This window comes from Carcharodon carcharias, chromosome 7 (genome assembly GCF_017639515.1).
Source record: "Carcharodon carcharias isolate sCarCar2 chromosome 7, sCarCar2.pri, whole genome shotgun sequence".
In the NCBI taxonomy this organism is placed as follows: domain Eukaryota; kingdom Metazoa; phylum Chordata; class Chondrichthyes; order Lamniformes; family Lamnidae; genus Carcharodon; species Carcharodon carcharias.
Genome location: NC_054473.1, coordinates 15,925,746 through 15,997,834, shown reverse-complemented (window position 1 = coordinate 15,997,834; position 72,089 = coordinate 15,925,746). Strand labels below are relative to the sequence as shown.

The 72,089-nt window shown below is 46.3% G+C and overlaps 1 protein-coding gene across 2 annotated transcripts; it reads right to left on the bottom strand.

Moving 5' to 3' along the window:
• Positions 1-23,591: 23,591 nt before the first annotated feature.
• On the bottom strand, positions 23,592-42,148 carry LOC121280537 (protein rolling stone). Of its 2 annotated transcripts, none has more exons than XM_041192637.1 (3): positions 41,896-42,148; positions 30,355-30,616; positions 23,592-24,529 (listed from the first exon to the last, which is right to left on the bottom strand). In XM_041192637.1, exons 1-3 carry the CDS (start codon positions 41,989-41,991, stop codon positions 23,991-23,993), a joined length of 897 nt encoding a protein of 298 aa, XP_041048571.1. In that variant the 5' UTR covers positions 41,992-42,148; the 3' UTR covers positions 23,592-23,990. The 2 variants fall into 2 exon arrangements, with proteins under 2 accessions (XP_041048571.1, XP_041048570.1); XM_041192636.1 differs by lacking the exon at positions 41,896-42,148 and adding an exon at positions 41,202-41,862.
• Positions 42,149-72,089: the final 29,941 nt, after the last annotated feature.

Here is a 72,089-nt window from a genome sequence, read left to right as displayed (position 1 = left end):
TTAACTCTTCCCCTATATAGTATTAATCTGGCCCATTGATTATTTGTATCAATTTTAATTGTAGATAAATGTGACCAGTAAATTTAGCCTATAGCAAAGGCTGATATTTTCAACCTTCTGGATTGGCATGACTCCAGGCACAAAATACTTAACCATTCATTGTCAATTGTTAGATTTTGGATTTTCTAACTCAGCTGGTGTGATCTTTTGAATTTCTACTGATTGTAAGGAATCTCAATTGTTACAATCAGGTGAGGAGGTTTAGGATGGCTCGCCCTTTTCCCTCTCCTTGAATGACACCACCAGGAATTTTTTGAAAAGGATATAATTGCCAATACAGTGAGTGTTTAACTATTTACACATTGTGATCATCAAAGACACAACCAGGTAGATTTTCTTGAGTTTTAGCAAAGAAAAGAGGATAGTTTTTATTGTACTTAACCCTGTCTAAGTAAAATAATAAAAGACACTATGGCTTTCATGCACATATTCGCGTGAACACACCACACACACACACACACACACACGCACACATGCGTGCTTGCATGCACAGGCACGCACACACGCATACATACACACGTACACACACACACACACACGTGCGTGCTTGCATGCACAGGCACGCACACACGCATACATACACACGTACACACACACACACATGCATGCTTGCATGCACATGCACACACACACACACCCCACACACACACACACACACACACACACACACACACATGCTTGCATGCACATGCACACACACACACACACCACACACACACACACACACACACACACACACACACACACGTGTGTGCTTGTATGCACAGGCACGCACACACGCATACATACACACGTACACACACACACACACACACTTGAGCTCTCAGCCATTATGGCTACACATTTCACACCACTGTACCTTCCACATTCCAACCTCATTCCAATGAACACCCAGTGTCTGCAAAAACCCATCAAAGACAATGACCCCCGGGGACCAAGAGTGAACCACATCTCGTGTCCCATTAGCAAAGCATCACAACAATCACCTGGGCAAAGCACACGCGGGGAAGGATAGATTAATCAAGTTGAAATCCATTAAAACTAAAGGGGTATACAGTTTGTGGAGGTTGCTGACTTGGCTGGCTTCAGGTGGTCCTGTTGCTTTCACTTTTGGTGGTCCTGAACAGCTTCCAGCTTGGTGGCGACTTAAAGATGTAGGCAGATTACTTGTCTATACTTCTGGGGACAGTAATGCTGGGTTGAATTCTTTGAAGAAATCTCTGACCACAGCACCTGGATAGTTATAAGCAGCAAACAGGGTTCAAAAGCTCACAATTTAGGAGAGAGGAAGGAGGGATCCCAGTCGGGTCTTCTTCCCTCAGTGTCTCATCTGCTTTTGCTCTACTGCAGAGAGAGCATAGGTTCGAAACACACTAAGAGGTAGGCTTGTCACATGACCATCCCTCTCCAACTGACCAGCAGTTTAAGCATGGTCTGGCTAGTGTAACTTGATTAGATTATTTCTGTGAAACCCTATCTTGGACAGAGGCCATGATCCAAGTGATTAGGCTTAATGGTTATCTCCACCCAGCTGAGCATCCCAGGTGATTGTCGTGATGCTTTGCTAATGGGACAGGAGATGTGGTTCACTCGTGGTCCCCTGGGGTCATTGTCTTTGATGGGTTTTTGCAGGCACTGGGGTTAGAATGTGGAAGGTGCCGTGGTGCAACCTGCGTAGCCACCTTTGGCTGTGAGCTCAACTCACTGGAGTGTGGTTTATAGTCTCTTTTTTAAAAAAAAAAGTTCAATTCAGGTTTCCAGCTGGTGGATTTGGAATTCCTAATTGACATAAAGCATGTTTTGTAACACAATAAATTAAACAAAATCAGAACAATGTTCCTGAGATTTTCTGATATGAACTAACAATGCCCCATGCCTCCAGGGTCTACACAGGAAATGACACCCAGAGAGTACAAGGTGTTTACATGGAAAACAAAATGAAAAACAACCTGACCCCATAATGCCACCAAAATGAAAGGAACGAGGATTTGTGACTTGGAGGTGACATGGGCTGCAGCGTTTCAAGAAGGCAGCTCACTGCCACCTTCTCATGGGCAATCAGGGATGGGCAGTAAATGCTGGCCTAGCCAGTGATGCGCGCATCCCATGAATGAATAAAAAAATGATCCGAAGGCAATGGCTCATTTATTATAAGAGTGTTCTGTAATGGAGCCACACAGGCGAGGAAAATATCCTGGGACTGAATTTTTGCTAAGGAGGTGGGGAGCCGGAGCTAGGTTTGTTTTCATGTCATAAACCCGCCCCCGGGTGGGGGGGGAGGGGCGGTGGGGTGGTGGGAAACTGATTAAAGTTACGATTTTTAAACAGGTAAGCCCTTAATTGGCAGTAGAGATGGAATCCCTTTTCAATTAAGGCCCACGGACAGGCTGTCAATGTTGGAGGGTCAGTCAGAGAATTTGCAGCCTCAGTAGAGCACCCAGTTACAGTACAAGGTAAGCAAGAGAGAGGAACCTCAACAGGAAAATGCCCTTTCAGCCATTTTTAAACAAATATATAAAAAGAATCAAGGCATCTCTGTGTTGAGGTGGTAGCCCTCTACAGGGTTGTCTTTGGTTGCCTCCCACCCAAGCTGGCACGTGGTTGGATGGGGGAGGGGTGGTGCCTATGGGCCTGTCAGGAGTGCTGCCCCCTCCCCCGCTCTCGGCCTGGAGACAGGTGTCCACCTTCAGGCAGTCGATCCTCCCCACATTCTATTGTCAAACTGGAGGCTGACTGGAAAATCTTAGTTGGCTCCCGAAACTCGCCTTTAACAAGGCTCTTAATGTCCTCCAAAATGTCCAGTGTGAAGTTTGGCAATCCGTTACCGGTAATGCATCAAAATTTTTGCCCCCCCCGCCCCCCACCCCCCCCCCCCCACCCCTGCTCCCATTCCCACCTTTGGGGGGGTCCTGAAGGTTCAGCTCTTGGTCTATATTGTGTTAGGAGACCTCACCCTAGCCAATGATATGGATGCTACAATTGTGCTGAAATTCTCCTTAAGCAGGGTGGGAGAAATGAACCTGACTTCCTGCTGTTAACGATATTTTAGCCTCCAAATACGCTAAAGAAAATCTGAAAGGAAGGAAGGTTGAAGATTCCGGTGGGAAAAATACTGACACCATTAATGGTTGTGCCATCAGTTACCTAACCCCTTAACCCTGTAATTTCTTCCCCGAAACTCTTTGGCCTAGTTTTATGCACCTGAGGCGAGTGTGCAGATTTGGGAAATTGCCTGGCTCAGTGCAACCACCTCAGGTGAAACAGCTTTGAATGGCCAAATTTTCATTCTGGGGGATAGCTGCTGGCTGGATTTGGTGCCCATTGTCCATGGGAACTGTTTCAAAGCTACAAGCGCTGCCAGATGGTGAGATAGGCTGTTTAAAAGGCTTACCCTGGTGCCCTGGGACTTTGTCCCAGTTGTAATAAAAGCAGTTAGATCATCTAGTTCGCACACCACCACCACCCACTTCCCAAGCCTGATCCATGCCCCTACCCACTCTGCCATCACCCCACATATCCTCCACACTAACCTGTTCCATTCTACCCACCCTCATGGCCCCTCATACCCTACATGGCAACGTACATCCCTCCATAGCCTCTTAGAGCTCCTATGCCAATTTAGCACCAACCCATGGCCGCACATCCACCACCTTTTGCCCTTACACCCTCCATGACAACTCACCTAGTATCCACCATGGGCAAACATTAGGACCCATGCTGAGATTGAAGAAAATGAAGTTCTAAGTATCTGTTACAAACTTCACTATATAAAAAACACTCTAATGCAAGCCCATTAACTTTAAATCCCTTCAAGTACTTAATCTCTTATAAAACAATATTTGCTTTCATAGCTTCATATCGAAATAGCTAATCCCATAATAAAAATTTGAAGTTGTCAATCAAACTGTGGACTTAAAGCCCCCCACCCCCCACTGTGATAATGGTAGGTTGTGTAAGCAGTCAAGCAGTAATAATACTATAATATCCTACAGGCATTTGTCAACAAACAGTTAATTGATATTGCAGATAATTCAGAGACAGCAGGCTACTTTTTGCTAAAACTTAAAGAACATGCTATTTAAATATCTTTGCAGCTTGACAGTTCCACAGGCCTTATCCACCTTTCACAGGTTTGCTCTTAAAAATTGTAAGTCACACTTTGTGGGACGAGACTCTTGTTCCAGTGAAAATGAGATCTGTTTGAGCTCAGCTCTGAGTTCAAATGACCTTGCTGGGTTTGCTTTTCCCTGATATGTGAATCACATCCTGCCCCCTTTTCCCCAATCAGGTGAAAGTAGGACCTGTCGGAAATAGGGGCAGGACTTCCAGATCCAGGATCCCTGTGTCATTTTGTATAAGGCATGGATTCTCCATGACTCCGTGAAAATCCAGATCTTCATCTGCCCCCTCTGTTTCTTCCCTCAAAGACATGACCTCTGACCAAGCTTTTGTTCATCTATCTTAATGTCTGCTTTTTTGGATCAGTCTTTTATTTTTTTTTTATCTGATAACAATCCTATGGAACGCTTTAGGGTGCTTTGTTACATTGAAAACACAATATAAATACAAATTGTATTTGTTGTTGTAGCCAGAGGTGTAGAAAGAAGTCAATCAACAGCAGGGCCACGTGTTCGTTCATGGAGGGGTGTTAGCGTAAAGGACAAAGGTAATAGGGTACAATGTTTGCTGAAGAGAAAGGTCAAGGGAACTGAAATTACTTTACCTATCGGTATGGATGATGTGAGGAGCTCTTGTGGCGCTGTGGGCTGTGTCCATGCCTCTGGCCTAGAAGCTGTGGGTTCAAGTCACACCCTGGGACTTAATGGCTGAGGGAGGAGCGTTCATAACATCGCCAAGCGGGATTGATTATCAACCTGTGATTCGATCTGACATATGGCAGGTGGTTAAAGTGGGATAGATTCCAGGGGCAGCATTTTCCCCCCCACCCCTGTCGGGGGAGTTATATGGGCGTGTGTGGGTGGGTTCCTGGTCGGGGGAGCTGGGGGTGCGCTCTTTCTCGCATGCGGACGAAAGAGGGCCCAGGTCTCCCTGAGGCAAAGGGCTGCCTCAGGGAGCTCGGCTCAAGTGTGAAAATGTTATTAATGGCAGAAAAAAATATTCCTGACATGTTCCCCCCTCCCCACCATGTGACACTGTCACATGAGCAGGGATATGTCGATGATTTTTATTTATAAATTTCATAAACATTTTTAAAACCCTCATGAAACCTCATCCCGCCGGTGGATGAGGTTTCATGTCTTTTCAGAAGCCGCTTGGGCTCTCGGCCTGCCCACCAGCCTTAAGGTCGGACGGGCAGGTCCGCTGATTACATCAATGACTTTATTAATGGCCTTAAGTGGCCGTTGACAGGTCGGCGGGCGCGCAGCCGACTCGGTCCCGCGCCCACCGACCTGAAAATGTAAGTGACGCGGGGTGACGTTGGGTTTACCCGCCCGCGTCAACTTACACGTCGGCGAGCGGGGCCCCACCCCTGCCCCCTGCTCGCCGACCGGAAAAAGCTGCCCCAGGCCAGCCATAATGATGGAAAGGAAGTTGGAGCCTCTTCCATCACTGTCCATAGCTCCAGACTCCAACGTGTGTGTGAGTACATGTTGCCACAGCAACGTGGACTCCCTGAGTGTCATACGGATCATACGGATGCTGCTGGGGATCTGAAGACATTGTTTTTTGTTCAGTTAGCCTTCTCTGGGTTATTATCAATTGTTAGAGCCTTGCGGGAAAGGGGCCGGGTCTCTGGGCTAATGGTTTTCCTTTCATTTAACGTACTGGGTTCTCAGTACACGATCCAATTTCCAGTGCTGTTAGACCAGCTCTTCAGAGTCACACGTGGCTGTTTAATATCTCATCTCATCGGCAGCTCCTAACCTTTGCCAGTTGGATTGCATTGACATGAAAAAAAGCTGAAAAGAATTACGTCAAGGAAATAAGAGCCATGTTTTTATTGTGGGCATAAAAGGCTAATCGTTATGCTGCACTTTAGGGTTTCAAATAAATATTTAAATGATAAACATCATTGTGCTTTAAATAAACTAGTTCAAGTGGCATAGCTAGACTATGGTTATGGATCATGCTTTTGGTTCGAGAAACAAGTTTTAAGGTTGTGACCATTATTGTTTCTAATGTAGCCGAGAAGTTAAATTATTCTGAATGTGCCATTAGATACTCTTCTTACTCAATAGGTGAGAAAATTGTTTTAATTCTATGCGTCTTAAGTTAAAGTTTGATTTAAAGGTGACTTTACTGACAAAGTGATATGAATGAAAAGCATCAACAAACCTGATAATCCCAGATTGTGTCTATTTTAATTTAGATTTTTTTTCCCATTGGTACATAAATTCAGTATATGTACTGTGTTTATTATAAAAGCAAATTATGCATTCTACTTGGCAGTTCGCAAAGTATTGGGTTTGGAAATACTGAATTTTCATCTTGCAGCCCCAATAGTTTATTTTTTAGGCAAGTTTTAAATATAAAAGTCACATCAGATGATGATCTGGTTACCAACCCATCTTCTAGAACCATTTTTACTTGTCTCATTACCATTCCTTGTTGACTTTTACAACCATCCCTTTTGTTATTTACTCTCTCCTGCCTTCCATCCTTTCACTGACCTTCCCCTTTGTTCTAATTCTCCCCCCAACCCCATTTCCCTGCCTCTGTACTTGTTTAAAAATGATTCCATCTCTTAACTTTTTCCAGCTCCGTCAAAAAGCCGCAGAGCTGAAACATGAGCTCTGTTTCTCTCTCTGACAATGCTGCCGGACCTGCTGATCATTTCCTGCTTTTTCTGTTTATGTTTCCAGCTCTGCAGCATTTTACCTTTGTCTGTGTGAAGGGTCAACCTTCCAAGATGAATGGTATTCATTTCAAGAAATTGGGAGCTAAAAGAGCAATGCAGAACTCACAGAGTACCACTGGGAAGGATTCACACAACAACTTTCATTCGTACAACGCCCTTAATGTAACAAAACATCTCAAGGTGCTTCACAAATATACACATGACATTGAGCTATGTGGGAGATGCTACACCAGATGAACAAAAGTAGATTTTAAGGAGTGTACTAAAGGAGGAAAGTGAGATGGAGAGATGTAGGGAGAATACATTGGCAACTGAAGACACTGACACCAGTGTCGGAGCAATTAAAATTGAGGATGTTCAAGAGGGCAGAATTTTTTTTGCTTCATTCTTTCATGGGATGTGGGCATTGCAAGTGTTTATTGCCCTTGAACTGAATGGCTTGCTAGGTCATTTCATAGGACAGTTAAGTATCAACTGCACTGCTTTGGACTTAGAGTTACACGTAGGCCAGATTAGGTAAGGGTGGCAGACTTCCTTCCTTAAAGGGACATTAGCAAACCAGATGGGTTTTTACAACAATGGTCACCATTACTGAAACTAGCTCTATACCCCAGATTTATTGATTGAATTTAAACTCCACCAGCTATCATGGGATTTGAACCCACATCCCCAGAGTGTTAACCAGGGCTGGATAATTAGTCCAGTGACATTACCACTATGGTACCATCTCCCTGGGCTGTGGGGAGATCTTGGAGGTTTGAGTGACTGCAAGCTGGAACGAGGGATACAGGAGCGAGGAATGGGATGAAAAGGTTAGTGGCTATAGGTTGTTATACAAGGTTAAGTTATTAGTTGTTCAAAGATGGTGGTGATATGTTCCAGTTCACTCAGGAAGTCCGAGGGGTCGTGGCAACATGAACCTTTACAAGCATGTTAAAGCCTGGAGCTATGGATAGTGACATTAGAGGCTTGTTCAAATCATTTGCATAATTCAGTTTTAGTGCAAAAACAACTCTGAATTGCAGGCCCATAATATACTTTTAAAGGCTTTGAATCTACGGGCCTGTTTCTAAATCTGCAGATGGGTCAGCTTGAATGGGTTAAAATTGGGCCCGATGAGTTCTTATCCTACCAACCAATGAGAAAATAACATCAAACATCCAGTTTCACGTAACACAAAAGGGACAAACGAATGAATAAGAAATCTAAATGGAAATGGGGTTGAGTAAGACGCTTTGGCTTTGAGGGCTGAGAGCTCCATGATCACCTGAGAAAAGGGCCATAGTTTGGGCACACTGCCTGGTCTATAAGGCCCCCTCTGTTGCCTCCTGTCAAGGCTGAAATGTTCGTGGCTCACAGTTATTTTGGATCAATATGTTTGGACTGGCTTCTCATTTCTTAATTTCCCATCACATAAAGAAATCTGGTGCTGAGCAAATTGCGACTGCTCCAATTTCCCAGTTCTATTTATCCCAAACAGCACCATACTTTTATTAGGTTGCAGGTCTAATTTCCTGTTTCCTGGATTTCTTGGCTGAGTGAAGGAGCTAGCAGTAGTTTCACTCTGCACAGAATTGGTTGTTCCAAGCACAGTCCAAGTGGCAGCCAAATGCTTGATCTTTTCACACATGCCCTCCTGCACTCACTCTGTACAAACGTTGGGGCGTATGACTATGGATTGTTCATGTAGGACCATTGAATGTGGAAGTTTATACATTCTCTTAAGGAAGCCTTGTGGCACAGTGTGTAGTGTCCCTACCTCTAAGCCAAAAGATCTGGGTTCACTTCTCACGCCAGGAGTTGATGGAGAGGTGCATTCATAATGTGGCTAGGCAGATTGAGTATTGACCTGTAAACTCTTCCAGCATATACTAGTAAGAGCAGGAGTCATGGGATGGAAAGAAATCAGAGCCTCTACCATTACTATTCATTGCTCCAGGCTATAGCTTACATATAAAAATGCATGTTGCCATAGCAACTTGGGCTGCTATCTGGATCAGATTGGGTGTCAACAGTGATGGGGTGGGGCACAATGGCTCACTGTGGACCTTCAGCTGTGTGTGTGCAGGAGGCCTTGCTGCACCTTCATATTGAGGGTGGTGTTTCTCCCTTTAGCGAGCCAGATGCCTCTGCTGTAGTCTTCCCCTTCTTCTCTGTTCCCTCAAAGCCATGAGGCATACTGCTATATCACCAGGCTCCATGATACTTATGTTCTCCTCCTGCATGATCAAAGAGAGAAAAGCGTGGGTAAGCATATGTGTTCTGAGACCCTCTCTTGGTTGTCAGGAAGATGTAATAATTTTCATAATGTTATTGGAATTTATTATAAAGTAGAGTAATAGTAGGATATGGGTCTATGCCTATGTGTGTGTATGTGTGTGTGTGTGTGTGTGTGACTTAACTGAATTAAAGCTGGTCTGAAGGCTTTGAGGTAACAGAAGAGAAGCTAGGTTTGAAATGTTAAGTAGGTAAACATGGGTGAAGTTTTAGAATGTAAGGTGTAAAGGGAACATTTGCATTTTTAAATAAACTAAACCAGCTTGAATTCAAAGGAGGGGGTGAAATGTTTCACCTAGCCAGGAGAAGTTAAGAAACAGAGGGCTGAATTTTTAGCTCACTGAGCAGGCGCATATCCAACCCAAATGACGCATGATGACATCAGCCAAGCATCGCAACGTTATCGCGCACTCACGCAATATTTCGGTTGGTGGGCGCGCGCTGGAGTCAGCAGCGCACCCGCCGGAAATTAAAAGGCCTATTAAAGCCATTTAAAAGATAATTAAAACAATTTTTTCACCACCCATCTAACCTTATGGTGGACGGGCAGGTGAAAAGGCCAATGTTTTTGGAAACCTCATCCACGGGCGGGATGAGGTTTCCAACAGCAAATAAAAATAAAATAAATTTTTAAAAATTTAATTAATAACATGTCCCTGCTTATGTGACGGAATCACATGAGGGGGCATGTTTCATAACATTTTAGAAAGCTTTATCTTTTTATTTTGGAAAACGTTCATCCCCCTGGAGCAGCTCTGTGCCTCAGGGAACTTTTCAAGCACCGCTTACTTTTTATGCCAGTGGCTTCTTCCAGGACTCCACAGGTGACCTGTGTGGGATTTCGCAAGCCTCGACCCACAAGTGCATCCAGGAAGTCACGGACGCCATCTTTGCAAAGGCACAGACCTTTGTGCATTTTGACTGGGATCAGACAAGCTAGGAAGCAAAAGCGCTCGGATTTGCCCAGATCTCTGGTTATCCACAGGTGCAGGGTGCCATCGACTGCACTCACCTGGCGCTTAGATCTCCGTGGCAACAAGGAATCAATTACATCAACCGCAAGGGCTTCCACACACTGAACGTTCAGCTGATCTGCAACCACAACAAACGCATCCTACATGCCTGTGCACAATTCTCAGGGAGTGTCCATGACTTGTACATCCTTTTTTTAATTCATTCACAGGATGTGGGCTTCGCTAGCCGGGCCAGCATTTATTGCCCATCCCTAGTTGCCTTTGAGAAGGTGGTGGTGAGCTGCCTTATTGAACTGTTGCAGTCCATGTGGTGTAGGTACACCCACAGTGCTGTTATGAAGGGAGTTCCAGGATCTTGACCCAGCGACAGTGAAGGAACAGCGATATACTTCCAAGTCAGGATGGTGAGTGACTTGGAGGGGATATTCCAGGTGGTGATGTTCCCATCTATCTGCTGCCTTTGTCTTTCTAGATGGTAGTAGTCGTGGGTTTGGAAGGTGCTGTCTCAGGAGCCTTGGTGAATCCCTGCAGTGCATCTTGTAGATGGTACACACTGCTGCTACTGTTTGTTGGTGGTGAAGGCAGTGATTGTGGATCTGGTGCCAATCAAGCGGGCTGCTTTGTCTTGGATGGTGCTAGCTTCTTGAGTGTTGTTGGAGTTGCACTCATCTAGGCAAGTGGAGAGTATACCACCACACTCCTGACTTGAGCCTTGTAGATGATGGACTGGCTTTGGGGAGTCAGGAGGAGGGTTACTCATTGCATGATTCCTAGCCTTTGACCTGCTCTTGTAGCCACATATTTATATGGCTAGTCCAGTTCAGTTTCTGATCAATGGTAACCCCAGAATGTTGATAGTGGGGGATTCAGTGATGGTAATGCGATTGAATGTCAATGCGATGGTTATATTCTCTCTTGTTGGAGATAATGATTGCTTGGCACTTGTGTGGTGCGAATATTACTTGCCACTTGTCAGCCCAAGCCTGGATATTGTCCAGGTCTTGCTGCATTTGGACATGGGCTGCTTCAATGTCTGAGGAGTCGTGAATGGTGCTGAACATCGTGCAATATTCAGCGAACATCCCCACTTCTGACCTTATGATGGAAGGATGGTCATTGATGAAGCAGCTGAAGGTGGTTGGGCCTAGGACACTATCCTGGGGAACTCTAGCAGTGATATCCTGGAGCTGAGATGACTGAGCTCCAACAATTACAACCATCTTCCTTTGTGTAAGGTATGATTCTAACCGGCGGAGCATTTTTCCCCTGATTCCCATTGACTCCAGCTTTGCTAGGGCTCCTTGATGCCATACTCGGTCAAATGTGGCCTTGATGTCAAGGGCAGTCACTCTCACCTCACCTTGGGAGTTCAGCTCTTTTGTCCATGTTTGAAGCAAGGCTGTAATGAGGTCAGGAACAGAGTGGTCATGGTGGAACCCAAACTGGACCGCAGTGAGCAAGGCTTGTTGCTAAGTGAGTGCCGCTTGATGGCACTGTTGATGACCCCTTCCATTACCTTACTGATGATGAGAGTAGACTGATGAGGTGGTAATTGGCTGGGTTGGATTTGTCCTGCTTTTTGTGCTCAGGACATACTTGGGACAATTTTCCACATAGCCGGTAGATACCAGTGTTATAGCTGTACAGGAACAGCTTGGCTAGGGACGCGGCAAATTCTGGAACACAAGTCTTCAGTACAATTACTGGATTACTGTCAGGCCCCATAGCCTTTGCAGTATCCATTGCCTTCAGCTTTTTCTTGGTATCATGTGGCATTAATTAAATTGGCTGAAGACTGGCTTCTATAATGCTGGGGACCTCCGGAGGAGACTGAGATAGATCATCCACTCGGTACTTCTGGCTGAAGATTGTAGCAAATGCTTCAGCCTTATCTTTTGCACTGATGTGCTGGGCTCCTCCATCATTGAGGATGGGGATATTTGTGGAGCCTCCTCCTTCAGTGAACTGTTTAATTGTCCACCACCATTCCTGACTGGATGTGGCAGGCCTGCAGAGCTTAGATCTGATCCGTTGGTTGTGGGATTGCTTAGCTCTGTCTTTCACTTGCTGTTTGGCACGCAAGTAGTTCTGTGTTATAACTTCACTAGGTTGACATCTTATTTTATGCTTGGTTCTGCTCCTGGCATGCCCTCCTGCACTCTTCATTGAAGCAGAGTTGATCACCTGGCTTGATGATAATGGTAGAGTTGGGGATATGCCGGGTCATGAGTTTACAGACTGTGTTGGAGTACAATTCTGCTGCTGCTGATGGCCCACAGTGCCTCATGGATGCCCAGTCTTGAGTTGCTAGAGCTATTCAAAATCTAACCCATTTAGCATGGTGGTAGTGCCATACAACATGATGAAGGGTATCCTCAGTGTGAAGGCAGGACTTTGTCTCCACAATGACTCTGCGGTGGTCACTCTGGCCGATACTGTCAAGGACAGATGCACAGATGCATCAGTGGTAGGCAGGTTGGTGAGAATGAATTCAAGTATGCTTTTCCCTCTTGTTGGTTCCCTCACCCAGTCTAACAGCTATGTCATTTAGGACTTGGCCAATAGTGGTGCTCCCAAGTCACTCTTGGTGATAGAAATTGAAGTCCCCACCCAGAGTACATTCTGCGTCCTTGCCACCCTCAGTGCTTCCTCCAAGTGATGTTCAACATGGAGGAGGTACTGATTCATCAGCTGAGGGAGGGCGGTATGTGGTAATCAGCAGGAGGTCTCCTTGCCCATGTTTGAGCTGATGCCATGAGACTTCATTAGATCCGGAATTGATGTTGAAGACTCCCAGGGCAACTCCCTCCTGACTGTATACCACTGTGCCGCCACCTCTGCTGGATCTGTCCTGCCGGTGGGACAGGACATACCCAGGGAAGTTGATGGTGGTGTCTGGGACATTACATGAAAGGTATGATTCCATGAGGATAACTGTTGCTTGACTAGTCTGTGTGACAGCTCTCCCAATTTTGGCACTAGTCCCCAGATGTTATTAAGGAGGAATTTGCAGGCTGAAATTGCCATTGTTGTTGTTTCCGGTGCCTAAGTTGATGCCGCGTGGTCTGTCCGTTTTCATCCCTTTTTTGTGACTTTGTAGCGGTTTGTTACAATTGAGTGGCTTGTTAGGCCATGTCAGAGGGCATTTTAAGAGTCAACCACATTGCTGTGGGTCTGGAGTCACAAGTAGGCCAGACCAGGTAAGGATGGCAGATTTCCTTCCCTAAACGGCTTATGTCAACAATCGACAATGATTTCATGGTCATCATCAGACTTTTAATTTGAGATTTATTTTTATTGAATTCAAATTCCACCATCTGCCATGGTGATATTTGAACTCAGGTTCCCAGATCATTACTCTGGGCCTCTGGATTACTAGTCCAGCAAGAATACCACGACGCTACCACCTCCCCACACTTAGCAGGTCTGAGATATCTGACATTTTCCAGGGTCCAGAGAGGCTGCAGGATTGGCTCCTTGGGAACAAAAGCTACCCACAGAGGACGTGGCTGATGACACCTGTCCAGCGGCCTCAGACTGCAGCGGAGAGGCTCATGCCGCAACCTGGACTTTGGTGGAGCAAAGGATAGACATTTTGAAAATGAGGTTCCAGTGCCTCGACAGGTGCAGTGGAGCACTGCAATACAGTCCCCAGATGGTGTTGCACATCATCATAGCATGCTGTGCGCTACACAACCTGGTGCTGCTATGGGGGAGAGAACCTGGCTGAGGAGGAGATGGAAGAGCTGCACGTCTCCTCCAATGAGGAAGGATGCTGGTGATGAGGTCCTCAAAGGCGAGGATGCTGCTAATGAGGCCATTGCACTGACCAGACGAGGCAGGCGTGCTCAGGAGGCTCTCATAGCTGCAAGATTTGTGAGGGATGGTGATGAGATGCAGTGAGGACAGTCTAGACATCCTCACCTTGCATCTGTGAATGTTTGACTCCCGTGTGGCTGATGGCAGTGCACATACCCTCAGTGCTCAGGCTCATATCATGGAGGCGCAGTGGAGGCCCTAACAGTCACTAGATTCTAGGAGGATGATGACAACATGCAGTGAGGACACTCCACAGATCTTCACACTGCCTCTGTGAATGTCTGACTCCTGTCTGGCTGAGGGCAGCTCACTTGAACTCTGTGATCAGGGTCATATCATGGAGATACAAACGCGAAACTTTAAGTGCACCTGATCCTTTGTCAGCCTTCAGCACCTGTCCTTTCAGAACCACAGCATCACCGGACACAGATGCTGAAGAGATGAGGGGTCAGCCCCACCTCAAAGGTGCTGAGAGCACACAGAGAGAATGATGGAACTCTGTGACACCTCCCACGACATTCTGGCAGCAATGACAAGCACCATCGAGATGAGGGCATCACTAATGTGAGTGTGAAGCCAGACCATCACTTTGCCCTGTGGGTCTAGCAGCATTTGTGGAGAGAGAAACAGAGTTACAGAAACAGATGCTGCTAGACCTGTTGAATTTTTCCAGCATTTTCTGTTATTGTTTTAGATTTACAGCATCTGCAGTATTTTGCTTTTATCATTTTGGCCTGAAGGTTGCACACTGCACAGGGAAGAGGCCCTAGACTGAGACATCTGCCTTTATCTTGTGCAGAAAGGTTTCATATCTAAATGACACGAATACTGTCATCAGAACAAAGAGTCCTAGGCAGGGAGGCATTGTTGGGAGTTTATTTACAATAGTGAACATTATGTACAAGTGATTAAAACCTCTACCCAGGCTGTACAGCTACATCTTCTTAACTTTCCTAACCATGGCGCTGTGTCTTGGTGCTCCCCTGACATCCACAGTGGAGGTGGAGGCAGCCTGCTGACTGGATGACCTTGACATGTGTCCTCTGGAGGAACGTGACCTGGAGGCCCCAGGCCTGCTTTGGACTAGCTGCACTTTCCTCTTCCTGTGGACCTGGAGATGATTGGGCCACAGGAAGAGGAGATTTGGATCGGCCAGAATTTCCTGGCGTCTCGAGGGTTGAGGGACCAGGGGGTATACCTGCTGACCCTCCTACCTATGGATGCCCAACAGCCTCTGGCTGACTCCTTGAGGAGAAGGGGAAGCTGGAGTGAGGTTGAGCTGACCCGCACTGTTCTCGTATTGACACTGTTGGAGGCCAACTATGGCATTAGCAAAGGAGTTCAGCCCGTGCAGCAAAAAGGGACCGATGTCCTGGACCAAGGTCTCCATGGCAGCCACCATCCTGCCAGTGTTGACCTTGATGTGTTGGCATGCCGGCGCTATTACCTCCATTTGTGGGTGGACATTGCCAATGTGAGGAGTGCACCAGACATCCATCCCTGATGTTCCCGTGATTGCCTTTGTAGCTCCACCAACTGATTGAGGACTGAGTCCAGAGGCTCATCATCTGACTCGGACTCAGCAGATTATTTGCTTCTAGCAGTCCTCCGAGTGCCGGTGACCTCGGATGTTCCTGCCTCCGCCTGCTGTGGAACAGATTGTGCGCTGTGCTCACCAGATTGTGATCCCAAGGCTGCTCTACATTTAGGTCCCACCGAGGTGTGTGTTGCTGCGCTGGTGGAGGGTGTGGGTGGATGCTGTGACAGTCTTCAATGGGTACTGCCCTCAGGGTCCTCACCTGAGGTGCTCTCAGCGCTGGGTTCGGGATCAAGGTTGCCTGAGGGCATCATGTCAGATGTGCCTAGGACAGAAAGTGGAGATTAGTCGTGCTTGGCAGCCATATTGAAAACAGAACAGCGGACCCAGAGTAGCGTTGAGAGAGGGATGATATGATCCTTATGTGGATGCTTGCTGCTGACCTCACCATCGCCTAAGGAACGGTTGACGTCCTCTCTGGCCAGCTCCAACCTGTGACTCAAATAGAGTGAGGACCTTGACATCTGCCGCTCCACCCCAGGCCTGGGTCCTCTTCCGTTGATTGTGTGTGATCTTGCCCTGCATAAAGACAGATGGAGAGAGTGTGAGCAAGGCGCATGCCCAGCCAAATGAAAAGGATGCCAGGCATGCATGTGTGTTGAGCTGGAGCCATGGGCTGAACGAGGAGGTGAGCTCCAGAGGAGATGAGGCTAGATGGAGATTTGAGGCTGTGTGTGAGAGAATGAGTGTTTATGGTCCTTGAGCTGGCAGTGAGTGAGATGCCAGTGAATGTGTGATGGGCCTGTGAGCGTGAGAGTTGAGAGCGATGAGGTGGTTGCCTTACCCTGGCAGCACGGATGAGATCATTCATCTGTTTTCTGCACTAGGTGGCCAGTTTCTTGTGTGTAGCATTGGCACTGACCACCACTGCCATCGCCTCCCAAGCCTGAGTGGTGGGACTGATGGGCTTCCTGTAGCTGGTGCAGGCATAGAGGATATCACGGTGGGCGTCCAGAAGGGGCCCCAGGGATGTGTCACTGAATGGGGGAGGGGGGAGGCTGCCCTCTTCTTGGCTTTTGGGACCGTGTCTTCACTGGAGCAGTCCCGGGCTGCAAGCATTGAGAACTGTGTGCACAGCTGCAAGTTAAACATGGTGTCTGGAGTGAGGAAGCGGCGAGGTATTGGCATGGTAGGCAAATTGGAGGCCGCCCTCCAGCAATCCAGCGTGTTTCCCGTGACTGCATAATTTACGAGGTGGGAAGGGAATGAAATGATGCAAAAATCTGTCATTGTGGCTGGAGGGTAAAACATTGTTTTTCATGCCCGCTACAGCACCTAATGCAAATCTGGGATGATTCCACCCTTCATCACAGTTCTATTCCTTTAATAGATAGCAGAGCCTTTTGTTAACTGACAGAAATGTAAGTTCGTAATTCAAATGGAGAGAACAAACAACTTGACGTTTATTATAAATATAGGAATAAGATATCTTGTAAATCTTATAATTACAGGGTTGGAAGTATATTTTAATTGAGGATAAGGTTTCGAAGGCTGCCAATTCTGGTTGAATGTAACCCTGGAGGTTTCACCACATGACTTCCTGTTTTTAATGACCCTGCCTCACACCAGCCCCTGTCATTGGCTGTCCATGTTCATGGCACCCCAACTTTCCACGTGCAATTGAAAAGTAAATGGGTTCTTCATTACCTTATTGGATGATTCTTGCCTGACTATCAAACAGCCTTTTCCTCCTATCTTTGATCCATTTTTATAACTGGTAAACAAGGGTGTTCAAAGAATATGGAAAGAGACTTTTTAATGCCCAGTGATTGTTCTCCCAGGTTCCTTGCTCCTAGTGTCCTGAAGATGCAACTTCAATTCCTGGAGGTTGGAATTGTTGGACTGTTGGAATGTCTCTCTGGCACGAATATAATCTACAAGCTTTCGGAGTATTCTACCCCCCACTTGTACTTGGTAGGATGGTGGACCAGCCTCTGAGACAATAGCTCCAGGAGCCCAAAAGAGTCCATTGCCGAAATCCCGTACGTATACCGTGTCACCTACACTGAAAGTGTGAGCTTCACAGTGTATATGATGGTTAAACTTTTGAGGACTCTGACTCTGCGCCACCTTCCCCTCTAAGCTTGGAAACATGAGATGTAGACGTGTACACAGACGGTGTTTCATTAATAACTCCGATGGCGTTGAACCTGTGGCCGAATGTGGTGTTGTATGATAGCTGAAAAGAAACTGGGAAAGCCGAGATTCTAGAGCACCTTCCGATAACATTTTCACACCAGACTTAAAAGCTTGTACTTCCCTCTTGGCTATACCATTTGATGAGGGATGGTAAGGGGCTGTTTTGATGTGTCAGATTCCATTCAGATCCATAAATTTCTGAAACTCTGTGCTGGTAAAGGCGGCACCATTATCTGAAATGACAATTTCAGGTCGGCCACGTATGCAGAACCTGTGATGTTGCTTCTTGATAGTTGCATTTGACGTTGATCACTTGACTTCGTATACATCCATCCATTTGGAAAGTGCATCTACAGTTAACAAGAACAAGGTACCCAAGAACCGCCCTACGTAGTCAATATGTAATCAAACCCAGGGTCGACCAGGCCACTCCCACGGATGTAGGGGAGCTGGATCAGGCAGCTTCTGTTGTTGCTGACGGTGGAGACAGTGCTCGACCAAGTTTTCAATATCTCCATCAATGCCTGGCCACCATACATAGCTTTACACAAGCATTTTCATTTTTGATATACCTGGACGGGGCACTATGGAGTTCTGTCAAGAGCAGCTCTCTGCTTTGTGGTGAGACCGCCATGCTTGACCCCCACAAGAAAATCCCGCCTAGGCAGCCCAATTCCAGCTCTCTGACATGGTTTCAATTCTTCAGATACGGGCAAGTTTGGCTGCCTCCCTTTATTAAGGTATCAGAAAGTGCGCTCTCCCACCACCACGGTTGAGGCACCAGAAGCTACTGAAGTGTCCACTTCATTAGCTTCTCATTAACTTGTAATGTTGCAGGAATAGGTTCGGTCTTCACTGCAGTCACATTATATAAGGGGTAGCCATCAGGAGCAGCAGCTTCAGCCATTATTTTCTGCCTTGCGGACTGATTTAACCTTGTCTGGCATTGCCTAACCATGTGACCCTTCTTCTGACAGTCGTGGCGTTCTGCCTCTTTGAATTTGCAGGCACCCGCTCCATGGTCACCCCCACATCTATAGCAACTTTGTCTTGAAGTCACCGCTGAAGCGTTTCTTGCTAGGCTGTTTAATGTTTCTCACAGCGGCCATTGAATCGCGCTTCCATTCGGCAGGTCTGGCTTTCGGTCCACGCTTGGCGGCAGGTTCCCGCACAACATGGGGTTACGGAGCCATTTTCCATGCTTTGCAAAGCCTGCGAGCCCCTCGCAACACGTTCCGTGGCGAGAGGAGATTTCTAGGGCGCGCTTAAAGCCGGTGTCGACCTCGGTGAGTAAACAGCGCTGCATGGCATTGTCCTTAACTCCACAAACCACTCGGTCCTGCAGCATATCGTTTAATGCGTCCCCGGAGTTACAATGTTCTGTTAACTGCTTGAGATTTGCGACATAGCTCGCGATGGACTCCCCCGGGGCCCTAACCCTTGAATCAAAGTTAAAACGCTGCATTATTACGGATGGCTTCACTGGAAGTGTGTGTTCACGAGGTCCACTAATTCATTAAAGGGCTTGGAATTGGGCCTGCTCGGGGCCATCGGGTTACGAATGAGGTTGGATGTTTTACTGCCGCTTACACCCAAGAGGATCGCTTTCTGCTTTTCTCCCCCGCTGATCTCGTTTGCTACGAAGTGAAATCGGAGGTGCTCTACATACTGGCTTCAGTCTTCCATAGTCGCACCACATGGATCGATTCTGCCAAAGAGTGGCGTGTCTGGAGAGTAGCTTTTTAAAAAAAATTCAGTGTGCTCAAGGTAACAGGGCGAGGCGCAGAGTCAGAGCTGATTTTACCCTTGTCGCCAATTGTTATGACTGAATGGAGCAGACAGCTTTCATCAAGAAACAGTTAAACTTTATCCCACAGAGAGAATTACAGCTGCTTCCACGCTCGACCAAGACTCTCTTCAGGAAGCTCTACACCACCCCCCCAACCCGGCTTGCCCACTCTACCAGCTCACTGGTCGGAGCCCCCACAGTAAAACACGTGAGCCCCGACTGACAGAAGGGAGGGACAATACCCACAATTACCACAAAGGTATTTACCAGCAATATTTATTCACTTCTCCCTAGGCTGGTCACTTATCTGAACTGCAGATTTAAGTCTTCTCTCTCCCAATGCTTCCCTGGTCCCTCCTGTTCTGAACCAGGCTGATGTTTTCGACAACCCTCATCTGAAATCTTGGCAGCAGTGGACTTTTGCAAAAGCGTTCACTTTTTCCACTGAGGAGCAGCTCATTTCTAACTGCTCAATGGAGAATCCAGTCATGTAGGTGAAGCACTGGCAGCTTATGGTGAACAGCGAGGAAAGAGAGGCTTTACAACAACTCGCTGGGTAATGCGCAGCATTTCCATTGACTCTGCGTTTTGTTATAAGCCAATGTGCCGTGTTGCAGCAGTAAGTTGTGCTCCATTTAATGAGTATAATGCCATGCCCCATGGTTTAGGTTAACAGCCTACATGTGGCAACTTGTGATTCGATGGAATGTGCCGACTGTACATTCCTTGACAGGAAGCTGGACTTGCTTGTGTGTGGGAAGGGAAGCAGAAACCTAATCGTATAAAAGGACTTGATCAGTTAATGCAAACGTCTCTGATGTTGTCCCCTGGACTGGTTATGATTGAACTGAAAATTGAGGCCGGGGAGGGATTTTAAAAGTTTTTCTTTTCACTTATGCCCTGTGACTCATTTGGTAGCATGGGGTTGCCTCTGAATCACGAAGGCCCTGGGTTCAAACTTTCTCCAGGCCTTGAGCAGAAAAATTAAAGGCTGCCACAGTACTGAGGGAGTGTGACACTGTCGGAGGTGCTGTCTTTTGACTGACATGTGAAATGAAGAAAATTGTCCCTCCTAGGAGAACGTGAAAGATCCCATGGCACTATTTTGAAGAAGAGCAGGAGAATTAACCCCGGCGTCCTAACCAATATTTCTCCCTCAATCAACATCACAAAAAAACAGATTGTCTGGTCATTTTCACACCACTGTTTCTGGGGGCTTCTCAAAATTCATTTACAGGATGTGGGCTTCGCTGGCTGGACCAGCATTTATTGCCCATCCCTAACTGCCCTTGAGAAAGTGGTGGTGAGCTGCCTTCTTGAAGTGCTGCAGTCCCTGTAGTGTAAGTACACCCACAGTGCTGTCAGGGAGGGAGTTTGCCTTGCATTTCTTACATTACAACAGTGGCCACACTTAATGTGCTGTAAAGAGCTTTGAGACGTTTGGTGGTCAGTTAAGTGCTATGTAAATGAAAGTCTTTATTTTTGTTATTAGCCCTGTTTTTCTTCTGTCTTCATGTCTCACCCTGGAAATTGCTGGGTTGTGTGGAGGCCTGGGGCTGTGCCTGTGGGCATGGGAGGGAGGGTCAGGCTTGACGGACTAGCCGGTGTCTTCCTGTCCATCAATTTTGTTTGCTCTTAGGCTTGGCCAATCAGCTCAAATTACGTGTCTATCATTTTCCCGGGAATCCTGCAGCTTTTCTGCCGGAATCGCATTGAACCATTGTGAAAATCTCATGCTGAAATTGAACCCCATTGTGTGTGTTAGAGATCTTTATGTGTACGTACCAAAGGTAAGTAACATTAATGACCCAGACAGAAATACTGAAGCATATACTATTGTCACATTAAACATGTCATTCATGATGGCTGCTATACTTTTTAATTCATTTAAACCGGGCGGCCAAATTCATGTGAATGATCTACTTAGTATGAGGAATAAATATAAAAGGATTTGTGCAGAAGCAATTGTATTCAATGAATTAATCACTGACTTATTTGCTTCAAGTGTCAGCCATGGGACAGTTGTAGCACTTTCACTTCTCTGTCAAAGGTTGTGGGTGGAAGTCCTTTTCCAGACACTTGAGTATGTGATCCAGGTTGACAATCCAATGCAGAGCTGAGTGAAGGTTGCATTGTCAGAGGTGCTGGCTTTTGGATATCTGCTCTCTCAGTTGGATGCAAACGATCCCATGGCACTATTTTGAAAAAAGCAGGGGTGTTCACCCTGGCCAATGTTTATACCTCAGTCATTACTTTTTATTCGTTTGTGGGATGTGGGCATTGTTGGGAAGGCCAACATTTATTTCCTATCCCCAACTGCCTTGAGAAGATGGTAATGAGCCATCTCCTTGAACCGCTGTAGTCCATGTGGCGTAGATACACCCACAACACTGTTAAGAAGGAAATTTCAGGATTCTGACTCAGCGATAGTGAAGGAACAGTGATGTGGGTCCAAATCAGGATGGTGTGTGACTTGAAGGGGAGCTTGCAGATGGCAAAGTTCCCACTTGCCTGTTGCCCTTGTTCTCCAGGCACCCGAACCTCATTTACAACATCCCGATGGTCTGCTCCACCAATTTGTGAGCTGCAGCATGAGCCTCATTATGCCCTCACTCTGCTGCAGTCTGAGGCCACCGCACAGGTGTCATCAGCCACGGCCTCTCTGGGTGTACTAAGAGTCTCTCTTAAGTCTGAAGGCCCCTTAATGCATGCAGGAGAGCACTGGCCACCACTTGGACGACTAGAGTTTAGTGTGCTGCATGGCTGCCCGAAACCTCACCTTCCTCTGCCCCACTCCACCTGACCGATTGACTGGACTGGCTGCTTTGCCCACTGGACTGCAGGCTGTGCTCTCAGTTCAGGCTTAGTCATTCTCCTAACCCGCACTGCAAGGCTGCCCTATTAGCTTGAATTATGGGGGAGACTGGTCCAAACCAGGATGATGACATTGCAAAGGGGCTGTGAGCACCTCCACCAGTGACTGCTCCATGGCCAGCTTTAGCGAGGAGATTGTACAACGTGTGCAGTCATTCAATTGTCCTGCAGTCCACCAAAACACTCAGTTTGCAGTCTGTGCCTGAGGGGTGAAAAGCTCTGGAGCATTTGGTGTCACTTTCATGCCTCTGTATGGCTTGAGTGGGCAGATAAGCTAAAGGCCCGACTCCGCGCATGTCAATGTGGCTGTGCCTGAACTGTCTCAGCTATGGAGGAATGGTCACTTTATACGAGGTTTTCCTAATGCCTGGCCGCTTCCCTCCCCCACACCCACACGTGCTTGTGTACTACCTCCAGACCATGGCTGCCTTGCTCCCCCTCCCAAACTTGCCCCAACTGCAGTGCTGCCCTTGGCCCGTCAACCAGCCAGGAAAAAGCGACTTGCCGCGCCCTCGCCTGAATGTGTGATGTCTCTTCCTCGAAGGCGACCCTCGCGAGCGCTGCGCAAAATTACTGTGCGCTCACCTCCGGGTTCCCCTTGAAGTTCAGTCCGCCAGGCGTACGCCTTTTAAGTGCCGTTGGATGTCGACATGCCCGGGTAACCCAGAGCAGGGGGGATGATTCTGGTGAGCACGGATTATGATTATATGCAGATGTACCCGAGGTGCGGGGTGGGGGAAGGGGGGTGGGGGGGGTGGGGGGGGGGGGGGGGGGGGGGGGGGGGTGGGGGGGGGGGAACGCTGCCTGCCATTCACAGCCTGAGCCGTGACCATCGCAAACTGGTCTCCTGATGCCGTGAAACCCGATCTTCGGCCTTCCCACCGTATTGTCCACTCACGCCAGCCAGGATGCCGGACGCCAACGGGGACGGAAAATTTCGGCCAGAGTCTTAGAAATACCTTTTAGTGACATTAGTGTACAACACTTAATGTAGTCCAATGACATTTGTTAATGGAGGCGTTATCCATATATTTTCAATGATGAGCACCTCTACCAAAAGAGAGGACAGAGCTAAAGTCGTAGGAAATAAATTCTAGACTCGTGTATTAAAACAGAGGTGATTATTTGCACATTACAAAACACATGGTCTGGACATTGTGTTATGTATTTGAAGTGGACAGATTAAATTGATTAGAATACTGCAATGTACATGACAGGATAGATGGACTTCACACAGATCTATGACTTGATACGTATGACTTTAATATGGGTGAATACACAATTGTATATTGATATACGACATAATATCTGCTAAAAGGTATTTGAACCAGATATGAATATTGCCTCTAGAGCTAGGGGGGCTCCTGGCCAGAAATACAATGAAAACACATAATATTTCAGAGGTGTCTCCCCCTCTCCACTCGAGTACTCTCTAAGTTGCACTCTTTAGTTTCTTTCAAGGGGGAAAAATAAAAGCCCACAGTGTGGGCCAACCTCCCAGAATAAAAAATGCCGATTCCCTATCCTGTTCATTGACACTTGTTGGTGCTTACATGACCTTCCTTTTCAGGTTTGTTCCCTTTCTTTGCCACCTGATTTCGAAATTCTCCTGCAGCGAAATGAGGAAAACCCGTGGCCATGCTAACAGTGTGGCACATCGCTATCCTTCCTGTTGAGCCTGAGATACACGTGACGTCTGAGCAGGTGGATGTTCCACACAAGGAACTGAAGGCACGGCATGACAAAACAAATGCTCAGGATGATGTAGCCCACGGCAGGGCCTGGATTTTCCCCGTAGTTTAGTGACCTGTAGATGTAAGGCTTTCCCTTCAGGTTGGTGCCCCCAGCAGCCCAGTAGATGACGCTAAAGAGGATAAACATCAGGCAGTAGATAAAGGCGTAAATGAAATGGGCGAGGTGAATGGGAGCTGCCGACAAAATCAGCTCCAGCAGTACAAGCACTGAGTTGATCACGTGCATATTGATGCTAATGGAGTCAAGGGATCTCCCTGGAATATAGTCAAAGCTCCAGAAGGCAACTGTGACAAAAAGGGTGATCACACAGATTAGATTGTGCAGAGTCCACTGGATGCAGATCGTGGAATACGGTGCCGAAAAGGGTGCACAGAATTCCTTGTGCAACTTCCGATTAGGGGCCCCATCTTCAATTTCTGGAGTTGCTTATAACAAAGAAAACAGAATGGCATAATTAAAAATGCGCCCACAATAGCTGTTTAGTATTGGCTAAGAGATGGGAATCATAGGAATCTTTTGAATTTCAAATAGGTGTCCCATTAGGACATCATTCCTGCATTTAACAGGAGTTAATGACCTTTGTGTACATAAAAGGGATATGAGGAAGGCTGGTGATCTCCAAAGAGAGAGAGGAAAAGAGGGACAGATAGAGAAAAAGCAACAGAGAGCGAGAGAGAGAGAGAGACAGAGACCCGGACAGAGAGAGAGAGAGCGAGCAGACAGACAGAGACAGAAATGAGAATTTGGTGTCCCATTAATAGTTTGTAAACTATTACATTTCTCAAAAGTTGTGAAGATTTTCATGGTGAGAGCAGTAACATCGAGGAAGACAAATTTACAGTTGCACCACGTAAAACTTTGCACCGAAAGCAACAATTATTACCTTAAAAGATTTACTTGGATGAACTGATAGGCCTCAATGTTTAGGGCAGTGCAATCTGCCCATCATCTGGAGGAGTAACTGGAACAGGTGCGTGGTAGCTATATATGATGGAGGATGGAAATCTGGGCGAGATCCCCCTGCTGATCGGTCAGGCATCGCGTTTATAATAGGTCATTTCATGTTAACGTTTTTGCTGATGATTGGTCAACTGTGTAGAATGAATGGTAGTGCATTTCTTGAGTAAGAGCAGCCAGATGCCACTGATAAGAAGGCTTCTGTCTTGGGGACAATGTGGTGTTGGTGGACCTCTAAAGCCTCTCTGATGCGCCTTGTATGCCAATGTGTGATGGATGAGATAAGTTTAGAGTTGGGCCATTGGATGTAGTGATTATTAAGCTGAGTGTGTTTTACAATTGCCGATTTGTCCTATTCACTGTATTTGAAGGTTTGATGTCCCTCGAGTCTAGTATGTAGGCGTGCCTAATATAGACGATTTTGCAATTGCATGGCATGCTATCAATTCCTGGTTTGTTGTAAGATAGTTTCTTGTCTTTGTGGGTGTGAACAATGGAGTGGATCTTCTTAGATGACTTGTACCAGACTTCAATGTCCACTGGCTTGAGTAGGCATTGTAATCTGTGTGAGGTGGAACTGATGTACAAGAAGCTGACTCTTCTCTTAATGAAAGTAATTGTTGAGTGAGTAACTGGGGAGGGGCGGGGGTATGGTGGTGGGGGAGTATTAATTTTGTAGGAAGGGAATCCATTGAGCTGAAGTGCACACTTAATATGGGGAAGTTCTTGTAGTTTTTTTTGTCACTCATGAAGTAATGTCTGCAATTGAGTGTGTTGGAAGCTGAGTGAAGGGTGGAGGGATGATGGAAAGATCAGTTGTTCAGGTGTCTTCAGAATGAGTGGGCTTATGGTCAACTTGATGTAATGGTGCCACTATGAGACTTGCTGATGAGAACTTTGAGAAATGGTAAGGAATGTTAAACAAAAACAAAAACAGAAATACCTGGAAAAACTCAGCAGGTCTGGCAGCATCGGTGCAGAAGAGCAAAGTTGACGTTTTGAGTCCTCTTGACCCTTCAACAGAACAGTTGTGTTGAGTGAGGTAACTGGGGAGGGGGGGGTGTGGTGGTGGGGGAGTATTAATTTTATAGGAAGGGAATCCATTGAGCTGAATCACATACTTAATATGGTGAAGTTCTTGTAGATTTTTTGGGATGGCTCTCTGTCTGGGAGCTATCCTCAGGAGTTTCAAGGACAAAATTATTCTTTTCTCAGTTTCTGGAATGTCACACCTCAGAAGACCCGTTCTGTTGAAGGGTCATGAGGACTCGAAACGTCAAATCTTTTCTTCTCCACCGATGCTGCCAGACCTGCTGAGTTTTTCCAGGTATTTCTGTTTCTGTTTTTGTTTTGGATTTCCAGCATCCGCAGTTCTTTGCTTTTACCTCTGTGGTAAGGAATGTTGTTATGTTGTTGTTCTGTCTCCATGATAAAATTAACATTCGAACATCTGCTATTGTGCAGGTGTTGTAAGAAACTATGAAGTTCTCTCCTGTCATATTGCCACATGAAGAATGTGTTGTTGACATATTTGCAACCAGACTTTAGATTATGAATAACAAATTGAAGTGCTGCTTGTTTAAACTCTTCCATAAAGATTTTAATGAATGTTGGATTCCTACGACGCAGAAAGAAACCCGCTACTATATATTTAAAAACTTTATTCTTATTTATTTTTAAGAACTGGTTTTTTTCTGCTGAACAAAGAAAATTAAGATGGCTGCTACAAGTCACCTGATCACAGGGATGGCTCTCTGTCTGGGAGCTATCCTCAGGAGTTTCAAGGACAAAATAATTCTTTTCTCAGTTTCTGGAATGTTACACCTCATTATGCCCAGAGAGCTACTAACAAACACACGTCACACCTGGGACTGTGCAGGCTAATTGCAAAGGGAGCTACGGGAATGCCACTTGCATTTGTTAAATGAAATTTGCTGGCAAAGTCAGTGGGTCTGCTGAGACAGCGGCTTCCCAAATAGGGGATGCTCAACATGGATGGTACCCCTTTCAATAAAATAATGACTGAGACATTATCAGTCCGGGAACCAAATGAATATTAGTTCCAGCCACTGGATAAACATCCCTTTTGAAGTCATTGCAGAGAAGGAAGGTCACATGACCCAAACCACTCGCTTTTTAGGCAGTTTACTATTACATCTTTGGTCTTCATAGCCAGACTTCTGTTTTAACACTACCTGGACAGAGCTCCAGCAGCCAGGCTGGGGAAGCAGTCTCAACTCCTCAAAGCCTGCTTGATGCTTGATCAACACCTGCCAAGTAGTCAAAACATGGAAAAGCTCATCGTGTAGCAGCATCATTTATTTCAAGACATTTGACCATCATTTAACCAGCCAGAAACACATCAGAACAGAACCCCACTACAGAGGAAACACCCTCTGGACTCTGACTTTGGACTCTGGAACTCAAGTGAACTATTGTTCATTTTTTTGTGGTCTTTGCACTGTAAAACTCCTTGTTTCTATTCCTCCTCCCCTTTTACTGTGTGAATTTGCAGAATGGGAAGTGGCAAAGACTCCTTTTTTTTTCCTGGTTTTGAACGTGCAGCAGACACATAGGAACAGCACCAGCTGGAAGTTCCCCTCCAAGCCACTCACCATCCTGACTTGGAAATATATCGCCATTCCTTAACTGTTGCTGGGATAAAATCCTGGAACCCCTTCCCTAACAGCACTGTGGGTGTACCTACACCTCAGGAGCTATAGTGGTTCAAGAAGGCAGCTCACTACCACCTTCTCAAGGTCAATTAGGGATGGGCAATAAATGCTGGCACAGCCAGTGACACCCACATACCGTGAATGAATAAAAAAAACTAACCTTCTGACTTACCACCACCAGCTCACCACCACCTTCTCAAGGGCAACTAGGGAGGGGCAATAAATGCTGGCCCAGCCAGTGAAGCCCACATCCCGTGAATGCATAAAAAAAATTAATCCAAACTCGAGTTTGCTGTGGATTAGTGGTAAAATTGGATTACAAAACCGAGGGAATTGGAAAAACATGCCACTGCTGTTTCTAATTCAAAACACCTTCTGCTTACGGACAGGTGGGTAAGAGGAAGTCAGTGTATTTGAATGGTCTCTCTCCTGACTGTAACACGATGACCAGTGACAATGGAGTTCCTGTAGCAGCACCACTTGTTTGTTTGTTAGGAACCTTGCCACTAGAAAGGCCAAAAGGCAAAATTAGCAAGACAGCAGCCTTCCCATCAGGGACATAACCTTACTCAAGAAATAAACCACCATCCATTCGACAAAGTCAGCCAATCAGCAGCAAGAATGTTGAGCTGAACTATTACAAACACAATAATTCGACGGATCAGTCATAAGATCCCACCCACGTTCCCACCCTCCAGCTACCTCTTTCACCTGTGAGTCATTCCTCCAGTTGATGGGCAGAGTACGCTGCCTGAAAAGTTAGGGCCTCTCAGCGCTTTACTGAACTCTTTTAAGCTAAAAACTGTTCTTTTCAAAGCGAAGATTTTGTATGGAGTTTGCATGGTAAATTTGCCTTCCTCAAAGGTATGAAATACCTGTTATTTTAAAACTAGTGTGTTGTAGGCTGTCCAAAACAGGACGTGGAATTACACTGAGGGCAGGTTTATCCGGTCAGCCAGCGGGGGTGGGGCCCGCTCGCCAAAGCGTAAAATTACGCAGGGATACGTTGGGTTTGTGTTCCCACGTCACCCCACGTCATTTTAGATTTTCAATTCGGCAGGCACGCAGCCAATTCGGCTGCTCACCTGCCAAACTATCAACGGCCTGTTAAGACCATTAAAAAACGAATTAACCTCATTGATGGACCTGCCCGTCCAGTCTTAAGGTGGGCGGGGCAAGCCGGGAGCCCAGGCGAGCTTCGGAAAAAAGCATGGAACCTCACCCACATGGGCGGGATGAGGTTTCATGAGGGTATAAAAATTTTTAAGAAAGGTTTCAATAAAACTTGTGGACATGTCCCAACTCAGGTGACAGTGTCATGGCAGGGAAAAATTTTAAACATGTTTATTATAAGTTTTAAATCGAAACTGATTTCCCTGAGGCAGCACTGTGCCCCAACAGGGGGAAAATGATGCTCAGAGTTACAGTACAGAAATGGGCTATATGCCCCAACAAGTTCATGAACTTGTTGATGCTCCACATGAGCATCCTCCCACCTATCAATCTTTCCTTCTATTGGTTTATCCTTCATTCGTTAATCTAGCTTCCTTTAAGTACAGTTATGCCAATTGTTGAGTTGTTGGATAGGATATCAGGAAAGGCCTTGAACTATACAGTCTGAGTTGACTAAAGAGGGAATGAGGTGGGTTTCTTGGAGAGAAGTGAATGTGGGATGTGATGAGAAGGTGAAGATTGACCTGTGAAAAGGGAACATTGTAACATTTTGAGGTCTGGAAATTATTTTGTTTTGGTTTAAGGTACTTTCTGGAGTAACGATTATTGAAGGAGATGTGCTGGTACATTGGGCCGGGTAAGAATGGAACCAAACACGAGGAGTAAAGGAGAAAATGCATGATAATGATTGTTGAAACCTGTATCAAAAGTAGCTGTGAAATTTACACAGGAATGTTGTGGTAGTAATGATGGCAAAACTGTCAACATTTGCCATCATTGCACCTTTGAAGCTGACAGCAACTTCTGGAGTCTGCACATATGCAGTTAAAGGTGGAGATTCAGAAATTGCCATCAGTAGTTCTACACTTCTCCCATAGGGGGTGCTAATGAAGTCCCCCCAGACTGCAATTAATTAGAAATCACTGAACTGATGAAAATATGCCCCTTTTACACTGTTAGTCTCTCTCTAAAAAAATCCTTGAAAAAGTCACTCTCCATTGAATGAAGTTTGACTAGGATTTTAATGGTGTACTAACTTCACAATTGCTGCCAAACAGGCTCTAACTAATTTCATTTGTAGAATGCCAAATTTTTCCATTATGATTTAAAAAATCACATTTTTAAAATATTGCTTTTAAAAACTTTGTTTCTAATATTTTAGCTTCTATCTTAATCCCATGTGTATGTTCCAGTCATTTATTTCATTCTTCAATTAAAACTTCAATTAAAAATGGAAAATTTCAGTGCATTTTACTTTCTGGTTTGCTATCTGTTAGAATACTTCAATGTGGTTGTATCTCCTCAACTTGGCACCAGATTCAAACTGGCATCAGGAAAGGGGGGAGTCCGCGCTATGGTGATGACTTTGTAGGCAGCTTTTTTCGAGGTAAGAGGCAAGCATCATTGCTTCGCCAATAACTGTGACATTTGTGTTATTGTCTCACCTGGGCTGCAGCTTGAGATCTCCTCCAAGGAGGCTGCCTCGATGGTTTGTGTTGACTTCTTCTGTCTAAGTGCCAAGTAGCATATCAAATTTACCAATGCCAAGATGAAATAAATGGTTAGGATGGTATAGGTTATGTGCGTCAGGAAGATGAACCATTTAGGGCTGTTGGTCTGAACTCCACTCAAAATGCACCAGATCAGGGTGTATACTACAGTGAAGATGCGATACAAAAACCAGCCAGCTGGGTGAAACATCCTCCACTGAAAGAGAAGAAAGAGAAGCATTCAGTCAACGTGAACCAAGAACTTCTTTAGAAGGTGAACCTGCGCTGTCAATAAGGTGAATCGTCACAACCTGGGTGGTAATTGTATAATTACTGCCAAATAATGGAAAGGAAAGTTGTCAGGGGTATAATGGACATCCCCCTGCCCCACAACCACTTGGGTGTTAAAGCCTCCTCCCAGTTTTCCTCATTTAAATCTGTCATAGTAACGCTCTATTCCCTTCTCCCTTGTATGCTTGTCCAGGTTCTCCTTAAACACACCTGTACTATTCGCTTCAACCAATCTCTGTGGTGGCAAGTTCCACGTTCTCACCACTCTTTGGGTAAAGAATTTCCTATTAGAATTTTTGATGACCATTTGACAATGGTGAGGCATAACAGCTGAGCGTAATCCAGGCCTCACCTTCATCTACACACACAAACACACACACACACACACACACACACATAAATATATTCATGCACACAACACACATGCATTGCAAAACAGTCTACTGGACAGTAAGCAGGCAAGGGAACTCTAGCTGATTAACTCAAAACAGATTTCGCTTCAAACTTGGAAACTTCCAGTCATCTTGTTCAAACCAGAGCTGAGCTTTTGACCCACTTCCTCGCAATTACAAAGCCTGATTACTTCCACCTTCATAGCATTGCCTGCCTCTGACCCCATCACAGCCCATCTGCTGCTAAGATCTTAATCCACGGCTTAGTTACCTCGACCCTCAACAATCCTCTGGCCATTTTCCCATCCTCCATAAACTTCAGCTCATCCAATATTCTGCTGCTCACATCCTAACAGCTTGTCCCTCGCGCACCCAGTGATTCATATTGGTTCCCTGTCCTCTGACATCAAGAATTTAAAGTTGTTATTCTTTGTTTAAATTTATTAAATCTTGCCCCACCCCATTTTTGTAACACTTTCCATGCTTACAAATCTCTCTTGCTATATCATCCATTCTTCATTCCTCTGACTCCAGCTTCATGATTCCTTCTTCCGTTTGCTCCACTATTGTCAGCCGGGCCTTCATATATATATGCTCAGCATCAGGGTGCGGGAACAGTGGGAAGGCCAGATTTAAAGAGCGTCCCTAACTTCACTGTGGCCGTGGTGATGTGTTGTGGTTCGATACAAATGCGTGGCTTGCTAGGCCACATCACAGGCAGTGAAGAGTCAACCATATTCCTGTGTGACTGGAGTCACCAAAAGGCCCACCTAAGTGAGGACGACAGTGAACCGGTTGGGCTTTCACAATAATCCAACAGCTTCATAGTCACTTGCTGATCCTAGTTTCATATTTCCAGATCAGTTATGTTTAAAATAGGCCAGAAAAGGACTTGAACTGGATTATTACTCTCACTGCATGAAAAATATTGAGCACGCCATGACTACTCAGTCACGGAACAGTGGGACATGAGCCTCCCAATGCAAGTTACCACATGCTGGGTGTATAGTGCCCGTCTTTATATAAGGCTTGGAAAAGGTTCGAGATAGTATGTGCGCACTTGTTGGGAAGTGCCCTTGGAGATGCCACCTTGGTAAAAATGGTTGAGCCACAATGGTGGGCAACTATTGGAAACATATAGAACAAAGAAGTGTGAATCAGTGTACAATGTTAATTTGAAGCCACTGCAAACACCACACTCCAGCCAACCCCTTGTCTTAAACTCACACAGCTGTACACAATGTTAAACAGAATGAAGGATGCCCTCACCCCCACCCACCTGAGTGATTGGCACCCCATCCACAAACAATCACTCCCTCCACCATTGACACACAGTGGCAGCGGTGTGTAATATCTACAAGAGGGACTATAGGAACTCACCAAAGCTCCTTAGACAGCACCTTCCAAACCCACAACCACTACCATCTAGAAGGACAAGGGCAGCAGACACATGGGAACACCACCACCTGCAAGTTCCCCTCCAAGCCACACACCATCCTGACTTGGAATTGTATCGCCGTTCCTTCACTGTCGCTGGGTCAAAATCCTGGAACTCCCTCCCTAACAACACTGTGGGAGTACCTCCACCACAGAGACTGCAGCTGTTCAAGAAGACAGCTCACCACCACCTTCTCAAGAGCAATTAGGGATGGGCAATAAATGCTGACCCAGCCAGTGGTGCCCACATCTAATGATTAATTGGAAAAAAAACCCTCACCCAACCCACACTACTTACAGGGATCATGAAGCATTTCCAGGTTAGTTGCTGGATTATTTATTTTGGCTGTTGGTGCAATTGTTACATTTTTGGAGGTTTTTTCTACCTGGTTGAAGGTTGAATATGCAACATGTTTCCTTTATTGAAGTACTTTTGGGTCAAATAAAATTTTATGCTGAAAGTTGCTTCCAGACATTGGGGCTCTGAGTGGGTTTCCTCTGAGAATGAAGAAAGGCCATGTAGAATAGGAGAAGTTACTAGAAGGTGGAGGAGGAGGAGGGGAGAAGGGCTCTCAGCAGGAGGCCATATCCATCAAGAGTCTTCAAGCAGCAATTCTGCCTGCTGAGCTTTAGTGAGGAAAAATGTGTGAACCCACCTACGATTCAGTAAAGACACCTTCACTGAAATCTACCATCTACTAGCTCAGAGCAGGGCAAGGATGGCGTTATCAGTGGCTGTGAAGGTGATGATTCTGATGGACTTTTATGTGTCTGGCCACTTTCAGGCTGGGGCAGGAGAGATTTGCAACATCTTGCAGTTTGCCATCCACTGTTGCTTAAGGGAGATCGCTGAGCCTCAGCATTCAGTAAGAGTTAACTACATTTCACTCTCTCTAGCCAGAGAACAGAAGGTGGAGCTGGCACATGGCTTTTCTATGATTGCAGGCTTCCTCAGGATGAAGGGTTCCATTGACTGCATTCAAAAGTCTTTGCATGCGCCACATACCATCTCTGCAAGATGCTGGAACCGATAGGGATTCCACTCCCCCAGTGCTCAGTTGGTGTGTGGCCGTAAGCAACGAATCATGTAGATCGATATCCAGTATCCTGGCAACAGTCATGATGCCTTCATGTTACAGCGGTGTGCTGCGCCAGCTGCATTTGAGCCATCGCAACAAACCAAAGGGGAGCTACCGGATGACAAGGGCTTTCTACTGATGACATGGCTAATGACTCCACTGCTCAAACCACACAAAGGTGTGCGTTGTGCACATGACAGCTAAGCTGACACATGAAATGTCACAGGGCAGACCATTATCACGCTGAAACAATGCTTCCAATGCCTGTACTGCTCAGGAGCAGCCCCTGTAGAGCAGATGTCAAGGTTCATGGTGGTTGCTGCATAATCCCTCCATCATGAGGGCACAGCCCTTGCCACCAGCTAGTGGTGAATAGCTAAGGAACAGGAACATGAGGAGGAGTTAGAGAAGGGAGGAAACAACTTAGAAAGTCACTTCCTGCCAGGGTTGACTGTGAAACACTCATCCGATAGGGATCCCAGTGACCGCAATCCTCATTTCCCCATTTGCCAACAGTCCCACACTGTTCCCTCCAACCATCACAGCTTCTGTTTGGCCACAGTGCAGAGGTAAAAGCCACCACAACATAAACCAAATTTATGAATGAAATCATGTGATATGCCACAAAAGTCAACTAATCACCCTTGTGCTTTCCCTTAGTGCCCATCTTCTGCGTTCCTTTGTCTGTCCAGCTGCTCCTACACTGTGCTGCCCCACTGGCTGCTGGAAGGCTGCCCAATTTCAGTGGAGAAGGCTGCAGATGACCTTGGGGGATGGCCTCGAGCAGCCCTGGGACTAGAAAGCCTGTCTTTGGATTGCACTATCTCACGTGAAGGCTGGTCGGCAACAGCAAGGGCACTGGTGGAGCGGCAGGGATGGGAGGAGGAATTAGGCAGCCATTCTGAGAGATACAGCATTTTCATGGTCTATGGAGTCACTGGCACTCCCCGGGGTGGTGCCTGTGCAATGCTAGGCCAGATTGAAGGACAGATTTGGGGAACATTCTGCAAGCCAATTTGCACGCTGTTGTCCAAAGCCATGATGGTAGCAGTCTGAGCTTGCGTTGGCAGCAAGCTGACCTTGCATGACAACAGTTTGAGCTTCCATTACAGCACTCTAGTGTCAGGGAGCGACTGCTTGTGCTGCAATGGAAGCTGCTATATCAGCCCTCAAGTGCTCCATTATGGTCAGGCCCACAAGTTTGCAAATGGAGTTGGCTACCAGTTCCACCTAGGATAGGAGGGGCTCTTAGCTCTGTGCAAAACCCTGTGTCAAGTTGCTGCTGGAATCCTCCATGCTCCTTGACATTAAACACAGGCTTTCTGGCAGGCTTTCCAATGTACTAGGCATTTGTTGTCTGTAACCAATGGTGTTCTTCTGTAAGATTCTTCATCGAAGAGGACAACTAAAAAAGAAATAAGGAGGGAGAAGATTAAATATGAGGGTAAACTAGCCAGTAATATAAAAGAAGATTGCAAGAGATATATAAAGGGTAAGAGAGAGGCAAAAGTGGACATTGGGCCACAAGTAAAGGACGCTGGAGAAGTAATAGTGGGGAACAAAGAAATGGCAGAGGAACTGAATAGGTACTTTGCGTCAGTCTTCACAGTGGAAGACACGAGTGACATCCCCAAAGTTCAAGAGAGTTGGGGGGCAGAGGTGAGTATGGTGGCCATTACCAAGGAGAAGGTGCTAGGAAAACTGAAAGGTTTGAAGTTGGATAAATCACCTAGATCAGATGGATTACACCCCAGAGTTCTGAAGGAGATAGTTGAAGAGATAGTGGAGGCATTAGTGGTGATCTTTCAGGAATCACTGGAGTCAGGGAGGTCCTAGAGGACTGGAAAATCGCTAATGTAACCCCCCTGTTTAAGAAGGGAGTGACGCAAAAGACGGGAAATTACTGGCCAATTAGCCTGACCTCAGTCATTGGTAAGACTTTAGAGTCCATTATTAAGGATGAGATTTCAGAATATTTGGAAGTACATGGTAAAATTGGGCAAAGTCAGCATGGTTTCATCAAGGGGAGGTCATGCCGGACAAATCTGTTAGAATTCTTTGAGGAGGTAACGAGTAGGTTAGACAAAGGAGAGCCAATGGATGTTATCTACATGGACTTCCAGAAGGCCTTTGACAAGGTGCTGCACAGGAGGCTGCTCAGTAAGATAAGAGCCCATGGTGTTAGAGGCAAGGTACTAGCATGGATAGAAGATTGGCTGTCTGGCAGGAAGCAGAGAGTGGGGATAAGGGGGTCCTTCTCAGGATGGTGGCCGGTGATTAGTGGAGTTCCGCAGGTGTCAGTGTTGGGACCACAACTTTCACTTTATACATTAAGGATCTAGATGAAGGAACTGAGGGCATCCTGGCTAAGTTTGCAGATGATACAAAGATAGGTGGAGGGACAGGTAGTATTGAGGAGGTGGGGAAGCTGCAGAAGGATTTGGACAGGTTAGGAGAATGAGCAAAGAAGTGGCAGATGGAATATAACGTGGGGAAGTGTGAGGTCATGCACTTTGCTAGGAAGAATAGAGGCATAGATTATTTTCTAAATGGGGAGAGAATTCAGAAGTCTGGAGTGCAAAGCGACTTGGGAGTCTTAGTCCAGGATTTTCTTAGGGTTAACTTGCAGGTTGAGTCAGTAGTTAGGAGGGCAAATGCAATGTTGGCATTTATTTCGAGAGGACTAGAATATAAAAGCAGGGATGTACTGCTGAGGCTTTATAAGGCTCTGGTCAGACCATATTTAGAATATCGTGAGCAATTTTGGGCCCCGTATCTCAGGAAGGATGTGCTGGCCCTGGAGAGGGTCCAGAGGAGGTTCACGAGAACGATCCCTGGAATGAAAGGCTTAACATATGAGAAAAGTTTGAGGACTCTGGGTCTATACTCATTCGAGTTTAGAAGGATGAGGGGGATCTGATTGAAACTTACAGAATACTGAAAGACCTGGATAGAGTGGACGTGGGGAAGATGTTTCCATTAGTAGGAGAGACTAGGACCCGAGGGCACAGCCTCAGAGTAAAGGGAAGACCTTTTAGAACAGAGATGAGGAGAAACTTCTTTAGCCAGAGAGTGGTGAATCTATGGAATTCATTGCCACAGAAGGCTGTGGAGGCCAGACTGAGATAGATAGGTTCTTGATTGGTAAGGGGATCAAAGGTTACGGGGAGAAGGCAGGAGAATGGGGTTGAGAAACTTATCAGCCATGATTGAATGGTGGAGCAGACTTGATGGGCCGAATGGCCTAATTTCTGCTCCTATGTCTTATGGTCCAAAGGTCTTATGGAAGTGCTCTCCTAAGTCGTCTGCAATGCAACATGTGTGCAACCTTGCACTCTGGTGTGCAGGCACCTACACTATCCCTGCCCTGACTGTAGTCCACCTGCGCCTGATGGCTCACCACATGTGGATTCTGTCTGTAATCTATCCTCTAAGGGATATGTTGTGAAGGTATTTGAGCTGGTGGCTGTGAGTGTGAAATCAAGTGACAGTGCTGGGTCTTCATCACTCTCTTCTTGGTGTTCTCCAACTACCTGGTCAGGTGAAACCTCTTGCGTACCTGAAATAAGAAAGGTAGAACTGTAAGATTGTGGCATTGGAGGGGGGAAAGTAAGAGGTGCATGTTGACACCACCTGCAGCTTATAAATCAGAGCGAGTGGGATGAGGGGGAATTAGGATGTAAGTAGGAGGATATGAGGATATTGTCATCTTCAATGGTTTCAGCTGTAGTGTAAAGGTGTTTGGTAGAATGAGGGTTCATGTGTGTTTGAGGAAATAGTACCGCATAGTGATGTAGAGAGTCACATGCTGGTAGACTGTGTGTAGAGGAGACCAGAAGAAGCCAGCATGGAGACAGGGCTGTACCTTGGAGATGTATGTAGTTATGGGTTACACATAAACTTGTTATGTTCAATCATACAAGCCTCCAGACCTCTTAGTGAGACACCAAACAACCTTACAACATGGTGGCAGCAAAAGATGGACCCCAAAATCCAGAAAACATGAAAAAAATAACGAAACTGTAGTCTGACCTGTGAGAGATGCACCTAAGTCGAAGACACAGTTGGAGATTACCTTAAAAGGATGCTCCATTGCAGACGCGGAGGCTGAAGAACTCACCAGAGCAGGTAGAGGACCATTTTCAGTCCTGATTGAATGCAAAGTCATTGGAACGAGCCAGATCACAGAAGGCTGAGCAAAATTCAAACCAAGAAAAAAGACTAAAACATCAAGGCAGATGAAAAGAAGAACCTGAGTGGAAACAGTCACAAATCACAAACCGGGTGAGCAGAATACAATAAAAAGGCAGAAATTTCCTTATAAAATCAGCAGTAATCAGGATCAACACTACCATACCAGAGTGCAGTTGGAAGAAAGCTGCAGCATGGGTCTGCAGTTGCTGCAATACCACGTGGCAAACCAGGTTCAACTGAATGAAAATTGAAAGTTTTAAAAACAGGAGGCAGAACTGAAAAATCACCTGCGAGTACATTTCTCCAATTAGAAAAAAAAACTACTAGGTAGCCCAAACTTTTTGTTTTAATGATTTTCTGCAGAGCTAATAAGTTTTAAAAAAAAATGGCGCTGTCTGTTCATCGGGAGCCCACTGAAACCTGGAAAGCACAGGAAGAACAAAGGAATGAGAAAAAAGAATGGCTGCTGCGGCGCCATTTTGAAGAAAAATAATTAAAAAGGTAGTCGGCTGTAATGAAAAATGGTTATGGTTAGTACATTGAAACTACCAGATCAATTTGAACTGACACTAGGGCCAAACCAGATACAGAGTTGGGCTTCTTGAAGAAGAAAATCTTTAGATTGCAGTGATACATCAGGATTAAGTAAGAAATCAGAAAAAGTACAAGTTAATATGTTTATATATTTGTTTGGTGTATTTGTGGATGAAGTAACTCAATGCAAGACATTGATGAAGCTTCAACCAGCTTTGATGAGATAGTAAAAGCCTTTGACAAATACTTTAAACTCCAAGTTGTGGAGAGTGCAACAAGATCTAGAATACCCTCAATAAAGCACCTCAGAGGCAAGGAGACCCCAGGGCAACGGAGACAGGAGACCCCAGGGAGACTATACCTAAGCAAACAACAAGATGGTCAGAGACCATGTCACTGCAATGAAGTGCACAAGCCTAAGAATTTAGTGCAGAAGAAAGAAGAGTTTGAGAAGCAGCTGAAATGGTTATAAATCGAGCTTTTTGAAAATGCCAACATATTACCAAACTGCAAGTGGCATTCTGGTGTGAGCAGCTGGCTGTGAACGAAGGAAAACTATCTGAGGTAATCCAAAAGAAAAAATAAACTTCAAAAAGAACATGAGGTCATTCGACAGGGAAATGTTTGTATCAAAGCTAAGTTGGAAGAACTACGCCAGAAGTACAGCCAGACACAACAGCAGGTAGAAAAGGTACTCAAAGAAATTACTGCCCTAAAAGACTCTTTGAAAAATCAATACGATTGATGGCCCTGGAAAAACATGGTGAGTTAAAAAAGATGTTGAATACTACTTCACAAAAAGCTGCATTGGAACTATCAGTGGCGAAAGTAATGCACTGAAGCATAGTGTGAGTTGGCAAGAGGTCAACAAGAAAATAAACAGTTGAAAGAACAGCTAATCGCCCTTCAAGATCAAATGCAAAGGGAGTATATGACCCTTCAGCAGCATGAAGAAATGAAGACTGTCTTGTAAAACAGAATGGAAGAGCAGCAGAACCAAATCGAGGATACTCCATTGAATCACAAGAAAGTTCAAGATGAAGCAATTGAGCTTCGCAAGGAAAAGGAAAACCTGTTGAAGGACCTTCCTATGCTACAAGGACTCCTCAGGTCAGAGTTTGTTCCTCTGAAAAATTATGAAGCGAAGCAAAATGAATATTTCACTCTGAGCAAACTGAAGAGCTTGTTAGCAGAGAAGACTCAGCAATGTTCAATATTCCAGGAGGAAGCCAAAAGGTATAAGAAAGAGGCTGAAGACCTGATGAACCAGTCGAATGGAAAAGAGGAGGCATTAAGAGGAAAAGCTGTAGAACTTTCCAAGCTGCATGCGGACAATGAAGCCCATGAGCACCACAGAATTGAAACAAATGAAGACTTTGCTGGAGACAGGCCTGACCAATGGTGAAACCAAAATGAAGGACAAGGGCAAAGTTCTGCTGCAGGCAGAGAAAGAAAGGAAAGAAATGAGATTGGAAAATGTAAACCTGATGCTGAAGAGCAAAGAGCTAGACGAAAAGCACATGATGCCTCAAACTTACTGAGAACCACTGAGTCGTCAAAAAATAACATGGTTGAAATGAAAATCAAGGACCTAGAATGTCAGGAGAAAGTAGAGCAGTTGCAAAGAGAAAGTCGAAGCTTTCACAAAGGACTGTGAAGAGACTCAGAAGAAAACTAGCAGAAGTAAAATTAAAGAATGTGTGCTTGAAGGTTAGCAGACAACCTCTGCTAAGCAAAAACCACTCAGTGTAGCGAACCAACTTTCACATATGGACGATGAGTTTGGTAATGAAAAATTAGAACTGGATGAACTTCAAGTACCAGAAGTATTCAGGACCGTGAAAAATGCCTGGATCAGGAACAGTAATTGCTGATGACAGGACAGTTAGTTGAATACAGAGAGAAACGCAATGCAAAGGAGCGCAGAAAGCCAGTCAAATGGAGACAACCAAGCGCTGGAAACGCAGAGTACTGCAATTTCAACGCCAAACTAACAAAATCAACCTAAAACAACGTGACACAACAAGATCTGGAAGAATTTCCAAGCCTGCAGACTGTCTGAAATTATAAAATCAGAGACTTGAAGTGTTGGTGGGGGGTGGAGTGTGGTGGTGGTGGGGAGAAAGGGTAGCAGGTAAAGATATTGTAAATATACTTGGGTAAAGACTTGAGGCAGAGATGTAGTATAAGGGCGTCTGGCACAGCAAGGGTTAATGTGGGTCTGGGGAAAAAGTACAGCTCATGTACTGATGTAGGAAGCCACATGATGGTAGACTGTCTGTAAAGGAGCCAGGAAGAAGTTAGCATGGAGACAGCACCAATGTAGGGCTGTACCTTGGAGATGTATATAATTGTGGGTTACCAGTGAACAGTTTATGTTCGACCATACAAGCCTCCAGGACTCTTAGTGAGACACCAAACAACCTTTACAACAGCCTCACCATTGGTCACAGCCTCAGCAATGGACATCACAATAATGGCCAGCATTGATTCCTCACTGGGGGTGGGGGGGGGGGAGGCGGTGTGGTTAGGATATACAGGGTGCACCTAAGCCCCTCCAGTTAGCTCCTCTGTGTGCCATCTTGTCTGGCAAGAGAGAGGAAAGTATGTTAGTGAGGATTGTACAATTTGTCTTGTTGTTGTTGCTGTCATGGTTGAATAGCTGGTGTTATGTATGTGCAAGCTGTGAGATGTGGATGTGAGGCTTGTAGCAGTGCTAAGTCTGTTAGTGAGGTGAAGCATATCAATGTGAGCTATAAGTCTCGATTGATAGAGATTGTCAGTAAGTGAGTGATGGGAATGTGGTGATTTGAGCATTGGTCAAGGCTAGCGGTGTAGTTGGCAGGATATGGCATTTGAAAATGCATTCACTGACCTTGATCACTCGTGTGAGGTCATTGGACTTCTCGTGGCACAGCATCCAGGTTCTCTGGACTTTACTCCTGGCAAAGCGCTTCATAGTTATCTGGTCCCATTGCCTTTTGACTGTACTTGGAGGGACTCCAGCACTCGCCTTTTCTACCTCTTCCACTAAGACCTCCAGTGCAGCATCCACAAGCCTTGTATTTTGCTTGCTCCCATGCTGGGCCATTCTCCGCTGTTTCCCAGCTCAGAATCACTTTCTGCACGACTGGCAGCATCTGCTGTAGCCTCAGTGCATCTCCCCTTTAAGAGGGGCAGGCTGGTTTTAAACAGTGCCGGCTAGCTTTAAGTGGAATGAGCAATTTACGATATTTGGCGCCCACCCCTGCTGATGTGAGCAACCAATGAACAGTGCAGCTAGCACTGGCTGGACACAACAATTATTCAACTGAGCTGCACGCTAAAGTTAGTGTGCTGCCTGCATTACATTGAATGGGCACATGTAAATCTCGAATTGTGATCACCGTGCCTGTTTTCAGTGGCTATCCAGCGTGTCCCTCTCCCGGTACTAGCTTGAAAGCCAATCAATTCAAAACTGCACAGCTACTCCTAGTCGGCTTTTAGATTTGCAGATAGTTATAATCTCCAGATGAATCACATCTGGGACACTAACTGCTAAAATGACAGAAATATAACCTCTGTCCTACCTGTGGCAGAAGAATTAATTGTGGATCTCTGGCCTTTGGAGAACACTTTCCCAGAGTGAACTCCTGCTTAAAGTGCTTGTTCCAAGAAGCCCCCATTTTTTTTTACAGTCTGTACATACTTCAGTGCTCTGACTGAGTCCTGGCATTAGTCTGTCCTGTCTTTATATAGAGGCATTTGGTTTCTGGTAGTTGGAAGTTGTTAAGAATGACTCAGTACTGATATCACTGTAAGTTATGCTGGCAGTTGCATAATTCTTTGCTTCCCTTCACCCCGCCCCCCCCCCCCCCCCCCCACCACCTCCCCACCGCCACCCCCCACCCCTCACCTCCCCCCCTCCACTCCCCCCCGCCCCACCCGGCAACCTTCCAAGCAAAGAATTAACAGCTTTCAATCTGAGGCTGCATGCGAAGTAGCAGTGACTCTGGAACAACAGGAACTTCTCCAGATCGTGTATCGGGACTTTGGGATCTCGCTAAGCAGCTTTCTCCATCCCATCCCACATTACTAATCCGGGGAACCGATGCCAAAATCGGCTGATTGTACAAATGTGGAAGCCTTTCCTCCCCCATCCCCCACCCCACACCCACTACAAAACCCCCAACAATCCAATCGCCATTTGCTATAAAAAAAAACTGCACGAGCGGAGAACTTTGTCTTAATTGGACTGCACTGTTAAAACATGTGCCAGTATCTGAAAACCCTACAGGATGAACTAACCTCAGTACAGAACCTGGCTGCCAGGCTTGCGTTAATGATGCAAAACAGAGTAGACAGTGCCAGAATATTTTTTTTTTTTCTTTCTTAAAACTGAAAATCTCATAGTCAGACCCCTTTTTAAAGGGGGATTGATCGCAACAAAATTTACTTTCAAAGGGTGGGCTTAAGCCATTGAGAGTCTTTGTGAAAAAATCCCTTACCACGAAGACCCCTTTTAAAAATATTAACCATTTGCAAGAAATTCTGAATAAACTTTCTTGTCACTACTTTTCCTGTCCATGCATGTTTTTTCTTTAAGGGGGCTACTACTCCTCTGTGGTCTGGATGTGTGTGGGTTTTTAAAAACAAAATCAAAAGTCAATCTTCAAGCAGCAGGAATTGTCACACCTTACTCTGTGACATATGGAGGTCTCGTGTTACAGTGGGTAGAGTCCCAGCATCTGAGTCAGAAGCTCTGGGTTCGAGTCCCCAGCCCCATGACTGGATGGCCAAGGAAGATGCGCTCATAATGTTGCCAAACAGGTTGAGTATCAGCCTGCAAACCCTTCCGACACACGCCAATGGCGGGCGGGAGAAGCGGGAGAGATTCCTGATCAGCCATGCGAATGGAAAGGAAGTTGTCGCCTCCACCATGTTACCTGTAGCTCCAGACTGCAACATGCATGTAAAATGTGCATGTTGCCACATCAACTTGAAATCCCTGAGTGAACTGCAGCACCAGCACCACCACTCTGTGGTTTAGTTGTTGCCACTCTTGCCTCTGAAGATCGGAAGTCCCACTTGAGCACGCAATCCAGACTGTAAGTGTAGTAACAACAGACCAATGCACTGTTGAAGCTGGGCCTTCTTTTGGGTGAGATGTTAAGCTGATGATCTGCCTCAGGTCGATGTAAAAGATCCCAATTATTTCAATGGAGAATGGGGGAATTATTCCCAGTGTCCTGGCCAATATTTAAATCTCAAGCAACATCACGTAAACAGATAATCTGGTCATTAGCATATTGCTGTTGTTGGAAGTTTGTCGTGTGCAAATTGGCTGCTGTGTTTCTTATGCCGCAATGCTTCCTTGGCCATAAAGCGCTTTGGGACTTTTGATGGTTGTGAAAGGTGCTATATAAATGCAAGTCTTTCCTTTTTGCAAAAAAAAAATGAATGGGAATGTTCCAGATTTGGGACCACCCAAAACCGCAGGCTATAAGAACACTCCACTGTGAGAAAATATGCTGAGTAACCTAATAAACATCTTGGCGAGCTCATAGGATTCAGCAAGGTGACTCATGATAAAGGTATAAGAAGAATGGACAAAACTGAAAAAAATGCTCGTGCTGAACATAAATTGGCCCGATGCTTTAATCTAATTGGATGCAGCGCCCTTTGTGGCAAGTTGTCCTTTTAACATAATGAATGAAATGTTACATTATACTTATTAACCACATGTAGCGTTTAGTATGACACAGATGTTTTAGTTGCTGGTGTAACTCAAAACATAGCTTTGATCCTTTGTGTTTAGCATAAGGCTGCCATTTATATTTATTCTAGTGAATGCAGTTTCGTTCATCATATTTATCATGATTCTTTATATAAAATTAATACAAGTTAGAGAAATCATACTCTGCTTATAAATCCTAAAATCCTCCTGTCATTGCGCTGTTGTGAAAAGCAGTACAAATTATACTTCACGGGATGGGTGGTGGATGCTCTGACTAAACATTAGTGAATAATATAGAAAGTGTTAAAGATTGCTTCATGTGTAATCTATCTATCTGTCTATCCAAGCATGTTGCACAATGAAAAGGCAAACAAAAAAAAACCCCTGTATTTATGTATGCTGGGTCAGCTTCTTAATCATTGTTTTTTTTGGAGTTTTAGCCTGGACTCAATACAAGGTGGAAAGTACCAACCTGTGGACTAAGTCCACATCACCCAGTTAAATATTTTGATTAATAACCAACATTATTTCAACAATATATTTACACAAATGATGGAAGGCTAGACAGCAATGCCACAATGCTGCCAGTCTGAAATAAAAGCAAAAAAAAAGTGCTGAATAAGCTCAGCGGGCCTGGTAGGGACTATGTAGAGGGAAACAGGGTTAATGGCCGGGAGGTCGTCGAGCCGATGGCGTTGGGGGAAATGTTGGGGAACTGTGGGGGAGGCCCAATTTCCCTTCAGGCACGTCTGCCGGGCCTTCCCCGCGATTGAGGTCGCCGGCAGTATTGGAAACCCCGCCGGTCGAGAACGGCCAGTTGGTCGGAGGTCGGCACTCCCCATGCTGCCGGCACATGCGGGAGCGTCGGCGACTGGCGGCAACGCACCTGCCAGAGGCCGAGGGTCATCGTGGGACACCAGGCCAAAGGTGAGTAAAGGTGAAATGGGGGGCGGGGGGGTGGGTGGGGGGGTGGCGGTGATGGAGTGAGGTCACAGGATAGGGGATTCAGAGGCCAGGGTGTGGCTTTCAGAGCACCACCACCAACCCCCCCTCCCCCATCCGATATTGTGCATTGCCCCATTCTGTGTCCCTCGATGGGGGTACAGAGAACCTGACTACGTGAGACCCAGACCCCACAGGAGGCTGGTGGTTGGGCCTGCCAAAGGGCACGGGAAAGGGTTGGGGGGTGTTGGGGGGGGAGGGGGGGGTAGCAGGGGGTGGGGGTGGTGGGGGGGTGGGGGGGGGGGGGGGTGCGGTGGTGGGGGGATGGATGGGGAGGTAAGCCGGCATGTTTCCCGCTGCGATGGGGCTGGATTAAATGCAGCCCAATGTTTCAGGCCTGTGATCTCCACCAGAAGCGATGGCAAAACTGGTTCCCCTAAGAAAATGCACTTACACTGAAGCAAAATTTCAAAACATTTCAGCCCTGGTTGCACAACACCAGGGATGTTGGACACAAGGAAAGTGTTTTAATTCTTTGATCCACTGTCTCGTGTTAAGCATTCCTAGGTTAATTTTAGCATAGGTCAGCAGCAATCACATCTTGCACGCTCCTGCTGTTATATATTGAGTTTGGTAACTGGCCATTTTGTTCTTCCCTCTGGTTCCTCAAACAAACAGCTATGGAGGCATGACTGTCATTTTATAATTTGGCTCCTTCTCTATGCCAATCCTTTAAGGGAGAGTGAGTTTAGACACTGCATATTAGCAATTGGAGCCCTGTGGTTCCTGTTGGGATAGCTGCCTGCCTTAGGCTTTGAGGCTCAGTTTCATCCAAAAACAAAATGAAAAAAATAAAGGAGATGTTGGACTGAGACGGCCCTCCTCAGTTACAAAGGCCTCCACAGGAGGAGCTACTTTGCAACTTTAGCCAATGCTATTTTCCTCTCAGTATTCTGTAACCACTTATACCTCCTCTGCACCCATCTTCTGTCTATATATGTGCTTGTTTTTCTGCTTTGCACCATCAGCACTTTTGCCATTTCCCTCTATGCTAATACAGACCTTTAACTTTTGTACGTCCCCTGCCCAATCCCTGGCTCCGTCCTCGCTTAAAAGTTGCTCATCCCCAACACCTCCCGGTTCTAATGAAAGGTGAACGGTCTGATACGACAACTCTGTTTCCCTGCCTGCAGGTGCTGCCTGGCCTGCTGAGAATTTTCCAGCATTTTCTGTTTACAGTAAAACTATTCTTATACGAATACTGCAGCCAAGGTATAAATGCAGTCTGCATCTGCGGTCAGGGCCAAAGCTGACACCAGAGACAAGCATATGAACATACGAATTAGGAGCAGGAGTAGGCCATTTGGCCCCCTGAGCCTGCTCCACGATTCAATAAGATCTTGGCTGGTCTAATTTTAACCTCAACTCCACATTCCTGCCTACCCCCGATAACTTTTAACCCCCCCTTGCTTGTCGAGAATCTATCTACCTCTGCCTTAAAGATATTCAAGGGCTCTGTCTTAACCACCTTTTGAGGAGGAGAATTCCAAAGTCTCACAACCCTCTGAGAGAGAGAAAAAATCCTCACCTCTGTCTTAAACGGGCGACCCCTTATTTTTAAACAGTGACCCTTAGTTCTCGATTCTCCTACAAGAGGAAACATCCTCTCCAGATCCATCCTGTCAAAACCCTCAGGATCTCATATGTTTCAAACAAGTCACCTCTTACTTTTCTAAGCTCCAGTGGATACAAGGCTAGGCTGTCCACCTTTACCTCATAAGACAACCCAACCAATCCAGGTATTAATCTAGTAACTTTTCTCTGAATTGCTTCCAAAGCATTTACATCCTTCCTTAAATAAGGATACCAATACTGTACACAACACTCCAGATGTGCTGTCACCAATGCCCTGTTTAACTGAAGCATAACCTCCCCACATTTGTATTCAATTCCCCTTGCAATAAACATTAAGGGCTGAATTTTGCTGTCAGCGAGCAGGGGGTGGGGCCGCTCGCCGACATGCAAAATGACGCAGGATGATGTCAGGCAGACCCCCCCGACATCATCCCGTCCCATTTAAATCTTCAGGAAGGCGGGGGGACAGTGCGATCAGCTGTGCACCCGCCGACCTGTCAATAGCCAATTGAGGCCATTGACAGGGTCATTAAAACAATTAAAGGACCTGCCCGTCCATCCCTAAGGTTGACGGACAGGCCAGGAGCCCCGGTGGGAATTATAAAAAACACGAAACCTCATCCACTGGCGGGATGAGGTTTCATGTAGGTTTTAAAAAAGTTTAATAAGGTTTTAGTCACATTTATTAACATGTCCCATCTGTGTGACGTTGTCACATGACGGGGACATGTTAAGGATTTTTTTTTCTATTTTTAATGTTTGTACAACTTTCAGTGATCTCCCTGAGACTGAACTTAGCCTCAGGTAGATGTGAGCTCTTTTGTGCGCATGCGCGATAGAGCGCACTCTCGCTTTTGGGGAATCCCCCCACCCGCACAGGAAGCGCATAGCTCTTCCCACCGGGTGTCACGCTGGGCGGGCCTTAATTGGCCCGCCCACTTAAAATGGCGGCGGGGCCCGCTTCTCCGGCAGGGATCAGCTCCCCGCCCGCCGGAGATTGGGTCGGGCCAGCCCCTCCGACAGGCAGAAAATTCTGCCCCAACATTCTTTTAGCTTTGCTAAACACTTGCTGCACCTGCAAACTAACCTTTTGCGATTCATGCACTAGGACATCCAGATCCCTCTAGATCTCAGAGGACTACAATCTCTCATCATTTACATAATATGCTTCTTTTTAATTTGTCCTGTCAAAATGGACAACCTCACATTTTTCCACATCATACTCCATTATACCTAACCTATCTGTATCCTATTGTAGTCTCCTTATGTCCTCTTCACAACTTAATTTCCTGCCCACCTTTGAGTCATTTGGCAACCATCCCTTCATCCAAATCATTTATATAAATTGTAAAGAGTTGAGGCCCCACAACTGATTCCTGTGGCACATCACTCATTACAGCATGCCAACTTGAAAATGACCCATTTATGCCTACCCCCTGTTTCCTGTTAGCTAGCCAATCTTTTATCCATGCCAATATGTTACCTTGTACACCATGAGCTTTTATTTTCTGCAATAACCTTTGATTTGGCATCTTATCAAATGCCTTCTGAAAATCTCAGTACACCCACTGGTTCCCCTTTATCCACAGCACATGTTACTTCTTCAAAGTACTCCAATAAACTGGTTAAACATGATTTCCCTTTCTCAAAACCACGTTGACCCTGCCTGGTTGCCTTGAATTTTTCTAAGTGCCCTGCTGTAATGTCTTTAATAATAGCTTCTAGTATTTTCCCTATGACAGGTGCTAAGCTAACTGGCTGATAGTTTTCTGATTTCTGTCTCCCTCCCTTTTTGAATAAAGGAGTTACATTTGCTATTTTCCAATCTAATTGAACCTTCCCTAAGTCTAGGGAACAATTTGCTAAGTACCAATTTCCTGGTGATTGTAATTTTCTTGAGTTCCTCCCTCCCTTCCAATTCCTGATTTGAACCTATTTCTGGGATATTACTTGTATCCTCTATAATGAAGACCGATGCAAAATACCAGTTCAATTCATCTGCCATCTCCATGTTTTCCAATATTAATTCACTAGACTCACTTTGTTAACTCTTTCCTTTTAAAATATCTATAGAAATTCTTACTATCTGCCTTTATATTTCTAACTAGCTTTCTCTTGTACTCTAATTTTCAATTTCCCCTTCTTATTAATCTTTTAGTCATTCTTTGCTGTTTTTATATTCTATCCAATCTTCTGACCTGCCACCCATTTTTATGCAATCATATGCTTTTCCTTTAAGTTTGGTACTATCTTTAACTTTTTTAGTTAACCACAGATGGTGGCACCCACCCCCCACCTTGGAATTTTTCTTTGTCGTTAGAATGTATTTATTTTATGTATTCCGAAATATCTTCTTAAATGTCTGCCACTGCATCTGTATTGACTTATCCCTTAACCTAAATTGCCAGTTTGCTCTAGCTAGCTCTGCTTTCATGCTCTCATAGTTGCCCTATTTAAGTTTAAAATACTTGTCTTAAGCCCACATTTCTCTCCCTCAAACTGAATGTAGAATTCAATCATATTATGATTGCTACTACCTAGGGGCACCTTCACTATGAGGTCATTAATTAATCCTACTTCATTGCACAATAGTATGGCCTTGCTCCTTAGTTGGCTGCAGAGGCAGAATAAGACTTCCCTAGCCATCACTCCTCTTTACTCTGGAGTTGGTTCAAACCTTAGCACCAAATTCATACTGTAGACATTTAGTGCTGGTTGAAATTTTGAGGTTAAATGTACCCTAACATTCTTCCCAGCCTCTAGATTTCAGTTTCTACCCTACTTGAAACACTTTTGGATCTTGTAGAATTCCTTCATAAGTTCCTCCACTGAGAGAATGGGCTGAATTTTTCCAGGGAGGTTTGGGCCCTGCACTGGTGTTGAAAACAGAAGGTGAAGCTACTCTAGTGGGCAGCGGGACCCGAGGGGGCTGCATCTTGCCAATGGCAGCCAATCAGCAGACCATCATTCGGGCTGCTGTCCAAAGGAGGATGGTTATCCTCATTCCTAATGCCGCACTCTCCAGAACTGTGGGCCCATTCAGTAGATCAGCATTTTGGCAGCTTCAACAACATCACTGCTAGTGGTGGTCATTGCTGAGGCTGCATTTCCAGGAAGAGTGTACCTCAATGGCTGGGTGCCATTGAAGAAAGGTAAGTTTGGTTGGGGGAAGCTGGGGCCATGGCAATCACAGGGGACAAGGGTGCGGTGGATGGCAGGGAGGGAGGTGGTTTGTGAAACATCAGCCTGTTAAGGTTCCCACCGCTGTCAATGTGCCACGACAATGGGAAGGTGTCAGGCTCCCCTCTTGATGTCTTTCTGCATCATATTGTCAACCCTCCCATCTCCCAGTCCATCTCCAGGTTCCCAGGACTTTTGTCTGGGATCAGCTTGCTGATAGATGCTTGGGTACAATATTTGTTGGAATGATAAACTAAAAGGCAGTGTTTTGGCTCATTAGCTGACACTCTTGTCCATGAACCAGAAGCTCTGGGTTCAAGTCTGATTCCAAGATTTATTGGGCTACAGAAGGAGCATTCATGGCGTGGTTCCAACATGTTGATAATCAGCCTACTAATCCTTCCAACACTAGCCCATTATTCCCCAAAGGTATAAAAGTGTGTGTGAAGAAACAAAACAAGTAGCTAAGCTAAAGATGGGTGTTGGCCTTCCTTTGTACCAGGCTGTGGTCAACACAACTGAACCCAAATATTTATGAACAAATTCACAAAGCAGAGATTTATCAGTGACCTAAATGCTGTCTCAAAAGCAAGGTTTTGTTGAAACTATCCTATTTCTTTTTACCATTCTACTGAAGGAGCTGGCTACTATAGGGCTACATCTCATGGGTGCCTTTAAACCTCTGGTGCCTTGCTCTGGTGCCCATTGTTAAATGAATGCCAAGTCACATGGTGTAGTATGAAACTAAACACTAATCCTTTTCTAGATAATAGGTTTATTTACAGGACGGAGCATTACATAAGTCTGCCTTCTACCCACAACCCCCAGTGTCCCAGCAGTCCCTCTCTATACTCTTTTGAGTTCAAACTATAACAGTTGGGCAAAATAACAACTTAACAAGTCAAATTAAAGTGATAACCCCCTAAGGGGCACTGTAGCAAAAGACAAAAAGCTTAAAGGAAAGTTATTGAATTGAATTAAAATGTAAATTTGGGGGGTTAAGGAAGCACTCTGAAGTGCTCTCTCTATAAGTGCTCTAGGTACTTAATTAAATGATGCCCTTCACCTGTGTATCTTAACATTATGATTAGCATACCATTCGCAGTCAGGTGTGAACTTAAACAGTGAATGTTTGCAGACTATTCCACTATTGGCGAAGGATTGCTACAGCTCCCTGATCCTGTTCTCACTTGAGGCCCAAGTGTGCTCACTTCAGGTTTCATAGCATCATGGTGAGGAGTGAGGACTCCGGCTGACCAAGGGACTCTGAGGCCATGTGTTGGCATCCCTGCTTCTATCTTGACTTGGCTAACTCACACAGATCAGCTCTTCTACATGGTTCAATTATCAGCATTTAGGAAAATGGCAGAATGCATTGCTGGATGAAGCTGCCAGGTATCTGCTACAGTCACTGGGCCAGCCATGGCTCAGTTGGTTACATGTTTGTCTCTGAGTCAAAACATTGTGGGTTCATTGTCCACTTCAGGACTTGAGCTCACAAATCAAGCCTGATGCTTTGGTGCAGTACTGAGAAAGTGCTGTACAGTTGGTGACGCCATCTTTCAGGTTATTAAGGTTAGGTCCTGCAAGCCCTCTCAGGTGGATGTCAAAGGTCCCATGATTTTGAAGAAGGGGAGTTATCCCTGGTGTCCTGGCCAATATTTATCCCCTGATCAACATCATAACAACATCATAATATTGCTGTTGGTGGGAGCTTGATGTGTGAAAATTGGCTGCCACGTTTTCCACATTAAATTTCAAGTAAACATTTCAAAAAGCTCTTCATGGCTGTAAAGCACTTTGGGTTACCCCTGTGGTCTGGGTGCTATGTAAATGCGAGCCCTTCTTTATTGCATCTGTACAAATCTTTTGCCTGAGGGCTCCCTCAGTCAAAGACTCCTTTTAGCAGGGTCACTCACTTGTGTTTATGAGAATTGCCTTTACTGTCACTCTTGGCCAGAATCGGGGATTGGCCTCCTAAAGGAATCATTGTACTTCCTTCAATGTTACAGTGCCTTGCAAATGGGCTTGCTTACCTCCTTCCTGTTTGAAAGTGATGACAGTTTTCCCAGAAACTAATATTAGTTATGCAACAATGGTCTTACTTGCAAAGTTGGAAACAAGTCAAGGGTCATGTTAAAATAACAACATAAATCTAGTTGCAATCCTTGTCAGAAAATGGAGGAGAAGAAAAACAATTCCATTTTTTTATACCGCGAATATAATTCGAGTATTATTCTTGGACTTCTCTCATTCACACAAAAATGATGATGAAACAGGACTTTTACTTTGTGAACAAAGTATTTCAGTTGTGCTCCAGGCTCTAACTACACCTCAAAGCAATAACTGGTACATGAGGGATTCAAAAAAAAAAACCTGCAAATGCTGGAAATTTCAAAATAGAACCAGAACAGAAAGAGAAAAAAAAATATGGGTTAGGTAAAGGGTCTGTGCTTGAAATATTTATGAAGCACAAAAACCTTTATTCCATCTATCTATTATACAGTCTTGTACAGTATTTAAGACCCAGCAACAAGCTTCTCAGTTCAACAGGTCTGTGCCAGTGTTTAAGTTCCACATGAGCCTCCTCCTACCCGTCTTCATCTAACCCCCATCAACCTATCCTGTCTCCCTGCTGTGTTTATCTTGCTTCTACCTTAAGTGCAACTAGACTATCAGCCCCAGCCACTCCTTGTGGTGGCACATTCCACATTTTCACAACGCCCTGGGTAGTGACTATCATATATTTATGGCCCCTGGTTCTGTTCTCGCCCACAAGGGGAAATATCTTGACCACAACATTGACCTTTGTGGCACTGCTGTTGTTGGCTCTGCAGGATCCCGGAAGACATTAAAAAAGGCAATTGACCCACTTCCAGCCATGTGAATCGCCATGTCTGGAAGGATGACTACGTGGGTGTGCGTGCTTATGCAGGAAGCAAGCAGAGTGGGCAGATGGTGATGTCAGTCAGTGCTTGACACCGAATTGGCGCTCCACCTGTCGCTTTGGATTTCGCAGGCTTTGTTAAAACCCTGTCTTAAACACTCCCAGCATGAATATACAGTCAGCTGCCCAAGGGACTTCCTGCTGTGATATTTAAAGGTATAGCGTGGGAGTTCCAGATGAAGTGCTGTTGGCTTTCTCTTGCTGTTGCAGGCTTTGTGGAAGTACCGTGCACCGTGGTGTTACAGGAGCTCACATAAGTTGTTGGCGTCAGAAGAGATTATTGCAGGGAATTTTGAAAGAGTTGAATGAAGAGAGTTCAAAGACCTCCGAGCAGTAAGCCTGCTGCCACTCATGGGGGAGATATGGTTTCCATCTCTCGTGGTCTGTGGCATGGTAGGGGGCTGGAGCAAAGGGAGCAGAGAAGGAAGCTTCACGCAGAGGGAGGAGGAGGAGGAGGAGGAGGAGGAGAAGGATTCTCAATAGAAGGCCATCAAGGCTTCGCCAGAGAAGACTTCTCCCACCTCTACCTCAGCCAGGAGCAGAGCCTGAGGCAGCTATGCCTCATCTGGAAGGTGGTCACTGAACCGTGCTAACTATTCAACCAGGACATGCAGCTGCAGTGCAGCTTGAGGACAGTGCTGTCAGTGGCCATCATGGCTAACTTTGCCCTCAATTTCTACATCTCCCTTATTGAGCGGTTGGCGTGTGGGCATGCACAGAGCATCATGTTGGTTAATGCTGGCTATCCAGGCAGCAGTAACGATGCCCTTATTCTGTGCCAGTCAGTTGTTTCCACCATAGTGGAGCCACCACAATGGACCAGAGGGTGGCTGTTTGGTGACAAGGCCGATGGCATCTGAGCTGGTGGCTGTGAGTGTCGGTGCTTCTTCCTCAGAGATCTCATGTTCGCAGCCTTCAACGTGAGACGACAATGGCTGGCGAGATAGCAGTCCTTCCGTATCTGAAAGCATAAACACAAAGCGACTAGGGTGAAGAAAGAGGGAAGTTGGGTGTAAAGCAAGAGGTCCACAGTCACACCATCTGCAGCTCATGCTTCATGGCAGATTGAGGGAATTGGAAAGGTGTATAAGATTGGGACATACCACCATCCTGGATTTTTAAAAATTCTTTCATGGGATGTGAGTGTTGCTGGCTGGGCCAGCATTTGTTGCTCATCCCTAATTGCCCTTGAGAAGGCGATGGTGAGCCACCTTCTTGAACTCTGCGGTGTAGATACTCCCACAGTGCTGCTAGGAAGGGGTTTCCAAGACTTTGACCCAGCAACAGCGAAGGAACAGTGATATAGTTCCAAGTCAGGATGGTGTATGTCTTGATGGGGAATTTGCAGGCGGTGATGTTCCCATGCATCTGCTGCCCTTGTCCTTCTAGGCGGTAAGGATTGTGGGTTTGGAAGGTGCTGTTGAAGGAACCTTGGTGAGTTGCAGCAGTGCATCGTGTATGTGGTACATACTGCTGCCAGTGTACATTGGCGGTAGAGGGATTTAATGTTTAAGGTGGTGGATGTGGTGCCAATCAAGTGGGCTGCATGTCTGAGATGGTGTTGAGCTTCTTGAATGTTGCTGGAGCTGCACTCGTCCAGGCAAGTGGAGCGCATTATATCACACTCCTGACTTTGCCTTCTAGATAGTGGACAGGGTTTGGGGAGTCAGGAGGTGGGTTACTCACCACAGAATTCCTAGTCTCTAACCTGCTGTTGTGGTCACAGTATTTATATGGCTAGTCCAGTTCAGTTTCTGGTCAATGGTAACCCCCAGGATGTTAATAGTAGGGGATTCAGCAATAGTAATGTCACTGACTGTCAAGGGGAGATGGTTGGATTCTCTCTTGTTGGAGATGGTCATTGCCTGGCACTGGTGTGGCACAAATGTTACTTGTCACATATCAGCCCAAACCTGAATGTTGTCGCAGTGCTGTGTATGGACATGGACTGCTTCACAGATGTTCTTGGTGATGACTGGCCTCATTCATTGCTGTGCCAATAAATAGCAGCATCGTCTCTCCCTGTGGGCTCAGTAAATGCAAATGTGCTTGCCCTCTGCTGGTTCTCTGATGCCATCTTCTGATATGTGCATGTTTATTCTGCAGTAGAGAGGGAAGAGTGTCAGTGAGTATGTTGCAATGTATTTGGGTGGTGTGCCCGCCATTGCATTTTTAATATTCGTTCATGGAATGTAAGTGCCAGCCTGGCCCTGGCGATACCCATCCCCACTTAGCTTTGTATTCGGTTCCCGTGGTGAACCTGTTGGGATCTGGATGGAGTCCCAGCTGTGGGCACCACTGCCACTCCTGGTGGCGCTGGATGGCTGGAAGCTCTTGGAGGCGGGATTCCATCCCAAGATGGGGGTGGCAGTCTTGCCTCAAGCTAATTAACATCCCAATGGATGTTAGATCACTGCAGGGCCATGGAACAGGGCAGGAGCAGAAGTTACACCCACTTTCGCATCTATCCACGGCCCCCAATCGCTGGGTGTAAAATCCAGCCCTAATTGTGGCCTAACTAAAATTCTGTACAGGTTTAGCATGACTTTTCTCTCTCTCTTGCTCACAGATACCCTGGAAGGCAGTTCCTGATGCTTATGAAGTTTGCCCATCACGGATAGTAATGGGTGTTATAATTATTGAAATAAAGTGCTAAGTATAATACCAATGCTGAATGAAACAGGCCACATGCTGTAACCAAAACAGGAAATGCTGGAATCACTCTGCAGATCAAGCAGCATCTGTGGAGAGATTCAGATTGATATCTTTCCATTAGAACAGTCATATGTTAAAATTCTTGCTCATGATCCAAATACCTCCCCAAAAACTTCCTCCCCAAAACCTTTTCCTTCATTACTTAGGGTATAATTTGATTTTGCCTTAAGTGCTCCCCAAAGTGAATTAGCAGTGTTTGATTGGGTGGTTTTCTTCAAATGTTGCACATTTTGTACTCTTTTCTGAGCTACTCATAACTCTCTGCATTTTTTTCTATCGCTGTCTATAGAAACCTATCAGTTGAACTTAAAAAATAATATTCATGTTTGAACTCGACTCTGCCAGTTATAATGTTTCCAGTTACTCTGCCCTGCCCCTGCCAAATCTTATTCTAAGCCCAGAACACAGGGCATTGTTATACTGTTTGATGATCCCTTGAATGTGCTCCTGAGGGAAAGAGACAAATGCCTCTGGCTTGTATAGAAGGGCAGGGAAAAACTTGTCGTTCCTTGGCTCAACTTCCAGAGTGACTTGCTACATAAATTACATTAATACTTCCCATATCCTATCAGCTTTTTTGGCACTTTTGAACAGGATACAAGAAGGTTTGGCATCTGATAGCTGATCCTCCTCTCAGTTTTATTCATCGGTTTTTATTAGGCAAGGGTAAGGGATGTGGAGCCAAACCTGGTAGATAGAGTTAAGATACAGGTCAGCTCTGATCTAATTGAATGACAGAACAGGCTTGATGGGCTGAATGGCTATCATTGATTCTATGTTTAGCCAGGTCTTTTTCTCTCTGTCAAGTGTTTTATTTACTTTTCAGAGTGACCGAGGCCAAGGTTCGTGTGAGGTGTTTTTTCCCCCTCTTTTGTTTTAAAGCTCCAAGTGAGGTACCCACACCTCAAGCCCTCATTGTGTTGAAATCATTGGCTTCGACATTAACACTTGTCCCTAAGATCCCAGGAAGTATGAAAGTCTTCGGCCGGGATTTTCTGTGCCCGCTGGCGTTGCGTGTGTTCGGTGGTGTGGCGCGAGTGGACAACATGGCAAGAAGGCCAAAAAGCGGTTCCACCATCTTGTGAAACCAGTCCATCGGTGGCGGGCTGTGTTCCCCATCATCAGACGGTCAGGAACACATTGTAATACATCAGCATATTATCGTAAGGCCAGCCCGCTGGACCCTTTCCCCCCCACCCCCCCCACCCACCCCAACCGTCTTCCCAGGTCGGCGGGAACACACGCCAGTGCAGAACACGTTTTGACAACTGCGGCGTGCAAAAGTCGGGACTTACCGCCAAGGCCTTGCTCACATCGCGGATGTCCGAGGGGCAGAAGATGCTGGAGCCCGACAGCAATGGGGATCCTGGTGGAACGTCCGTGGCGTGCTGGGTGGATTCTCATGGGAATAGCTCTGCTGCGAAGCAGCTCACGGAAGTTGGAAGGTCATCGTTGATGCTCTCAACGGATGATGGCCGAGTGGGTGGGAGAGGGAAGGCCTAGGATCGATTGGGAGAGGAAGAGGTGTTGGTGAAGGGGGTGGGGGGGGTGCAGGGAGGTGAGGTTGGGAGGGGGAGAGGGAGTATGGGGGAATTAGGGGGTAACGGGGGAGAAGATGGCAACTGGGGAGGTAGGTGTAAGAGGGGCGTAAGGTGTAAGGGAAGGAGTTCAGAGGAGGTAAGGAGTGTGGAGAGGGGAGGAGTCCAGGATGGAGAAAGGAGTGTGGAGAGGGGAGGGAGTCTAAGGGGAGGAAGAAGTAAGGCTGGAAGAAGGAGTTGGGAAGGGGGAAAGAGTAAAACTGGAGGAAGAAGTGAGGGTGTCTGAGGGGGTCAGGAAGGGAGAAGGAGTAAGGCTGGAGGAAGGAGTCGGGAATGGGAAGGACTAAGGGTGGTGGATGAAGCTAGGGTGTCTAAGAGATTCAGGAAGGGGGGACTAAGGGGGGGCGAAGGGAGTCTGGGGGGGGGCGTCGCAGGAGGACTAATTGGTTGGGGGTGGGGGCGAAGGTGTTCCGAGGGCGGGTTAGGTATTCTGGGGGGTAAGGAGGAAGGATCCTGGGGGGGTAAGGGGTTTCATGGAGGGAAGGAGCCCGGAGAGGGGGGTGTCCAGGTGAACGGCGAGGGAGGGGTCTGATCTGTCCATGACTGCCTCCTGGGGAGCAAAGTGAAGGTGGGTGTGGTATGACTCTTTAGCCAGAAAGTGGTGAATCTATGGAATTCATTGCCATAGAAGGCTGTGGAGGCCAGGTCATTGAGTGTATTTAAGACCGAGGTAGATAGGTTCTTGATTGGTAAGGGGATCAAAGGTCACAGAGAGAAGGCGGGAGAATGGGGTTGAGAAACTTATCAGCCATGATTGAATGGTGGAGCAGACTTGATGGGCCAAATGGCCTAATTCCTGCTCCTATGTCTTATGGTCTTATGACGGAATGCTGAGTATGACCGAGGGCAGAGTGAGTGGGGAGGGTTAGGGTTCAATGGTAGCGGTAGAAGGGACGGTGAGGATAGTTGGTGGGGACTCTGAGGCAGACATGGACCCTAGGGGTGGGAAAGAGGAGGCCGTGGAAGTGAATGTGGATGGGGGCTGGAATTTCTGGGAAGGAAGGGAACTTGTACGTTCACCAGGACATCCCGAGGGTAAAGGGTTGTGGCTGGTAGGTCACGGAGGGAAGGTGGAAGGTGACTCCAGGTGGGCCAACTGTGATGGGGGAGAGGAACTGGGTGACTGGGGGAAGATAAAAGACAGGGGAGCACACGAAAAACTGAATCCAGACCACGCTGTCCGAATCGAATGTGAAACAACAGCCGTGGTGGCGAGAGCTGGTGCAGCATGGGAGTGTGGTCAGTGGGTGGGCGGAGATGCAGGTCAGCTCAGATGGACAACTGAGAGCAAACCCCAGCAGGCAGCATTCAAAATGCTCAGGACATTGAGATGAATGTGATACGTGAAGGATCCACGAGTGTGGGAGAGGCTTGCACGAGGCTCCGGAAGGCCCTGCCACACACACGCATTTCTCCCTCCAGGATCACTCGTTGTCCAGCTGCTCCCACTGTGGTGACAGAGGTTGAGGTTGAGGGGCTCACAGGCAAAGGGGACTCGGAGGGAGAGGACAGCCTCTGAGGTTCCTCAGTGGATGACCCAGGGGTGTCTAGCTGCCATTCCTCCTCCCTTCGGGCACCGGAGGCCCCTGACCTGACTCCTCGAGGGGAAGGAGCACCTGGAGGGATGCTGAGGTGCCCCATTTCCCTCCTGCGTTGCCACTGCAGGGACTCACCCATGGCTTTTGCAATGATGTGCAGGTCTGCACACATCTCTGCGTTCTGCTGCACCAGTGTCCACATGGCATCTCTCCCCATGGAGACCTCTGTACGTGCACATGTGGGCACCGCTTCAACAGAGAGCAGCTGGATGCACTCCTCCGACTCTTGTGCCACTCTGCTAAGGGCATCCAACAGCTCTGCATGATGTTCCCCCACCTTCTGCTAATTCTCCAGCATGAGTTGGAAGTCCTAGTCTAGAAGCTCGTCATCTGACTCGGATCCTCACAGATGCCTGATCTTCAGCAGTCCTCCGAGTGCCGGGGAGTTCACACGAACTTGCCTCCTGCTGCTGCGGACATGTGTCTATGTGATGACCACCAGATTGTGAACCCGAGGCTGCTCTAGATCTAGGTCCCACCGAGGTGTGTGGCTCTGTGCTTGTGGAGGGTGATGGGTCTTCCAGGCTGCTTATTTCCAGCTCTTCAATGGAGGAGGTGTCCTCTTGGCTGGAGGTGAGGACCTGGAGGAAGCTGAGGGACTGGCTGGTTGAGGGTGTCGGTCGCTTGGCAGAGCTCCCTGTGAGCCAAAGTAAAGATAATTAGTCCATGGCAGCAGAGTCAAAAGCAGGAGAGAGAGCATCACACTTGCGTTGAGAGAGGTATGATGTGGTGTAGGATCCTTACGAAGGTGTTCGCCACTGACCTCACCGTCACCACAGGCATGGTTCATGTCCTCACCAGTCAGTGCGATGGCACACACCTCAAAGTGAGTGAGGGGCCTAATGTAGGCCACTGCACCCCTGCTCTGGGACCTCTTTCTGCTGAAGTGAGCGAATTTCTCCTGCATGAAAACAGATGGGGAGAGTGTGAGCTGGACACATGGCACTGAGTGGAATGTTTGTGTGGTGAGCGGAGTCATGGATAGGATGAGGACGTGAGCTCCAGAGGGTATGAGTCTGATGGCGATGTGAGGGCGTTGTCCTTGAGGTGTGGGATCCCTTTGGATGTGAGTGTGTGAGTTGAGAGTGATGAGAAGAGTGCATTACCTTGATGGAACGGATGAGTCCATTCACCTTTTCTCGGCACTGGCTGGCAGTCATCTTTTTTAGGGCATTGGCACTGGCCGCCTCCCAAGCTGGATTAGTGAGGTTGCTGCCCATTCTACGGCCAGAGTTGGGGTACAGGACATCACGACAAGCCTCCACTGTGTCCAATAGGCACTGGAGTGATACCTCATTGAACCTGGAGGGGCTGCAGCCTTTTTGACTTTCAAGGCCACCCTGTCTTGTTTGCAGCAGTCGTGGGCTGGAAGCACTGAGAAGTGTGCGTGAGGCCGGACTTTAAATATGGTGCCCAGCGTGATGAAGCGGCAAGGTGATGGCGTGGTGGGTGAATGAGAGGCCCTCCCCCCTCACCCCCCCGCCAATGAAACAGCCTGGTTCCTGGGAATGCATACTTAATGCGGAGGGTATGGGACGATATGGCATGAAAAGCCGCCATTGCAGCAAATCTGGGACAATTCGGCCCTTTGACTCTCACCATCCTGACCTCCTCTTACAATCAAAGGACTTCGAAAATCCAATCTGCGGCTAGCCTACTCAGAGCACCCCATTCCCATCGCCGACAGAATGCATCACTTTTCACTCAGCTATTCCCGAATCACAATTGGTCATTGTGACACCATCCCAAAACCAGGATTTGGCCCTTTTCACTCAACTGTTTTAAAGGGTGATTCATCACCTCACTCTGTAGTTTCTGAAATCATGATTTGACCCTCCTAGGTCTTACCACACGGGCTCAATTTTATCAAGTGTCGCTAAGGGGAAAGTGGAATTAATAGCACTTTAAGATTCATTCTTCGTTGTACAGAAGTTGATTTTCAAAGCCAATAAACCCATAGCTTAAATAGTATAAATGGAGGCCAAAGAAAGTTTTTAATACAAAAACAGAAACAGAAATACCTGGAAAAAACTCAGCAGGTCTGGCAGCATCGGCAGGCGAGCACATTTGATGTTTCGAGTCCTCATGACCCTCATGTTTCGATGATGTTTAAACCATGTGGGAAATTGGGATTGAGATGTGAGAAAACAAAGTAAGAAAATAAAGTGAGTCTTGGCTTGACATGAGAAATTTTAAAGTGAGATTTTTTAAGCTACTCATTTGAATTATTTTTCTTGGAATTTTCTTGTCGTGATAGGAGCAGCCTTGAAATAAGGAACTTCTCTGACGTAAGAAGCTATTTTAGTCTCTCTGTCATACATTAGTTCGCTGTAGTAGACTAGAAATTTAGGTTTGAGCATTTAGGGAGCACAGGGGCTGCAGAACCCAATCGATATTCCTCAATCTTAAGGCCCAGAGCTGTATCTAAATGGCCTCCAACAAGAATACCCGGCATGCACCAGGAGCAACAGGGAACGACTGGGAAATCCAACCGGAAATCAGTTCGTGCCCAATTTTGTCAGCCGACTTTGGCTGTGGCTGGTTGTGATTTACTGGGAACAGTTGACTTAACAGGATAGCGACTGGCTGAAGTCCGGAAAATATTATTCTCTGTTGGGCCCCCTGTTTTCTGTGTGTCACATATGTCTGATCAGACTAGTGTTCCCCATTCTCGTCTGTTATAGAGATTGGACAGAGTTTTGAAAACCCTTGTCCATGTGCTGGTTATTGAATTTTACCAGGTAGCTCTGTGTTATCACATTGCATAGACTCTTTCCCGAGTCTTACGGGGAGTCTGGGAGGCTAAGTGGGGGCTTAGCAGGTAATGGGGGAGGGGGTGTGGTGGGTCCAGCAGGGCTGGGAAGGCAGGGAGATCGCAGGAGCAATCTGGCAGGGCAAGGGGGAGGGGCGTGCAGGGGCTTTGGCAGGCCCTGGAGTACAGGTTCTGGCTGCTTAGGGGAGCAGGGGTTCTAGCGATGTGGTGGGGGGGAGTCCAGCAGGCCATGAGGAACAGGGATTACCGGGGTGGGTGGGGGTCGGCTGGCCAGCAGGATGCAGGTGTCTGACAGGTCCAAGGCTGCAGGGGATCTGGTGGGCCTGAGGGTGTGGCATGTCCAGCAGGCCCTGGGATGTGGGGATCTGGCTCGTTCCCTGAAGGTCCCACCTCCCAGGTCGCTAGCTTTGGCAGCAACCAACGCCCCCATTTCTTTCCAGCAGTTTGACCTGCCTCCGCCTTCAACCCAATTAATTCAACTGACAGAGCACAACAGCAGCAAAAGCTGTGTTTGAAGGCATAAGAGAACTTACGCCATGAGCCTGTGCATCTTATACAGGAAATGCTTCTGTAACCCTGCCCCATTTCCCACAATGCACCAGTGCTCCTTCCTGCTGCCATCAGCAACCAGGTAGAGTTAGGAGGAGAAATTCTGATCCTTCCAACTCTCTATTCAGCTAAGCATTGCGGGCCTTCATACCGGTTTTGCCTGTGGTACATTAATTGCAAGGAAATTTGAGAATATGAAACCGGTGCTGCCAGACACAAAGGATCCTAATTTGAATAACTTATTCTAGCCTTTAAGTTTTACCAATGGGTACTCCTGCCACCAACTCACTTGCCTTATATAACATCACACATCAATGTCATCATTGATTGATAGTGAACCTTTCAAGTCCAAACAAGCTCACTGAAAAGTTAAAAACAAAAAACTGCGGATGCTGGAAATCCAAAACAAAAACAGAATTACCTAGAAAAACTCAGATCTGGTGAGGTTTTCCAGGTAATTCTGTTTTTGCCACTGAAAAGTGCCTGATTTAGTGCAAACTATTTTGTTGAGCAACTTATTTCCAAGAAATAGGAGAGGGAGGCCATTCAACTCATCTCACTCACCTTCCTTAGACACCCACAGCCTCCTCCTGCACCATCACCATCCAGTAGACCAAGGGTGCGGGGTGACCAGGGTTGTGGCGGTGTCCGACAGCGGAGTGCTGGAGTTCATGCAGGCCCAAGGGTATGAGGGTCCAGCAGGCTGGGGATGCTGCGGGATCCTGGGTGTGTCCGACAGGCCCAGGGTTCAGGGAATCCACCAGGTCCCGGGATTATGGGGAGGGTACAGTGATACATCTGGGAGGGGGAAAGTTACCTGGATGCTTTGTACCAGGAGGCAGTCACACCCCTTAGGATAGGATCTTCTGATTTGGAAGGTGGTCATGCACAGGAGGGTGTGACTGAAGCTGATGCAGGTAAGGAGACCCTGAGGGCAGGAGTGTCAACCTTTGCAATTGTTCAATAGATTTGAGGTTCTTTCAGCTTGCTTGGATGAGAGTGGGGGCTGCAGGGTGGGTAAGCTGACTGACCTTGGCACTGTGGTACAGGAAACCATTCAAATGGGGAATGCTAAAAAGAATGCAGTGGTTGTAGGGCATAGTAAGGGGGATTGACACTGTTCTCTGTAGCAAAGAGCGAGAGTCCAGATGGCTGTGTTGCCTACCCGGTGCCAGGTTTTGGGACATTTGCTCAGGGCTGGAGAGGAACTGACAATGAAGGTGGTGGAGGGTCCAATTATTGTGGTCCATGTAGATATCAGCAACATAGTCAGGATGAGGAAGGAGGTTCTGCATAGTCAGCATGAGGAGCTAGGCACCAAATTAAGAAGCAGAGCCTCAAAGATAATAATCTCTGGCTTATTATCTGAGCCATTTGAAAATTGACATGGGGCAAATAAAATTAGAAAAATGAATGCATGGCTCAAAGGCTGGTGTGGGAGAAGTGGGTTCTGGTTTGTGGGGCACTGACACTGGTACAGGGGAAAGTGGGGGCTGTACCGTTGGGATGATCGACATCTGAACCGTGCTGGGGCTGGTGTTCAAGTGAGCCACATAGCTAATGAAGTAGAGAGGGTTTTAAACTTAATGGTGGGGTCAAGGGATCAAATTTGGGAAGATGTGGTAAACCAAAAAGTAGAGACAAGGCAAAAGGGAAAAGTACTGATATGGGAAATGATAAACACACTGTGACAGGAAGGGACAAAGAGTACAAGGCTATACATTAGAAAAATAATAAAAGGACAAAACTAAAGGCTCTGTATCTGAATATACATAGCATTAGAAACAAAACAGATGAACCGAGAGTGCAAATAGAAATAAATAAATATGATCTGGTAGCTATTACGGAGACATGGCTACAGGATGACATAGATTAGGACCTAAATATTGAAGGGTATGTGGCATTTAGGAGGGACACAAAGTTAGGAAAAGGTGGAGGGGCGGCTCTGTTAATTAATAATGGTATTAGCGCATTAGAGAAAGATGACCTAAGTTGAAAACCAGGATATAAAAGTGGTTTGGGTTGAGATGAGAAAAGGTAAAGGCAACAAGACAAGTGTGGGACTGGTGTGCAGTCCCTCTAATTATAACCACACGGTAGGACAGAGTATAAAGGAAGAGATAATGGGAGCTTGTCAGAAAGATTTGGTGATACTCATGTAGGGTTTTAATCTACATATAGACTGGAAAAATCAGATGGGCAAAGGTAGTGTAGATGAAGAGTTCATAGAATGTTCTTGGGATAGTTTCTTACAACAGCACATTCCAGTGCCAACCAGACAGCAGGCTCTACCAGACGAGGTATTGTGCAATGAGATAGGATTAGTTAGTATGATTGAATTTTACATTCCATTTGCGAGAGAGAGAGACAAGTACTTTAAACTTAAACTGGGAAATTATGAGGATATGAAAGCAGAACTAGCTAAAGTGAAATGGAAAATTAGGTTAAGGGACAGGTCAATAGTAATGCAGTGGCAGACATTTAAAGGGATATTTCAGAATACACAGAATATATACTTTGCAATGAGAAAGAAAAATTCCAAGGGGAGGGCTCACCATCTATGGTGAACTAAAAAAGTTAAAGATAGTATCAAACTTAAAGAAAAAGCATATAATTGCGCAAAGGTAGGTGACAGGTCAGAAGATTGGTTAGAATATAAAGAACAGCAAAGAATGACTAAAAGATTAATAAGGAGAGAAAAATTAGAGTACGAGAGAAGCCTAGCTAGAAATTTAAAGACGGATGGTAAGAGTTTCCATAGATATTTAAAAAAGAAAAGAGTTAACAAAGTGAGCGTTGGCCCTATAGAAAGTGAGTTTGAGGAGTTAATAATGGAAAATAAGGAGATGGCAAATCAATTGAACGGGTATTTTGCAACAGTCTTCAGTATAGAGGATACAAGTAACATCCCAGAAATATCTGTAAGTCAGGAAATGGAAGGGAGGGAGGAATTCAGAAAAGTCACAATCACCAGGGAAGTGGTATTGAACAAATTGTTGGAGTTGCAGGCTGACAAATCCTCAGGTCCTGATGGACTTCATCCTAGGGCCTTAAAAGGAGTGGCTAGTGAGGTAGTTGATGTTCCAAAATTACCTAGATTCGGTGAAGGTTCAATTAGATTGGAAAATAGCAAATTTAACTTCTTTATTTAAAAAGGGAGGGAGACAGAAAGCAGGAAACTACAAGCCAGTTATCTTAACATTTATCTTAGGGAAAATGTTTGAAGCTGCTACAACAGGGCATTTGGGAAAATTTCAAGGTAATCAGGCAGAGTCAACATGGTTTTGTGAAAGGGAAATAATTTTTAACCAATTTATTGCAGCTCTTTGAAGGAGTCACATGAGCTGTGGATAAGGAGGAACTGCTGGATGTATTGTATTTAGATTCCCAGAAGGCATTTGATGAGATGCCACATCAAAGGTTACTGCGGAAAATGAAATCTCACGGTGCAGGGGGTAACATATTGACATGGTAGAAGATTGGCTAGCCAACAGGAAACAGAGAGTTGGCATAAATGGGTTGGAGTGTAAGAGGGTGTAAGGAGGCTACAAAGGGACATAAATAGGTTAAGTGAGTGGGCAAAGATCTGGCAAATGGATTATAATGTGGGCAAATGTGAAATGATTTATTTTGGCAGGAAGAAGAAAATGAAGCCTATTATCTAAATGGAGATAGATTGCAGAGCTCTGAGATTCAGAGGGATCCAGATGGCCTAGTTCATGAATCACAGAAGGCTGGTATGCAGTTTCAGCAAGTAATTAGGGAAACTAGTAAAATGTTATCATTTATTATAAATGTTTTGGAAGCGGTTCAGAGAAGGTTTGCTAGACTAATACCAGAAATGGATGTCTTATGATGGAAGGAAGGTTGGACAGGCTGGGCTTGTATCCACTGGAATTTAGGAGAGTGAGAAGCAACTTAAGGATCCTGAGGGGACTTGACAGGGTGGATGCGGAGAGGATGTTTCCTCTTGTGGGAGAATTTAGAACTATGGGTCACTGTATAAAAATAAAGAGTTGCTCATTCGAGACAGAGGTGAGCAGAACTTTTTTCTCTCAATCTTTGGAACTCTTTTCCTCGAAAGGCAATGGAAGCAGAGGGTTTGAATATTTTTAAGGCAGAGCTAGATAGATTCTTGTTAAGTAAGGGGGTGACAGGTTATCGGGGGTAGGCGGTAATGTGGAGTTGAGGTTACAATCGGATCAACCATGATCTTATTGATGGCAAAGCAAGCTCGAGGGGCCGAGTGGCCTAGCCCTGTTCCTAATTTGGATGTTTGTACGTTCATATGTTCTTCAGACCCACCAGCACCACCAGGTGCTGTGGCCACTGCTGGGACTGCAGGGGGCCCAGTATGAGGAGCAAACATGGAGGCCCTGAAACGCAAGTAAGTTGAATGGCTTTTTTGTGGTCAGTTAGGCAGGCCTTGCGAAGTAGGGGGTGAGGGTGGTCAGTGCGGTGGGCAGGGGGGACTCCTGCTGTGAAGGCAGCCGTTAGTGCTGGTGGCGCTCTCTGATGAGCACTGGGCACCCGAAGGCCCCCCCCACCCTCAGCCGGCAGGCAGGCCTGCCAGAGTATATACCTGATGGCTTCGTCATGTAGTCTGGCCATCTGCTAAATAGATGGTGGGTGAGACATGGGTTGAAATGTTGAAATTTCCAAGTGAAAGGGATTGAGTAGGTTTTCCTTTTAAGTGAACCTATAACTTGTTTTTACAGCATAAATTCTTTTTATCCCATCTTTTCCCTCATTAATAGGACCCATGCTGGACTTGGCTCGAAGAAACTGGAAGATTATCAAAAGAGTCCTCAAGAGGCTGCTTCATTGGACCTGTGGTCATCCAGTGTAGATTCTCCAGTTACAATAGAAACAGTACGTTAACACTCATTATAATTCTTTAAAAGTATAGCCAAGAGAATTTTATTTTCATTTGCCCATGCAAGGAATGTGGCTATTGGCTAGGCAGCATTTATTACCCGCCCCTAATGGCCTTTGAGAAGGTGATGGTGATCAGCCTTCTTGAAGTGTTGTAGCCCATGTGGTGTAGGTACACCCGCAGAGCAAGTTCCAGGATTTTGACCCAGCCACAGTGAAGAACGTTGATCTATTTTCAGGTGTGTGACTTGGAAAGGAGCACGCAGACAGGGGTGTCCCATGTGCCTGCTGCCCTTGTACATCTAGGTGATAAAGGTTGTGGATTTGGAAGTTGCTTCTTGTAATTGGTACACGTTACAGCCACTATGTGTTGGTGGTGGAAGGAATGAATATTTAAGGTGTTAGATGGGTGCCGATCAAATGGATTGCTTTGTCCTGGATGCTGTTGAGCTCCTTGAGTGTTGTTGAAATTACACTCATCCAAGCAAATGGAACGTATTCTATTACTCCCCTGCCTTGTGCCTTGTAGATGGTGGAAAGGCTTTAGTGAAACAAAGTGAACCTTCCTCCTCTTGGCCCTTCACAAGAGGAAGTCCCGCCTCCAAGACCTGACGGCCAGTTTGAGGGTTTAGCAGCTCTCATGTCCCAACAGTGCCACTGGGAGCTATAGCTAGAGGAAGGCTTTCAGCATTGGAGCTGGGATGTAGGGTGAATATAGGGTCTTGCCAGGGCCAGGGTGACAGGCCCCTTGGGTAGGGGTCATAGTTATAAAGGATAAGGGGGAACATGGCAGGGGATTGCATCACGTGCCCATTGGAGACACTCACCCTAAAGCACCAAAGCTCTCCAGATTTTACTGGGCAGCCTGGTGATCACATGTGACCCTTGCCTGCCACAGGTAAAATCTCTGAGGCGGCTGGAGGAGGCTCTTAAGTGGCCATTAATTGGCTACTTAAAGGCCTCAATTGGTCCATGGGTGGGCTGCTGGTAGAATTGGAGATGGAGTGGGTGGGGGTGTGTAGAAATGGCACTGTGGCATTGTGCCCAATTTTACACTCTCTTCCCCCCCCCCCGCCCCCCACCATCTGCCATCCCCTCTAAATGAGGGGGGTGGGGGTGTAAAATTCCAGCTCATGTGACTGACCCAGCCAAATTTCTGCAAATCAGGATGGTGATGCTGGGATTCAACAATGGTGATGCCATTGAATATCAAGTGGTGGTGCTTGGTCTCCCTCTTGTTGGTATTGACTGGCATTTCTGTGGTACTAATGTTACTTGTTATTTATCAGCCCACGCTTGAAGGTGATGCCCCATGACTTAGATAATTTAACAAGCCAGCAGAGAGTTTTCCCCCCGATTGCCTTTGAGTTGAATTTTACTCGGGCTCCTTGATGCCACACTTGGTCAAAAGCTGCCTTTTGATGTCAAGGGTTTGAGGCACTGTACCTGTAGTCCTATATTGTAGCTTCACCAGGTTGGCATGTCATTTTTAGGTTTTCATGGTGCTGCTCCTGACATGCTTTCCTGTACTTCTCATTGAACCAGTGTTGATCCCCTCGCTTGATGGTAATGGTAGAGTGGGGGATATGCCGGGCCATGAGGTTACAGATTGTGGTTGGGTACAATTCTGCTGCTGCTGACGGTCCGCAGCACCTCATGGATGCTTCTTGAATTAAGCCCTTCGTCCATGTTTGGACCAAGGCTGTACTGAAGTCTAGAGCCAAGTGAACCAAACTGAGCATCCTGCAGCACGTTATTGGTAAGTGCCACTTGATAACACTGTCAATGACACCTTCCATCACTTTGCCCATGTTTGTCCTGTCCACCAAGGCAGGGCAAATCCAATCAGCAATTACCACCCCATCAGCCTCCTCTCAACATGGGCAGTTTCACACATTGTGGAGTAGATGCCAGTGTTGTAGCTGTACTGGGACATCTTGGCTAGCGGCGCATTGAATTCTGAAGCACCAGTATTCAGCAATGGAGCCGGAATGTTGTCAAGGCCCATAGCCTTTGATGTATCTTGTGCCTTCAGCTATTTCTTCATATCAAATGGAATGAACTGAATTGGCTGAACACACTGGCAACTATGAATTTTGGAAACCTTAGGAGGCCAAATAAATCATCCACCTGGTACTCCTGGCTGAAGATGTGTGCCAATGCTTCAGGTTTGTCATTTGCACTGATGTTCTGGGCTCCACCCATCATTGAGGACAGGGATATTCATTAATTCTCCTCCCATTAATTCTTTAATTTCCCTCCACCATTCCCAAATGGATGTGACAGAGCTTTGATCTGATCGGTTGGTTGTGGGGTTGCTTCGCTCTGGCTATCACATGCTGCTTCCACAGTTTTGCATGCAAGTACAGGCAGGGTGCCCCAAAATTGGCAACCTTGGGGCCGAGTCAGAACTTGCTGGTTCTCGGAAAGAAATCGGAACTCTTTGATTCACTGAATAGGGGACACAGCAAAACCAAGTGATATGGTTGCAAAGCGCTTTTGGGTCAAGGGTTGGTCCGACCACCCGGAACGCAGGAAACGACAGGCGCGTGAAGCTGCATCAATGCTGCAAATTTCCGAACTTTTCCGATCTCGGTTGGGTGGAGTCAAGAGTCCCTAAGTTGCACAAAACGCTAAGCTGATAACTACGCAGCACATCACCGCGCTGATGCAACATTGCCCTGAACAAGCCAGTGAGCTTTCTTCACTCACTTAAAATCCTTGCGCTTAAAAAAAATCCGGCTTTTGGACGCCATCAGTTTTCAGATAGCCAGATTTGAGGTCCTGCACCAAGAGTCCCAAATTGTAGCTTTACCAGGTTGGCACCTGATTTTAAGGTATGCCTGGTGCTGCCCCCGGCATGCTCTCCTGTACCCTTCGTTGAACCAGGATTGATCCCCTAGATTGATGGTAATGGTAGAGTGGGGGCCAGGCCAGTCTGTAAGGCTACAGATTGTGGCTGTACACAATTCTGCTGCTGCTGATGGCCCACGGTGTCTCATGGATGCCCAGTTTTGAGTTGCTAGATCTGCTCTGATCTATCCCATGTTGCACGGTAGTGACAACATGTCCATCAAGCTGCGTCACGCTTTGAGTCAAAACACCCTGATGATGAGGCAGAGAAGGAAAAAAAAACGGAAGCAAATCCTGCACTCCGGATCCCACTACCTTGAGGGGTGTCCCGCCCCATGTTCCCAAAGACCTGCGGGTCAGGAATCAGCCTGTTCAGTCACAGGAAGGCCCTTGGCAGAAACTCGCGACCCTGAGCGGACATCATCCTCAAACCACTGCTGCCGATGAGTGCTGCACAGCAAAATGGACGGTGCACTCAGTGTGAAGGTGGGACTTTGTCTCCACAAGGACTGTGCGGTGGTCACTCCTACCAGTACTGTCATGCGCAGTTGCACCTGAGACAGGTGCATCGGTGAGGATGAGGTCCGGTAGGTTTTTTTTCCCTCGTGTTGGTTCTCTCACTACTTGCTGCAATGCCAGACTGGCAGATATGTTTGTTTGAACTTGTCCAGTTCGGTCAGTAGTGATGCTACCTAGCCACTCTTGGTGATGAGTATTGAAGTCCCCCACCCAGAGCTTTGTTATCCTCAGTGCTTCTTCCAAGTGGTGCTCAACACAGAGAAGTAGCTGAAGGAGGGGATGGGGGTGGGGTGGGGTGGGGTGATGGCATGTGGTAATCAGCAGCAGGTTTCCTTGCCCAGGTTTAACCTGATGCCATGAGACTTCATGGGGTCAGAGCAAATGTTGAGGACTCCCAGAGCAACTTCCTCCCAACGATATATCACTGTGTTGCCACTTCTGCTGGGTCAGTCCTGCTGGTGGGACAGGGCATAACCAGGAATAGTGGTGGTGGAATCTGGAACATTGGCCGTACGGTATGATTCTGTGAATACGACTCTGTCAAGCTGTTGATTGACTAGTCTGTGAGGCAGCTCTCCCAATGTTGGCGCAAGTCCTCAAATGTTGATGAGCGACCATAATAAGATTCAGCATAATTATGGAAAAGGATAAAGATAGAACAGGAGTAAGAGTTCTAAATTGGGGAAAGACAATTTTTATGAAACTGAGAGGCTATTAGATATGGTGGAGCTTGCAATCCAATCTGAAATAAAACACCAGTTGCAGTGCTTCTGCAAGTTGCAGAAGGTTATTATTTTTGCCTTTGTTTTTCTATTAGCTCATTGATATTCAGATCAGGGATTTATGGTACAGAAGTTCGCCAGCTGATTCACCTATTACTCAAACGACTATGAAGATTGATAAAGAAGCGTGCAGGGAGTTGTATAATCTCGTCCGGAATGATAACAACGATGTCAATTGGGTTATTTTTAAATACGACGGACACCTTATTGTTCCTGACTCACAAGGCACCGAATGTGAGGACTTTAAACTTCAATGCACAAGTGACCGGTAAAAGTGGACTGATTACAGCTATTTGAAGGGAAACCAGTGACAGACCAGTGGGAGGCATTTAAAAGCAAGATTCTGCAGGCACAGTGTAGACATGTCTCCACAAAGTAAAAGGGTGATATTGCCAAGTCTAGAGCCCCCTGGTTATCTAGGAGTATGCAGGGTAAGGTAAAGCAGAAAAAGGAAGCTTATGACAGTCACAAAAAATAAATATGCTAGAAAGCCTGGACGAGCATAAAAAAATACAGGGGTGAAGTAAACAATGAAATCAGGAAAGCAAGGACAGGTAGATAAGGTGGTAAAGAAACCATATGGAATGCTTTCCTTTATTGGATGAGGCATTGAATACAAAAGCAGGGATGTAATGCTGGACCTGCATAAAACGCTGGTTAGGCCACAGCTGGAATTTGTGTACAGTTCTGGTCACCACATTACAGGGAGGACATAATTGCTCTGGAGAGAGTACAGCAAAATTTACAAGAATGCTGCCAGGGCTTGAAAATTGCAGCTATGAGGGAAGACTGGATAGGCTAGGGTTGTTTTCCTTAGAACAGAGGAGGCTGAGGGGTGACCTAACTGAGGTGTACAAACGTGTAGACAGGAAAGATCTGTTTCCCCTATTACCGGGGGCGCAGATTTAAGGTGATTGGTAGAAGGATTAGAGAGGGGATATTAGGAAAAGCCCTTTCCACCCAGAGAGTGGTTGGTGTCTGGAATTTACTGCCTGGATTGATGGTTGAGGCAGAAACCCTCAACTCATTTAAAAGGTATCTGGATCTACACCTGAAGTGCTGTAACCTGCAAGGCTATAGG

Bases quoted from the DNA above. Each gene is read 5' to 3' on its own strand.
- LOC121280537 (XM_041192636.1), bottom strand. From the start codon at position 41,417: ATGGCCCAGCATGGGAGCAAGCAAAATACAAGGCTTGTGGATGCTGCA. The intron at 30,617-41,201 runs GTCAGTGAATGC...CTTCTCTTTCAG, and splicing joins ACCTCACACGAGTGATCAAG to TGGAGGATGTTTCACCCAGC. The intron at 24,530-30,354 runs GTGAGACAATAA...CTTTGTTATAAG, and splicing joins GATCTCAAGCTGCAGCCCAG to CAACTCCAGAAATTGAAGAT.